This window comes from Protopterus annectens, chromosome 4.part0, assembly GCF_019279795.1.
Source record: "Protopterus annectens isolate FY-2018-M chromosome 4.part0, PAN1.0, whole genome shotgun sequence".
Classification (NCBI taxonomy): Eukaryota; Metazoa; Chordata; order Ceratodontiformes; family Protopteridae; genus Protopterus; species Protopterus annectens.
In genome coordinates this window covers 1,834,173,938-1,834,246,026 of record NC_056733.1, presented here as the reverse complement: position 1 = coordinate 1,834,246,026, position 72,089 = coordinate 1,834,173,938, and positions in this window count along the sequence as shown.

Below are 72,089 nucleotides of genomic sequence, written 5' to 3'. Positions count from 1 at the left end.
TACTATAGCCTGCGAAAACTCTTGCGCTTAAGTCTTACCCATAATGCTCCTCTCCAATTTACCTCCGCTGAAGTTTGCAGATAAACATGTCATGACATAAACCTAGTATCACTTTAGTGGAGACCATACCTACTGTCATATATGAAACAATGTATAACTAGGACCAGATTTTGTTCCACCAGGAGATTAGAATGGCAGGGGGATGGAGGGTGGGGAGTCAAGGATAAATGAAGATCGACAACACAGATGGAACATTATGGTAAGTACATAACTTCTTTATCTGATGTTGTCAATCTTCATTTATTCCTTGACATATGGGACAGAGTCCCATTTACCTTGTATCTTGGGAGGACTCACAGAAGGATATTCTTGAGTACCATAGATCCAAAGGATGCTCTGCACTAGAGACCAAATACAATTTGTAATGAGTAATAAAGGTATGTGGGGAAGCCCATGTTGCAGCTGCACAAATATCATCCATGGAAGTCTTAGAATGAAAAACTGCTGAAGTAGCTATAGCTCTAGTAGAATGCGTCCTGACAGGCCCAGGCAATTCAACTTTCCTGTTATTGTATAGGAAGGATATACAGTCCTTCAGCCATCTAGATAAGGTAACCTTAGATACTGATTTACCCACTCTGGTATTTGAAAAGGAAACAAAGAGTTGGTCAGATTTTCTAATATCCTTCGTTCTATGGAGATAGAATCACAATTATCTATGGACATCCAATAAACACAAAAAATATTCACCTTTGAGAAATTGGGAAAAAAGATTGGAAAATTGGTTGTCTGACTGATATTTGTCTCTGACACCACCTTTGACAGAAAGGAAGGCTTCATCCTCAAGGAAATTCCGTCTTTGTGAACTATCAAATACAGTGGTTTGCAAGATAAGGCTTGAATTTCTGAAATTCTTCTGGCAGATTTAATCGCTACCAGAAATATAGTTTTCCAAGATAATTTTAGGTCGCAGTTGGCAGCAAGCTCAAAGGGGGGGTGTAAGATCCTGGGGTACAAATGGATCTTTATACGGAGGTTTTAGCAACATTGTCCCTCTTAAGAATGCTTTGTAAAGTTTATGGGAAATTAATGAATATCTCTTGAACCTATTATGAAAGTTAGAAATAGCTGCTAGCTGAACCCTAATGGTAGAGGCAGAGGCTCCTTCTTCAAAGAGTAAAGCTAAAAATTCTAAGATTTTGTCAATAAGAGTGGAAAAAGGGTCAATGTTATTAACACAAGCCCAGTAGGAACATTTTTGTCATTTACTCTTATAAAGTTACCTAATGGAGGGTTTGTGTGATGCCAAAAGGATCTTACAAATTAGGGAAGAAAGAGAAATATGTCTGGCAATTAGTGGAACTGGAGAAACCAAGCTGTCAGCCTGAGGTTATGAAGGTTTAGATGAAGTAATCCCTCTGGATGGGATAGGAGATCTGGATCTGGGTCCAGAGTCCATGGTTGTTGCATGAGATAAGGCCACAGAAAGGGGAGCCAAATCTGTCAAGGCCAGAAAGGACCAATGAGGATTATCTTGCTCTTCAACCTTATCACTTTCTTCAAGAATTGAGAGATTAAAGGAAAGGGAGGAAAGGCATATAAAAGTCTGGTGGGGCAATTGTGCAGGGCAGCATATCTTAGGGACCCACCCGGAGAGGGGATCAGGGCAAAGTAGCTGCTGCACTTGTTGTTCAGGGGTAATGCAAATAGGTCACAGCAAGGCTGGCTCCAGTGACAAAATATTTTCCTCACCACTTTGGGATTGAGAGAACACTCATGAGGCAGAAGAATGTTTCTTCTCAGTTTGTCTGTTATCACATTGGAACTCCCCGGAATGTGCATTGCTGTCATAAAGTGGTTGGAAGAGATCACCCACTTCTAGACTCTGACAGCTTCTCAACAAAGGGGATATGATTTGGTTCCTCTCTGCCTGATGACGTACTAAGCTACCAACATATTGTCTGTTTGGATTGCAATTGTTCCTAAGAGGAGAGCAGTTTGAAAGGCCTGCAATGCTAAAAGCACTGCACTCATCTCTAGAGCATTGATATGCAAGTTGGCCTCCATGGTGGACCAAGTGACTTGGACAGTCTTGACCAGATAATTCTCCCCCACCCCATCTGAGAGGTGTTGGTGGTCATCATGACTTGGGGTTGACATGGGACAAAGGAGCAGCCCAAGAAAATTTCCTCTGAATGAATCCACCAAGCTATGTCTTTTTGCAATGGTTGGCAATCAAAATCTGATCTGACATTGGTTGAAATAGTATGGACCACTGTCATGCTAAAGGCCACTGAAGAATTCTCATATGACATCTTGCTAGAGGAAATAGCGTAATGACTGTGGCCATCGAGCCTAAGGCCTGTAAGACTAATCATGCAGCTACTCTCTTATACCTGACAATTTTTTTTTACTTGGGTCTTGATCTTTTGCAGTCTTGGAAGGGGAAGGGAAACTATGCAAGTCTTTTGGATCATACCTGGCAAATCCTGTGTAATATTTTTCATTTTTCCAGTATCTTGTTCCATCTACATACAAAGTGTGAAGGTGTTTGCCAAATTCTGCCATGAATGGTGACATTTCTGCCCCTTCCGGGTCTGAAATACAATCATGTGCTTGCCCTTGGTAGGTAGCTAATTTTGCCAAATATTTCTCTCCCACTTGTATGTATATTGCCCTTGTCTGAAATAAAGTTAATCATTTAGCAAATATTGACTGACTGATTCCTTCTTTATTTTAGACACTTCTGAGGTATATAGAAGCATTTTGACTCATGTGGCATTTGTACAATTACATTTGAGAATTGAGTGATATACTGTGTGCTTGAGCCCCCAGTATATTGTCAGGAGTTGTTGAATACAGGGATAATAGCCTTTTTCCACTGGTGTCATTACATGACTACAGAAAATTACTGGCTGGAGTTTATTTTCAATTCCCTTTTCTCTCCCTATTGGTCATTCCTGCATTAAAACTGCTGAAATAGTATCTGGCCCAGCTGCAGTTTGCAAGAAGAATGGTACTTTGGTGTTTGGGTTAATTAATTCCATTTCCTGTGTCACTTTTTGTTTTAGCATTTAAAAAGCTAACATTTCCTGACTTGTCCAGTCTAGTCGTACATAGTCTATTTCTACCCCCAGCATTTTATACAAGGAGCTGCTAATGCTGCGTATTCTTCCATGAATTCCCTGTTGTAGTTCATTAACACCAAGAACTTATGCAAATCATCAGATGTACCTGGTAACAGCATTTGTAAGATTCATTTTACTCTTTCCTTACAGGGACTTTTCCCCAGTGGCCTGATCATAACCAGAAATTTTACTTCTGTCTGTAGAAATTGTACCTTTGCTTTGATAACTTTAAACCCTGTATTTTGCAAAAGTTGAAAAACCTTTTCTAATATTTCCAGGTGCTCTTCTACTGTTTCTGACTTTTCTAACATTTTTGCCAGTGTTTGACAGAATATAACTGGACTACTTTGAAATCCTTGAGGTAGTATGGACATAACATTTTGCTGACTGTTGTATGTAAAAGCAAACCTTTGTTTGTCTTTTTCCTGCAATGGTATTAAAAAAATCCATTTGCCAAGTCTGTTTACCATAAACCAATTATAAAGTTCTCGTGCCCTCGGAATTGTATGAGCTGTGGGGGTGGTATACTTGTTTACTAGTTTGAGGTCTAAATCCAGCCAGTAATGTCCGTCCTTTTTCTTGACCAGCCAGATTGGTGAATTTGTTGGACTATCAGTTTTTTTGCATAATTCCTGCCTGTTCCCATTCTTCTATGCATTTTTGCAACCTTGCTGGAATAGGGTATTGTTTTTAAAATGGCAGGATTAAGTCTTTGTCTCTCCCTACTCTTACAGATATGGCAACCTTATGACAATCTGTCTTATTTTGTGCCCACAGGTTTTTAAAACAGCTGCTTACCTCCTGCTATATCTCTTCTTACTCTTCTAAGGACATTTTCTCACTTTTAAACTTATTTATTTTATGTACTTGGGCAACATTTACTGATCAGTCACAGTGGTTCTTTTGTTTCTGCCTGTGAGATCATTTGATTATTGAAATCTATTATTGCCCCAAATAATGGCAAAATATCCATTCCCAGAATGGTAGCCACACAGTTAGAATGTAACAGAAATTATACCTGTATATGTATCTTTCCCTCTGTATCAAATAGGTTCATAGGTTCATAAGTAGGTACTAGGCTATCTGCCCGAAGGCATTTATAAGCTTAGCCGGAATGTGGTGGCTTTCACCACCCCCTTAGATTAGTTCTCTGTGCCTCTGTCCAGCAGAGCCATTGAAGTGATCTCTGGGGTAAACTTTCTGTTTCCCATCCACTCGTCAAGGTTTCTCTTGAAGAGAATTAGCAAGGAGCTCTGCCTAATGTAGACTGGAATCTTGTTCCAGAGCATGGGAAGTCTCTGGGACAGGAATCTATCCCTCCAGCACATCCTATTTATTGTTGTGGTGAGGTTTAGATCCCTGGAGCATGTGGCTCGAGGGCATGTGGTTTTCTTTAGGTGGAGCATGTCCATCAATTCTGGGTTGGACATGGCCTTGTATGTCAGGCAGAGATCACCTCTGAGTAGGCAGTATGCAACCGAGTACAGCTGGAGTTTCTTCAGTGGAGCTGTATAGGGCATCTGCTTGAGGCCAGTGATCCTCTTGGTGAGGTACTTCTGTGATCTTTCCAGTTGTTGCAGGTGTCTTGTAAGGTACATCCCAAATGGGGCATTGCACTTTATGATGGGTCTGATGAGTGATGCATAGAGGGGCCCAATGAACTCTTTTGATCTGGATGCAAACCCTTTTGTGATTAGGTGGGCCACATAGAAGGATTTTCTAACCACTTTGGCAATGTGATTATCAAAGGAGAGGTTACTATCTACTTGGGTCCCCAGATCCCTTATTACGTCTTCCATATTTAGGGGGCTACCACCTATGTGGTAGTTTGTGGGTACTTTGTTTTTTTCCAAAGGGGATGACTATGCACTTTTTGGCATTTAGATAAGGCCATGGTTTTGACATCAGGAATCTGTCTCAGTGAGACCCTTTTAGAGGATGTCTGTGTCAGCCAGAGAGTCAATTATAGCCCCTAGTTTGCAGTCGTCTGTGAACTTGGTCAGCCATAGTCTTCCTGTGCTTGCCTGTACCTCTGAGAAGTATATGCCAAACAGGAGGGGTCCTAGGACTGAGCCCTGGGGAATGACACTTGTAACCGGTTTAGAGTCAGACCTAGCTCCCCACGCAACTCTTACCATGTGGGTTCTGTCCATTAGCCAGTTGGCAACCCATCTTGTGATGTAGAGTCTATAATACCTGAGAGGAGAATGGTGTCAAAGGCCTTTGCTAGGTCTAGGTAGGCTGTGTGGACCACCTTTCCCTCATCTATATCCTTGTTAACTGTCTCAAAGAAACCCACCAGGTTTAGGAGGCATGATCTGGCCTTAACAAAGCCGAACTGTGTAGGGTCCAGTGTTTGGAGGTTCTCAATGTCTCTTTTAATGAGATCCATGATAATGCACTCCATAGCTTTGCAGACCAAGCTAGTCAGGCTTATAGGGCGATAGTTCCTGGGGTTTGTTGTTGCTCCGCCTTTGTGGAGTGGAATATCTGTTGCTGTGCTCCACTCTGTGGGCACATAGCCTGTGGAGAGGCTGAGTTTAAACAGTGTGTTTAGGTGAGGGGTTAGTTCATCTTTGAGCTCGTGTAGGATGCAGCGTGGGACACCGTCTGGTCCCATTGATGCTGTGTTTTTGGCTTTGGAGAGGGCTGTTTTAACATGAGTGTCTGTGATTTCAGGGGCACTACATTCTTCTGGTATGGTTATGGGCCCTTTTGGGGGTGAGAGGGGGTGAAGTTTGCACTGAACCTGTCTGCCAGGATGTTGGCTATATCAGTCAGTTCAGTGTATTTTGTGCCATTCTGCACTAACTTCGAGCAGATCTGAGAATTGCCACTTAGATTCTTGACATAGCTAAAGAATCCTTGTGGTTATCTTTGGAGTCCATGGCAATTTTTCTTTCAAAACTAGCCTTGGATGATTTTATGAGGAAAAGTAGTTTCTTGCTGATACTGATCAGGGATGTCTTCCCTTTTTAGGATTTTACTCTTTTCTGTACTAGTCTCCTCCTTCAATTGTATCACTTGTTTATGGCAGGGGTCCACCAGACTGGCTTCCTTTTCTTGGAGGAGTGAGTCTTGGTTTTGTTTGGGATCGCATGATCCATGCATTCTTGTAGGTGCCTGTAGAGTGCATTAGTAAAGGATTTTGCAGCTTGGACAGCGTTATCCTTTAGCATGGGAGTTTTGAAACTTTACACCTTGGTCTTAAGTAACGTGAAGTTTGCTTTTGAAAAGTTTTTCACGGTGGTTTCTTTGACCGGGGTTGGTGGCGGAATGTGGATATCCAGAGTGATTAGTTTATGGTCAGATCTAACCAGCGAGGAGTTGACCTCCGGTGTGGAACACAAGTCGCCCATGTTGGTGATGACCAGGTCCAATATGCTGTCACCTCTGGTGGGGGTGTTGACCAGTTGATCCAGAGCATTTGATTTTATAAATTCTAGGAAATGTTGGGCAAGGGAGTTTGTACATGCATTGTTCTCCCAGTTAATGTTTGGGTAATTGAAATCACCCAATATCAGGGTGTTTGGTAGGACCTTTATGTTTCCCAGTGTTTCCAGGAATGCAGAGTGGGGGTCCTGGGACATGGTGGGTGATCTGTAGCAAGCTATAATTTGAATAGCAGTTTTGCCCATTGTTAGTCGCACATGGATGATCTATGAAGCATCGTGCTGTGCCACTAACCTGGAGGTGTGGGTATCCTTGATGAATATGGATACTCCCCCACCTTTCTGGGACATGGTGGGTGATCTGTAGCAAGCTATAATTTGAATAGCAGTTTTTCCCGTTGTTAGTTGCACATGGATGATCTATGAAGCATCGTGCTGTGCCACTAACCTGGAGGTGTGGGTATCCTTGATGAATATGGATACTCCCCCACCTTTTCTATTTAGGTCCAGGTTTTGTGGCCAAATTTTATGGTATGAGTTGTAGTCTGGTAGTGCTGGGGTGCTCTCTGGAGCCTTAAACCAGGTTTCTGTTACTGCACATATATCGATTTTCGCCATACTGAGGAGTGCCTCGAGTGTGTGCATTTTGAGGTTTAGAGTTCTGGCATTGAGTAACATTACCCTCAGTTTTTTGTTACTTGTGCTATTTACAGTGGTGGGTTTGTCTTTTGAGCCTTACCTAAAAAAGGCACTATGGGGGTGGCAAGAGCCTTGGTCAGTATTCGAAAGCCTAAGGGTGACAGGTGCAAGTGGTCTCTAGCGAAGCAGCGTGGCTTGTTGAGCATGTCATCCTAGGCTGACAGACACTGGATCCCCTTTGAATTACACTAGAAGCTTGGCCAAGTGTTGAAATTGATAATTTTTCTCTATACCATGGTATCATTCTTGGTAAGGGTGGGATGCTACTCAGGGTCAGGGTCATACCGGCCTGGGTACGTGATCAGAGAGCTCCTCCATGTCTCTTTTCATGTAGTCCAGGGAAGTACAGCTCAGGTCCTTCACACCAACATGCCAATGACAGTTATATTTGTACTTGTTCTGGAGTGACCTGAGTGCTTGTGTTATGTGGCAGATCCTGGCACCCGACAGGCAGCTAACAGTAACTTTCTCCTTGTTCAGCCTAGTGAGTGGGACATCAGTGTGCCTGACTATAGAGTCACCTATTACTAGTGTGTTGGGTATGTTATTTTGCCTTAAGGGCTGTGATTACATGGCACACTGGTTTTGTGAAGTATGTGTTTCATGGTTTGTGTTGGGGGGGGGTGGAGGTTGCTTGGATGTCTGCTTTGGAGATCTCTGTTGCTTTTGCAGATTTTTATTTAGAGCCTCCGAGTATGTTTTTGTGTATTTATGTGCGTTTTTTGGTAGTGCTGGTTTCATAGGTCTATGTGAAACTGGTGGTGTGATGCAAGTAATTCCCTTCTCCTCTTGACTGCCTGGTCCAGTCTTGGGTTGAGAGAGAGCTTAGCCTCCAGTTTGGCTGTATAATTGCATCTCTCACATGTATTAGTGTTTAGTGGAAGGAGGAGAGGGTTGTCTGTGTACATGAGGCAATTGTAACATTGCCTCAAAATTACCAGATTCACCAGTTGGACCGGAGAGTACACCTGAAACTGCCCTATGGACATGCCTGGATAGGTACAGTGAACTGTTTTACTGATTGGCTGGTAAGGTAGAATAGAGAACCTTGTCCTTCTCTACAGTATAGGGGGTCTAGTGCTAAGGTTTATTAGTGCTTGCTATGAGTTTTGAGCAAGTGCCGGGATGAGAAGTGAATGGTTTGAGTGCTTAAGTTGAAAGTTTGTCTAGTTCCAAGGAAAAAAATTGAAGAGTAGACTTGGTGGAGCCGGGAAGTTATACCCTAGCTAACCGGCGCTGCCCGGTGCGCAAAACCACGCAAATGCGAGTTTTATAGCAGTGAAATCAAAGAGATAGAAATTGGCCCAAAATGGCCAATAAACTACAAATTTCTGGGCTGAAACCACTTCTCCAGGGGCAGCTAGGCTGCTCAAAGCTCCCTCTCTCACAATGAACAGAGAAATTTCCTTCTATCCAAGTAATGCAAGGGCAAACACAGAAACTTGTAACACAGCCCTGAATTCAGCACTAACCTGAAAACTATTACATCTACTTTCTTACTACCTGCTGCTACTACAGATGCTCCATCAAACCCTGATATTAACATTTTTATTAGGATCTATTGTAGTGGTCTGTTTGTCACTGAAACTGCTGCTCCCATATCTAGAAGTACTCTGTTCCATTGTTGCCCCTCCACCCACATTTTTGTTAAAGGTCTCCCATCTTCCCACAGAGTAAAGGGTATTAATGGGCTAATATTTTGGATGGGGGGCATACCCCTAGGACGGCCTAAAACTTGCCGATCATCTTCATCTTTTAATTTCATATGGTGTGCATGAACTTGTACTTCTGCACACTGCTGCCTCTCTCCTTTTCTTGTTGTTGCCTGTCAACATATATATTTCTGCAAATTTCTGGAAATCTTTTTTCAGTTCCTGTTTCTTGACTTTGCCACATTTCTGTTTCCACTACGTGTGGGTTGTAAGGAGGATCCTGGTTTTCTTCTATGAGACTAACATGTCCTTTTTTGTCAACTAAATGCATCTTGTGTGAATCTTTTGGAGGGTGATAATATAAGCATTCCAGTTATTGCTGTTTTTGCAGCTCAGGATACTATCTCAATTTAATTTGTCTCTCCTTCTGTATTTGATATATTTTGCACTCTTGTTTACAATATGATCTATTCTTTTACTGATGAAACACTATAAATTAGAATGTATACTGGTTCGCAGGATACTACCTTCCTCTTGTGTACTCAGAGGGGCTAAAGCAAACTTACCCACCTCAGATCTGAAACCTGTTCTATCATTCTACTGTCTGAACTGTCACCTTTCCCGAAATTGTAATTGAATGGCTAGTATATTGGGACTTTCTTGAATCTCCACTGTGAAAAGTTTTTGACATACCTCTTTATTGTCTACAAAGTGTTGCTGTCACACTCATTTTTGAGCAGCCTCTTTTAAAGTCTTGGATGATTCCAATATGTTGAATTTGATACCATAATCTACACCTTGCAAATGCTGTAGAAATTATTCTATTAATGCCTTTTGGATGTCTTCTTTTGTTAGCGTGTCATGTGAACAACCATGTCATCATCATCAACCCCCTTTATCCCATTTTCTACATGGGGTCAGAGTGTTGTGTTAACCATTGCCATCTCACTCGATTCAGTGCTACACTCCTGCTTTCTTTGACACTCATACCTGATTGTTTGACACAACCCATCCACCTTTTTGCTGGACACCCTTGTTTCCTCTTACCTTCTTCCTGTCTGGCCCAAATCTTCTTCACCAGACTGTCTTCTGCTTTTGTGCACAAGTTCCCAAACCACCATAATCTATTCTCTTTGATCTTTTCTGCAACTGGAGCTATTTTGGCATCTGCTCTTATGTCCTAATTTCTTTGCCTGTCACACAGTGTGCATCCTACCATCCATCTCAGGCACTTCATTTCCATCACCTCTAGCTTCCTCATCTGCGCTGCCTTTACTGCCCATGTTTCTGCACTATATGTAGTACTGGTTGCACACTGTTTTGTACACCTTACTTCTCTTTTTATTTGGCATTCTTCTGTCATACACCATACCTGACACTCTATTCCATTTGGCTACAGTCCCTCTGATTCTAGCTTTGACCTCTTCATTCAGACTTCCCTCCTCCTCAACCACCTCTCCCAGATTCTTGAAGTTATTAACCTGTTCCATTACCTTCCTTTCTGACTCAGTTCTCAGCTTCTTCTGATTTCCCCAATTTGCTGCCATTACCACTGTCTTATCTGTACCTAGTTTCATCCCACATGCCTTCAGTTTTTCATTCTATTCATCTATTCTTTGCTGAAGCTCTTAGTCAGAGTCTGCGTGTAATGCCACATCATCTGCATACAGCAGCTTTGTTGATATGCCCCCTCTGACCTGTTTGCTAATATAGTCCATCACTGGTATGAACAGAAGTGAGCTCAGAGCTGAATCCTGATGTACACCTGACCCCTCTGTACTTGAGTCATTGGGTCTTTGTACATAGCCTTCGCTAATTCTACCAAAGTTTCTGGCACTTTGAACTACTGCAGTACCGCCCAAATCATCTTTCTTGTGACTTTGTCATATGCTTTCTCCAAGTCTAGGAATGCCCAGTTGGACTCTCTCCTCATATCTAGCTTCTTTTCAATAAACTGTCTCACTGCAAACATTGGGTCAGTTGTGCTGCATCTTGATCTGAATTCAAACTGCTCATCTCCCATCTTACTTTCTACTACTCTGCATATCAATTTATCAACCACCATCTCCAGAACTTTCATGCAATTTGACATGTGTTTGATACCTCTGTACTGTCCATAATTTTGGATGTCTCCTTTGTTCTTGAACACTGGCATGAGTATGCTTATTCTTCAGTTATCTGGGATATGCATTTCTCTCCACACTGCTATGAAAATCCTCAGGAGTCATTTCTCCCCTGTCTCACCCAGCATGGCTATTCTTACTTCTTTTAGGGTGGGCTCCTCTTCTTCCTTCACTTCCCTCATTGTGGGCTGTGTCTAGGGCAGTACAGCTTCTGTGGGATTTTCTTCATTTAAAAGTTGCTGGAAGTACTCCTTCCATCTGCCTTTGACGTCCTGTGGACTGGTGAGCAGAGTATTGTTGGCATCTTTTATGAAGGGTGTCTTACTATCTTCTTTATCTTTGTGTATTTGCCTTGCAACCTGATTTAGTTTCTTTGTGCCACCTATTGAGTCACTTTCCCGAAGTTGGTAGAGTGCCTCTGATGCCCTATTATTTGCTATTGCAACTCCTTTTTCAGATTCTTTGTTAGCCAACCAGTATTCTTTCCTAGCCTGGTCCGTCTTTTCTATCTCCTACTTTTTCGTACATGCCTTCTTTCTGTTGCTGACTTACTGGACATCTGCATTCCACCACCAGCTTTCCTTATATACATTATTTCCATACCTGGCTCAGCCACATATCTGTTCTGTAGTTCTCACACATGCTGTTTTGAGGTGCTGCCATTCTTCTTCAACTCTGCCTATTACCTCTTCTTCTTGGGCTTCTAGATCCCTGAGTAATTCTTTGAACTGTTGTACTTTGTCTCCAGTCAACTGGTCTTTGTTGACCTTAGAGCCTTCTCTGATCACTGCTTGCAGCTGATTTAGACAACCAGTGCTTTATGCTGTGGGCCAACTGTTTCACTGGGAATGACGTTGCAATCACTGATTCTACCCCAGTACCCTTTCCTTACCAATCTACCTGAGTTGCATGTTAGCCACTCTTATATGTGATCTTGTGACTGTCTCTCTTTCGAAAGCATGTGTTGGCTACAATTAAACCATTTATCAGACAGAATGACCTCTCCTTCCTTATTCCTGTTATGCAACCCATGTGGACCCAGAGAGTCATCATGTCCTGTTCTGTCTGTCCCAATATGTGCATTCAAGTCACACACTGCTATATAAATGCACTATTTTCCTCACTATCACAACCCTGCTGTAGGGCATAGGCTGAGGTTATTAATACTGTCCTATCATTACACTGGAGTCTGATTGCCATGAGACTTTCACTAATTCTGATGATATCCCTTAATGCCTTCTGAAGCCTCTCTCTCAACACAATTCCAACATAATTTCTAGCCTGTCCTCCTCCTGAGTAGTAGACTCTGGATCCCAAGCCAAGTGGCTTTGCTGCACTTTCCTTCCATCTTATCTCTTACATAAATAGGATGTCCAGCTTCCTCCTTACCATCATGTCATCCACTTCCAAGCTCCATCCTGTCAGTGAACCTACACTGAGTTTAACAATTCTTAGTTCATGTTTGGCAGATTGATTGGTTTTACATCTAGCTTTTGCTCAACAGAACTATCCTAGGTAACCCAGGTTGAGCACATGGACACTGGTCAGCCAGTAGCTTATTTGCACTGGCCAATAGAGGCACATTATGCCCCTTCCAATGTTAGTATGGGTCCCTGGCATATGTCATAGACACACCTATCACTGGTAAATAGTCATGCCCATTTAGTGACATCAGGCAACACAATCAAATTACCTATAGCTATATTTTACACTGATGAGTGGTTAGCCCTGACACAGGGTGCAGTCTGTGATCCATGTTCTCCAATATTGAGGATACTGCACACAACAGTAGATGCCCAAAATGGTTGGTCTATACAAGTCTTCCCCCAATAGAGCACCATGTAGAGTCTATGCTGCTGCCACAGCTCCATTCATGAGATTCCATCCCAATTTAATTTGTCTCACCTTCCATATTTGATATATTTCACACTCTTACTATGACCTATTCCTTTTTTGATGAAACACTGTAAATTAGAATGTATACTGGTTTGTGGGATGCTGCCTTCCTCTTGTGTACTCACAGGGGCTGAAGCAAACCTATGCACCTCAAATTTGAATCCTGTTCTATCATTCCACTGTCTGATGTACTCTTCCCAGAGATTGTGATTGAATGGCTAGTGTACTGGGGCTTTCTTGAATCTCCACTGCAAACAATTTTTGGCATACCTCTTTATTGTCTACATCAGTAGATGCCCAAACTGCACTAGTTTTTGAGTGGCCTCTTTCAAAATCTTGGATAATTCCAATATGTGGAATTTGATACCATAATTTATACCTTGCAAATGCTGTAGAAATTATTCTATTAATGCCTTTTGAATGTCTTCTTTTGCTAAGGTGTCATCTGAATAATCATGTCATCATCATCATCATCATCCCCCTTTTTCCCATTTTCTACATCGAGTTGGGGTGGTGTGTTAACTGCTGGATGAACTTGTTTCCATTTACCTTCTTCCTGTCTGTCCGAAATCTTTTTCACCAGATTGTTTTTTCTGCACATGTCCAAATCACTGTAATCTGTTCTCTTTGATGTTTTCTGCATTTGGAGGTACTTTGGATTTTGCTCTTATGTCCTCATATCTCCGTCTGTACCACAGTGTGCATCCTACCACCCACCTCAGGCACTTCATTTCCATCACCTCTAGCTTCCTTATCTGCTCTGCCTTTACTGCTCAGGTTTCTGTATCTTATAGTAGTACTGGTTGCACCACTGTTTTGTACACCTTACTTTCCAGTTTCTTTGGCATTCTGTCTTACACTATATCTGACATGCTATTCCAGCTGCAGGCAGCATTGGTGATTTTGGGATAGAAACACTCATCATGTTTTTTGGAGGTGGGAGGAACCCACAGAGACACAGGGAGAACATACAAACTCATTAGCCAGAGGTCAGGATTGAACTTTGTAGCTTGTGCATGGGAGGTAAAGACTTTAACCATTAAGCCAACTGGTCTCTTTCATGTAATACCTGAAAAGCTAATTCACATAAAACTGCCTGTTCAAAGATTTAATCTGTATTATTAGTTTTATAATGATCAAGTAATTTTGGATCTAATCTTTGCTTTTGACTATATGCAGATAAAACAGCTTTTAATCTGCTTGTTTGGATTCAAGAGACATGTCATGTTGTTTAATGAAGCAGAGAAAACTGTTTGGAATAAACTGTTGAAAGCAAAGTTCCAATTCTGCTGATCAGGTACCCTTACTTACTGTCTCTGCCCATTCCTCAAATGCTACCACGTTATGAAACACCAATTTTTTTCTGACCATTGTGGCATGAACTGTAGTAACTTAGACTGTTGATACAGTTCCTGTGCTCGTGTGACAGCTACGGCTTGCTGTATGTCAGCTTTATTATCATTTATCATGTGTGCTTCATTAGCTTCTTTACAGATGTAATCCCATAATTTTGATTCTGCCTTTGCTTTTTTTGTTTTAATGAATTTAACTGACTATGCACATCTTCTAATTTAAACTCTGCTTTTTGTTTATCATGTATAGAAGTCAGTTGCGTCTGTAAATCTTGATATGCCTGTTTAGTCTTAGTATAAATGTTAATGTGTTCCCAAACTTTGTCCTGAGCTGCCTATAGTTCTTTATAGATGGCTTTAGTTTTATTTCTAAAGCTTGTATAATTTCATTACTGATTTTAATTAGTTTATTAAAATTTTCATCATTTGTTTGACAAGCTTTTAAAAAGGCATGATTAAGACCATTAATGTCTTTTTCTTTTGATCTTCTGGCATGTTATCATTTTCTGTGTTATAGAAGACCTCAATTGTTGCAGGAGTTGTTTATTACTTCCCACTGTTTGCACAGGAGCTGAAATGAGAATAACATGCTGTGTATTTAAAGTAGGATATAGCTGTCCGCTAGATGGCACACATAAAGAATGCTAATAACAATCCTTACAAAGTAAAGGCTTAGCTTGAAAACATTTAGGCCATGCATTTAATACATGGGTGGAATCATATTGTCATAAATAAGCATACCTACAAATGCTTTAGCTAACAACTGTTGGTTATAACTTACTGGTTTATTCCACCAATGTTTTGCTGCATTATCAGAGTACCACTGAACAATATGTAGCCAGACCTCTTTAAAATTATTTTTTTACTGACATTTGTAAAGTCTCTGGATACTTAATCACAATTTTTTAAATCATCCATATTAAATGCTAAATTGGGCTTACCATATAAGTTAGTCTCTAGAAAGTTGATACTTGAAGAAGTCTAGTAGTTGCTCTGGACATCTCGATGCACCCTGGTCGAGGCAAAGTCTCTTCCTGAAGAACTGGAATGCAATCCACGAGGGCTATGAATATACTGTACAAACTGTTGAGCAGTGCTGATTTTTACTGTGCTGGTCTCCATAAAATTGATTGCTCAGAAAAACATAAGCTGGGGAATTTAGAAATGGTACATGTTGATAACCCAGGTCCAGCTGGCTTGCCACTGTAAGAACCTGCAAAAATTTCACAGCTGTACTTTATGATTACTGTTTTATTACAACAAAATATGAACGATCCCGCTGAGATGTTTACAACTTTAAGCATTTACTGTAGTTGTGACTATTTAGTTCGGTGTACAGTTCATGGCTAATCAGCCCAAATGTTGTCCTTGTCCATTGGTGCTGGCTGCACCATCAAGCAGCTTTCTGTTTCAAAGATGGCAAACTCCCCTACACTGGAAAGTTCTTGCATTTATATTCTCTAAATCTGGATATGACGAGTCACTTCACTTGTTGTATTTTATGTCCTTTTACGATAAAGACTGTTGCTTTAGACTGATCACTTGATGTGCACATGTTTACATTACTGGGACTCCTTATATAATTGTACAATACAAAATGGAGGATCTACGATGTGGAACTTATGACATTACAAAATGGATGCTGTTAGTATGGCAACTATGTAGTACATCACACAACCTTTGACCCTAGTGTAATATGTTTGGGTAACTAGTTATGGCTTACACTGCAACAGGGAAGTTCATGTACATTTACATAATCTCTATCAAAGAAGGAAAATGAACAAAGCATATAGAAGACACACTGACCACTTCCAGATATATGTGCCTCTGGGCCATCTCCCAAGGGAGGAGTAAGAGAAAAGAAGTTGCAACACTTGTTGTTGGTTGGGGGTGCAAACAGGCCACATCACAGCTTTCATCAAAGCTGATTTTATTCACTAGTGAATTGGCCCAAGATATGGTTGGCAATTAGAAAGGGATTTGTTTCAAAAGCCCATTTCTAAACTGTCATGACCACCCAACACAGGGAATAGGAATGGATTCCTCCTCTGTGTTTATGTATCAAATCTCAGCCATATTGTTAGTTTGGATGGCAAAAGCACCTGGCAGGAAGGAGTTTTGGAACACTTGCAAGGTGAGAAGAGTGGCAGTTATATCCAGAATGTTGATATGGTGTGAGGTCTCTCTGCAATCATATTTCTTGGTCTTTCTGCTCTTGGAAATACTCCTCACTCTACAGCTGATGCATCTATGGTAACTGTTGTAATTGCATTAAATGCTAGAAAGTCTGTGCCTAAAGATAAACTGGCATCATGTGTCCATCACTGGATATGTTCTCTGCACTTCTTCAAACGTCCGACAGGACAGTCCTCAGTGCCAAAGAGTTGATTGCATTATACTCTTAGAGTCCATTGTAGTTATCATCATGGTAACATGTATAAGATATTGTGGAGATGGGTGATGCTGTCAGTTTTAATGGGCTGATACAGACACAGATGCTGCAACTAATTGTAGTTGTACCAATTACGATATAATTTTTTCAAACTGAAAGATATGTGACTGGGGGAAGGAAGGTTTAACAAGAAAGAGTGTCTATGAGGGATCTCATGAATATTAGGGTCTAGATGGGCATCAACTTAGATTTTACATCATTCAGCAATGATAACTAAGGAATGGAACAGACAAAGGTACAACTTGGCTAATTGATGAGAAGCCAGAAATCCAACTGCTAGGAGTCAATTGTCCAGATAAAGAAAACTCCATATTCCCTGCAGCCTTAGATGAGCTGCTACTACAGTCACATATTTTGTGAACACTCTGGAGCATAAGGTGAGAACAGATAGAAGCATTGGAAATTACTAAAGACTGGCTCCTAGTCAAAAGCAAAACAGCCTCTGAAATTCCTTGATTTTCTGACATATAAAGTGTCTTGGAGGTCAAAGATCACATCCAGTCTCCGTTTTGCAAATAGGTCAGGATGGACTGTATCACAACAATAAGAAAGATCCCTTTGGGAATGTACTAGTTTAGTACACTGAGTTCTTGAAGGGACCAGGGATCCTTCATCATTTTTGGAACCATGAATAACATGAAGTAAAATCATAGCCCTTGCTACTCTGGAGGGAATTCTTAAATGCCTCTGTCTTGTAAGAGGCTTTACACCTTTTGTGTTCTCATAGCCCTTTGATGGGGTGTAACGTCAAAATAGGTTAGAGACTGGGGTTTGGGGGATAGAAGGGTGATCCTGTAGCCTGTGGATATCACAGTCCTTACCCACATCTCCAGTGTAATGGTCTTCCTCAGAATAAATGGAGGGACAGATGATCACAGACCACATCCAGAGTATAACAGTCAGGCAAGCCCTCAAACAGTAGAATGAGGTCCTACCAGAAGGAAACCTCAGTATTCCTGACTAAATTACTAGTGTTACCCTTCTTTGAGTTGACAACCATTGTGACATTTCCCATGGTGTCTGTGGCCCTACCAGATTTATTGCCTTGGGACAGCTTTTCGCACTGCCAGAAAAACAGGTAGCATTAGCTCCACTGTATTTTAGAAAAAGTAGACTGAAACATCTGGAACTTTACTCTAACAACATCAGAGGTCATCTATTCCTACTCCTGTATTTTGATTTTAAAGAAAAGAAGATTATTGTTGAAGGGAGCATTCAGGAATTTGCCCTTAGCAAAGTCTGTCAAGTGGAGCCAGTAATGACACAAAAGAGTTATCATGGTGCCAGCTAGTCCAGATATCCCCATCCACAACACTGTGAGCAAGTCCCATGTAGACATTGTAAAGAGAACATAGGGCTGACATCTGAGTAATTTATTTTTCATTTTACCATCTGGCAATTCTTCTAGAATCCTACAAGTTTCCTGTGCTAAGTTTCTCTTGAACACAAAGATATGTGATATGTCATTTATTGCCCTTATGGTAATTGTTGAGGATGTGTAAATATGCTTTTCCAGGGGATCCAGTGCATATCACTCTCTATTCTAAGACTCAACCATGGGGGCCCTATGATGTGCAACCTCCCTTTCAGGTAGCTCCTCACACTGTATAGTTCATTTCCAAGGTACACCTGAAACCTGCCCAGTTCTTGGAGGGGGGAGCTAAGGGATTCTATCTATTCTCTTTGGAACTGGAGCGACCGGTAACAGGTTCTTCCATTAATTATTCATCACCAGTTTAACTGTGTAAGACCTCCTTCAAGATAAGTTATGACTGTCAGGAAGACAGTGTTGTCCATCCTACCTTGATCTAGATCATGTCAAGAATGCCTCCAGACTTGGAATCTTCAAGTGGAAGGGGAATAGTGGCAGTTCCACTTTTTTGTCATCATCCACATCATGGGTGGGGGACACCACTGAAAAGTTTGTATGCTTCCACTTGCTCTCATCTGAATGTCTCATAGAGGAGAAATCTGAATAAGAGGATGCTGTAGGAGTTTTGCTGAGGTATATTAACCCCTCACGGCTGTTTCACGGAGAAATGGGTGTGACCTGTTTGATTGACAAGCCAGAAACCGGTGATGTGATATGCTAATTGGGCATGATTGACACGTAATGCAGATTTGCTGGTGACATCATACATACATTGATTCATGATTAGCGTATTTCAGGGGGTAAATGAAAAGGTAGTCAGTATTTCACAAATAACTTTTGTATTCTCCGTAAGCAGACAAGCAATAAAAGTTGCATCAATAAAAGTAAAACGCTGTATTTCAGGTGGCCAAACAACAGGAATCACTAAAGCTAGCAAAATAATTAGTGATCTCATTATGAAGCAAATAAAAGACCATCTAGGCAATTACTTTAACCATTCCTACATACACAAAGCTGACCCTGAAAGCCACCAAATGCTATGGGAACTCAAACAAAGTAAGGCAATGTGTAACATTCAAGGGAACGTGATACTGTACCACTCCTAACAGGGACAAGTTATTCTGCCTCTGTGCTCACTGTATGCCAGGCAACCCTGAATGAAGTTGATAAACTGGAGAAACAATTAATAAACTTCTGTTTTCAATGTATACATTGAATGATGAAAACAACAACTGGTATATACTTGGTAAAAGATACAAATATAATCTGACAAATAGCTTGTTTTTACTAGGAAGATCAGTATTTAAAAAAAGCTGTTAGAAAAGGAACAACTGAAAACAGTGGCCATTTTGCTTGTCATTACAAGAAAGAATGCTGAATTCAGTTTAAGGAGGACAGAAAAAAGAAAAGTTTCAGACAGTGTACACTGCTTCTAGCAAATAGCATAATAACTTCATATTTAAGGTTCTTGTGTACTTCCTCCACAGTCTTCTTTCCTACTGCTCCACATATTTCCTTTAATCCTTGCTACCCCTTAATCCTTTCAGGAGATTGCTGCAAAGGTCTTAATCATAAGGTTCTACTTCCGGAGGGGGACAATACACTTCAACAAAGCCGCTGCAGGACCAGATGTGTCAAGAAATCCTGCAGCAGGACTCTCACTCTAACATGCTGTATTAAAAAGGGGAGGAGGACCACCAAGGAAGACATCTGCTGTACCTGGAGCCTTAGCCCAATTTATTGGGAGGTAGCATGTAGACAGGTCTGCACAGTCAGAGCTGAGACGGTCAATAAACTCAGCTGCCCCACTAACAGCCTTCGCAAAGGAGAATCAAGCACTGCAGCAGTCTCACTCTCTACAAATCCTGTCCAAAAATGCAAAAGTCCTACAACAGAATTACAGATCTCTGACCTGCCACCAACCTAAGCAAATGATGAATAAGAAATGAATATGCTCAAGGGACTGCCTCAATTAAACCACGGTACTCCTGTCTTTTTTTTTTTGATAAGCCAGCCATATACCAAAGTGACAACCATAACCTGCAAAATTCCTTTATGATGAATGTCTTCTCAAGGTTCCACTCATCATTATTCTTTGTAATGTTGTCAAGGGAAACAGAAAGTTTATCCCGGGGATCACTTCAGTGGTGCTGCTGGAAAGAGGCACAGGGAACTAATCTAAGGGGGCGGTGAAAGCCAACACATTCTGGCTAGGCTTATAAATGCCTTCAGGCAGATGGCCTAGTACCAACCAATGAACCTAAGTGTAAGTTCATCATCAACATAAACTATTGTCCAAATATTCAGACTCAGAGAAAATGGGAGAAGGGGGAGGGTCAATGATTAGAAAAAATATAGTTGTGGGTAAATATACTGAGGTTAACAGAGATCTTCGGGGAAAAAGTAGTCAACATAACTGTAAATCATAACATTTTGGTTAAATCCTGCCTTACTCATATCATCCATGGCCTTAAATTCCAAAATCCAGTGGCTTCCTTACCTCTAGGCATTAGCTACAGTATATTGTTGAAGTGCACTGAAATACATATACACGTGACTCCCTTTTATATCCTGTACTATTACATGTTCTCTTCAGATTTGTGAAGCAGAAGGATAGATGAGCTAGACAAAAGCTCAACAAAGTGTGCATAATTTAAACATAAAATAAAATGTCAAAGGAAACTTGCCTAGCTGCAAGTGAGCGCTGGGTTCTACAAAATAGTATAATAATGAAATAAAACACAAGAACCAGCGTTAGCAGATATTGCAGGTATCAGCTTAAGAAATCAGTCGAGCGATAGAAATAAACCAGTCTTCTCTTTATTCAAGGTGTAAGAGCGAGATAAGCTTTCACAAAGATGCTTCATCAGATCTCAGACAAATAAGTATAAAGTGGTCATCTTTAAATACTCTAAAAATTAATTAACAATTCACAAGCAATTAATAGTTAAAAGGGTAATGATACCATCTTCAGTGATGTGTATGTATGAAAAATACTATGGTTAAAACCTGATTAAAAACTCTGTGTGATAAAAATCATATAAATGCAATTATGCATATAATTATATATAGTTGATAGAAAATACATAAGCAACTTACATGAAAACAGACTTCAATATTATAAAAATAAAGGGCAAACTTAACATATACTATTTACAATTGCTTGTGAATTGTTAATTAATTTTTAGAGTATTTAAAGATGACCACTTTATACTTATTTGTCTGAGATCTGATGAAGCATCTTTGTGAAAGCGCTTATCTCGTTCTTACACCTTGAATAAAGAGAAGACTGGTTTATTTCTATCGTTCGACTGATTTCTTAAGCTGATACCTGCAATATCTGCTAACGCTGTTGGTTCTTGTGTTTTTATTTCATAAAATAAAATGTAGTGTGTGTAAAAACAATAAGATTGATTAGTTAATTTCATGTGAAACTCTACAAAATAATAGTTACAATTAAAAAAAAACAGAAAAGGACTAACAATAGCAAGCAATATAAATATATATATATATATATATATATATATATATATATGCATGTATACATATATACATACACACACACACACACATACTATTTTTTTATTTTATTTATTTATATTTGTTAACTGGGTGGGTGAGCTGGTCTAAAAGATATTTTCAGTCAAGATCTAGGCATTGACATAATATAGATATATCACAAAACCAATACATAGAATTAAGAGCATTCATAAACTGTGAATTTCAGAAAAGCAGTATATCTGTTTAATACTATTAAAACACAGCAAGTAAAATATTTGTTCTTGTGACCTCTAATAGGTTACAGACAATAATCACATGTACACAAAATATACATCGTAACCACAAGAGAAGTTTTCCGAAGATGGTTCCTGAGTGCCCCAAGTGTTTTAGATGTAAGTTATATCTCAGATTCATGAGTGAAATGTTATATCAGCATCCAGACAGTTCAACCAATATATCACAATGTACAATGTATATTTGGACATATTCTGCAAAGACAATGAACCACTAGAATGGCCAGGTCAAGGTGAATTTGACATTAAAGTAAGTTATCAGATGTGGTATTACCATGAAAGCAACTATATATATTTTAGTATCATTACTGTAGTAGATACAGAAGTAATTGCCATTCCAGCTTTTATTCAGTTGATTTATCCAAGGTTGCAAAGCAGTTTTTGAAATAAAAAAAATACAAATGTGCATGCAAATCAGAATATATTTAGCTGGAAATACTTATACCAATATTTTAATACACCTGCCAGATTAAATTTATTTTTTCAGGCATTAGTCAAAATTGCTGGAGATGCTAAGGGAATCAAGAGGGATTGGTAACATATCTTTTTTTTGGCAGTGTAGTGACCTGGATTAATTCAAGATGGCAATACAGGAAATGGGTAAAATTCTGGGGAAAACAGTGGTCTTGAGCTAGTATCCAGAAGACAAGGGCAAAGTGCACAAAAAAGTCTAATAGAGCTATAAAACAAGGTCATGACCAAAAACAGGAAACCGGGCAAAGTTCCACAGACAGAAAGTGTTACAGCTATTATGAATGTAATTACAGATACAGAACTAAAGAGAGGTAGGGAAAAGAAGGAGGTACATTTGAGGATAAATGTGCAATCTGGGAACAACTAGATCAAGCAAGATGAGGAGTTTCCATTGACAGAGGGGAAAGAGTTGAGGCTTGACATCATTTCGACATGATGGTGAATCAATTAAGAAGAGATGTAATTGCTTATATAATGTATCGCACAGAATAACAACAGATAAAATAGATATTCATAGCCCTGGTCTCAGGTTACAGCCCATTCTATAAAGGTTTAAATGGAGTAAAACACTAGAAAGACTGATCAGTGAGATTGAGATAGAAAAGGGTACAACCACTAGGGAGGCATTTGCTCTGCACCATGTATGAGAAATGAACTGCTTACTGTTATATTATGTGTAAGTTTAAGTTAGTAAAGCCCTTGTGATACATAAAAAAATAGAATTCTGTGTTCCCTAGCATGTTTTCTGCTAGAATTTTTTTTAATTATTAATTCTAGGAATTTTTGGACATATTCTACATTAAAGATATGGGTGTTCCAGTTTACTAAGGAATAAAGTCACCCAAAATAACAGTTTTTGTTAATAAGGTATCATTCAAAACACAGAGGAGTCTTACATATTCATCAGGAGACAAAGAAGATATGTTGTAATAAGCTATTAATTGATAATTGATCCTGTCCAGAGTGATCTGGCATTTGGTGACTTCAGTGTGTGGGTCTCTAGGTATCTACTTGGAGGTAAAATGTTCCTTGACAAATATGGAGACTTCACAGAAGTTCCCTTTGGGCTTAATGGTATGAAGAACACAAAACTTAAGTATAGAGGGAGTGCTGTCTTTACATTTAAACTAGGTCTAAGTAACTATGCAGACATGTGTGTTTTCCAATTGCAGGAGTGCCTCAAGATCAGGCAATCTATTGTTTAGACTTCTGGCACTGAGAGAAACCACCTTAATGTGATCAAATTTTAGGATTAATATATTAGTTTTGTCTGAATGCCATCAACTGACTCTGCCTGAAAAATGCAATGGGAGTAGCAAAGGTCTTAGACAGTATAAGAAAGCCTTGGAATGAGAGGTGTAGACCATCTTTAGCAAAGCAGGCTCATCTTGTGCTGACACGTTGGATGCCCCAGGAAGGACACCAGCTTATTAACTAATTACTGAAGCTAAATATCTTTTCTTTGCATCTCGGAATCATTTGAGGTGAAGGAAGGATTCCACTCAGGAATAGTTTATTTCCTGCATTTGTAACAAGCATGGGATGTTCTGTAATGTCTCTTGGCATACCATCAGGGTTTTACATCTTTCCTCTTGTACCACCACCACGTTGTAGTCATATTTGCCAAGAGTTACAATCCAATTAGGTCCCTTGTAATGTCAGAGATCCAGGTACCTGAAAGACAACCCACTATAATTCTCTCCTTGTAAAGTCTTATAACTAACAAGTCAATGTGCCTGACAATAGTGTTAACTATCAATAGTACAGTTCTTGCTACTGTGGTTCAAAGTGGTAAACCTGGCGTGTTTTTGCTTGGGGTGACTCTTCATGAGAAGTGAGATGCACAAAAGAGTTATCATGGTGCCAGCTAGTCCAGATATCCCCATCCACAACACTGTGAGCAAGTCCCATGTAGACATTGTAAAGAGAACATAGGGCTGACATCTGAGTAATTTATTTTTCATTTTACCATCTGGCAATTCTTCTAGAATCCTACAAGTTTCCTGTGCTAAGTTTCTCTTGAACACAAAGATATGTGATATGTCATTTATTGCCCTTATGGTAATTGTTGAGGATGTGTAAATATGCTTTTCCAGGGGATCCAGTGCATATCACTCTCTATTCTAAGACTCAACCATGGGGGCCCTATGATGTGCAACCTCCCTTTCAGGTAGCTCCTCACACTGTATAGTTCATTTCCAAGGTACACCTGAAACCTGCCCAGTTCTTGGAGGGGGGAGCTAAGGGATTCTATCTATTCTCTTTGGAACTGGAGCGACCGGTAACAGGTTCTTCCATTAATTATTCATCACCAGTTTAACTGTGTAAGACCTCCTTCAAGATAAGTTATGACTGTCAGGAAGACAGTGTTGTCCATCCTACCTTGATCTAGATCATGTCAAGAATGCCTCCAGACTTGGAATCTTCAAGTGGAAGGGGAATAGTGGCAGTTCCACTTTTTTGTCATCATCCATCATGGGTGGGGGACACCACTGAAAAGTTTGTATGCTTCCACTTGCTCTCATCTGAATGTCTCATAGAATCTGAATAAGAGGATGCTGTAGGAGTTTTGCTGAGGTATATTAACCCCTCACGGCTGTTTCACGGAGAAATGGGTGTGACCTGTTTGATTGACAAGCCAGAAACCGGTGATGTGATATGCTAATTGGGCATGATTGACACGTAATGCAGATTTGCTGGTGACATCATACATACATTGATTCATGATTAGCGTATTTCAGGGGGTAAATGAAAAGGTAGTCAGTATTTCACAAATAACTTTTGTATTCTCCGTAAGCAGACAAGCAATAAAAGTTGCATCAATAAAGAGTAAGCTGTATTTCAGGTGGCCAAACAACAGGAATCACTAAAGCTAGCAAAATAATTAGTGATCTCATTATGAAGCAAATAAAAGACCATCTAGGCAATTACTTTAACCATTCCTACATACACAAAGCTGACCCTGAAAGCCACCAAATGCTATGGGAACTCAAACAAAGTAAGGCAATGTGTAACATTCAAGGGAACGTGATACTGTACCACTCCTAACAGGGACAAGTTATTCTGCCTCTGTGCTCACTGTATGCCAGGCAACCCTGAATGAAGTTGATAAACTGGAGAAACAATTAATAAACTTCTGTTTTCAATGTATACATTGAATGATGAAAACAACAACTGGTATATACTTGGTAAAAGATACAAATATAATCTGACAAATAGCTTGTTTTTACTAGGAAGATCAGTATTTAAAAAAAAAAGCTGTTAGAAAAAGGAACAACTGAAAACAGTGGCCATTTTGCTTGTCATTACAAGAAAGAATGCTGAATTCAGTTTAAGGAGGACAGAAAAAAGAAAAGTTTCAGACAGTGTACACTGCTTCTAGCAAATAGCATAATAACTTCATATTTAAGGTTCTTGTGTACTTCCTCCACAGTCTTCTTTCCTACTGCTCCACATATTTCCTTTAATCCTTGCTACCCCTTAATCCTTTCAGGAGATTGCTGCAAAGGTCTTAATCATAAGGTTCTACTTCCGGAGGGGGACAATACACTTCAACAAAGCCGCTGCAGGACCAGATGTGTCAAGAAATCCTGCAGCAGGACTCTCACTCTAACATGCTGTATTAAAAAGGGGAGGAGGACCACCAAGGAAGACATCTGCTGTACCTGGAGCCTTAGCCCAATTTATTGGGAGGTAGCATGTAGACAGGTCTGCACAGTCAGAGCTGAGACGGTCAATAAACTCAGCTGCCCCACTAACAGCCATAAAGGAGAATCAAGCACTGCAGCAGTCTCACTCTCTACAAATCCTGTCCAAAAATGCAAAGTCCTACAACAGAATTACAGATCTCTGACCTGCCACCAACCTAAGCAAATGATGAATAAGAAATGAATATGCTCAAGGGACTGCCTCAATTAAACCACGGTACTCCTGTCTTTTTTTTTTTGATAAGCCAGCCATATACCAAAGTGACAACCATAACCTGCAAAATTCCTTTATGATGAATGTCTTCTCAAGGTTCCACTCATCATTATTCTTTGTAATGTTGTCAAGGGAAACAGAAAGTTTATCCCGGGGATCACTTCAGTGGTGCTGCTGGAAAGAGGCACAGGGAACTAATCTAAGGGGGCGGTGAAAGCCAACACATTCTGGCTAGGCTTATAAATGCCTTCAGGCAGATGGCCTAGTACCAACCAATGAACCTAAGTGTAAGTTCATCATCAACATAAACTATTGTCCAAATATTCAGACTCAGAGAAAATGGGAGAAGGGGGAGGGTCAATGATTAGAAAAAATATAGTTGTGGGTAAATATACTGAGGTTAACAGAGATCTTCGGGGAAAAAGTAGTCAACATAACTGTAAATCATAACATTTTGGTTAAATCCTGCCTTACTCATATCATCCATGGCCTTAAATTCCAAAATCCAGTGGCTTCCTTACCTCTAGGCATTAGCTACAGTATATTGTTGAAGTGCACTGAAATACATATACACGTGACTCCCTTTTATATCCTGTACTATTACATGTTCTCTTCAGATTTGTGAAGCAGAAGGATAGATGAGCTAGACAAAAGCTCAACAAAGTGTGCATAATTTAAACATAAAATAAAATGTCAAAGGAAACTTGCCTAGCTGCAAGTGAGCGCTGGGTTCTACAAAATAGTATAATAATGAAATAAAAACACAAGAACCAACAGCGTTAGCAGATATTGCAGGTATCAGCTTAAGAAATCAGTCGAACGATAGAAATAAACCAGTCTTCTCTTTATTCAAGGTGTAAGAACGAGATAAGCGCTTTCACAAAGATGCTTCATCAGATCTCAGACAAATAAGTATAAAGTGGTCATCTTTAAATACTCTAAAAATTAATTAACAATTCACAAGCAATTAATAGTTAAAAGGGTAGTGATACCATCTTCAGTGATGTGTATGTATGAAAAATACTATGGTTAAAACCTGATTAAAAACTCTGTGTGATAAAAATCATATAAATGCAATTATGCATATAATTGTATATAGTTGATAGAAAATACATAAGCAACTTACATGAAAACAGACTTCAATATTATAAAAATAAAGGGCAAACTTAACATATACTATTTACAATTGCTTGTGAATTGTTAATTAATTTTTAGAGTATTTAAAGATGACCACTTTATACTTATTTGTCTGAGATCTGATGAAGCATCTTTGTGAAAGCGCTTATCTCGTTCTTACACCTTGAATAAAGAGAAGACTGGTTTATTTCTATCGTTCGACTGATTTCTTAAGCTGATACCTGCAATATCTGCTAACGCTGTTGGTTCTTGTGTTTTTATTTCATAAAATAAAATGTAGTGTGTGTAAAAACAATAAGATTGATTAGTTAATTTCATGTGAAACTCTACAAAATAATAGTTACAATTAAAAAAAAAACAGAAAAGGACTAACAATAGCAAGCAATATAAATATATATATATATATATATATATATATATATATATGCATGTATACATATATACATACACACACACACACACATACTATTTTTTTATTTTATTTATTTATATTTGTTAACTGGGTGGGTGAGCTGGTCTAAAAGATATTTTCAGTCAAGATCTAGGCATTGACATAATATAGATATATCACAAAACCAATACATAGAATTAAGAGCATTCATAAACTGTGAATTTCAGAAAAGCAGTATATCTGTTTAATACTATTAAAACACAGCAAGTAAAATATTTGTTCTTGTGACCTCTAATAGGTTACAGACAATAATCACATGTACACAAAATATACATCGTAACCACAAGAGAAGTTTTCCGAAGATGGTTCCTGAGTGCCCCAAGTGTTTTAGATGTAAGTTATATCTCAGATTCATGAGTGAAATGTTATATCAGCATCCAGACAGTTCAACCAATATATCACAATGTACAATGTATATTTGGACATATTCTGCAAAGACAATGAACCACTAGAATGGCCAGGTCAAGGTGAATTTGACATTAAAGTAAGTTATCAGATGTGGTATTACCATGAAAGCAACTATATATATTTTAGTATCATTACTGTAGTAGATACAGAAGTAATTGCCATTCCAGCTTTTATTCAGTTGATTTATCCAAGGTTGCAAAGCAGTTTTTGAAATAAAAAAAATACAAATGTGCATGCAAATCAGAATATATTTAGCTGGAAATACTTATACCAATATTTTAATACACCTGCCAGATTAAATTTATTTTTTCAGGCATTAGTCAAAATTGCTGGAGATGCTAAGGGAATCAAGAGGGATTGGTAACATATCTTTTTTTTGGCAGTGTAGTGACCTGGATTAATTCAAGATGGCAATACAGGAAATGGGTAAAATTCTGGGGAAAACAGTGGTCTTGAGCTAGTATCCAGAAGACAAGGGCAAAGTGCACAAAAAAGTCTAATAGAGCTATAAAACAAGGTCATGACCAAAAACAGGAAACCGGGCAAAGTTCCACAGACAGAAAGTGTTACAGCTATTATGAATGTAATTACAGATACAGAACTAAAGAGAGGTAGGGAAAAGAAGGAGGTACATTTGAGGATAAATGTGCAATCTGGGAACAACTAGATCAAGCAAGATGAGGAGTTTCCATTGACAGAGGGGAAAGAGTTGAGGCTTGACATCATTTCGACATGATGGTGAATCAATTAAGAAGAGATGTAATTGCTTATATAATGTATCGCACAGAATAACAACAGATAAAATAGATATTCATAGCCCTGGTCTCAGGTTACAGCCCATTCTATAAAGGTTTAAATGGAGTAAAACACTAGAAAGACTGATCAGTGAGATTGAGATAGAAAAGGGTACAACCACTAGGGAGGCATTTGCTCTGCACCATGTATGAGAAATGAACTGCTTACTGTTATATTATGTGTAAGTTTAAGTTAGTAAAGCCCTTGTGATATATAAAAAAATAGAATTCTGTGTTCCCTAGCATGTTTTCTGCTAGAATTTTTTTTAATTATTAATTCTAGGAATTTTTGGACATATTCTACATTAAAGATATGGGTGTTCCAGTTTACTAAGGAATAAAGTCACCCAAAATAACAGTTTTTGTTAATAAGGTATCATTCAAAACACAGAGGAGTCTTACATATTCATCAGGAGACAAAGAAGATATGTTGTAATAAGCTATTAATTGATAATTGATCCTGTCCAGAGTGATCTGGCATTTGGTGACTTCAGTGTGTGGGTCTCTAGGTATCTACTTGGAGGTAAAAATGTTCCTTGACAAATATGGAGACTTCACAGAAGTTCCCTTTGGGCTTAATGGTATGAAGAACACAAAACTTAAGTATAGAGGGAGTGCTGTCTTTACATTTAAACTAGGTCTAAGTAACTATGCAGACATGTGTGTTTTCCAATTGCAGGAGTGCCTCAAGATCAGGCAATCTATTGTTTAGACTTCTGGCACTGAGAGAAACCACCTTAATGTGATCAAATTTTAGGATTAATATATTAGTTTTGTCTGAATGCCATCAACTGACTCTGCCTGAAAAATGCAATGGGAGTAGCAAAGGTCTTAGACAGTATAAGAAAGCCTTGGAATGAGAGGTGTAGACCATCTTTAGCAAAGCAGGCTCATCTTGTGCTGACACGTTGGATGCCCCAGGAAGGACACCAGCTTATTAACTAATTACTGAAGCTAAATATCTTTTCTTTGCATCTCGGAATCATTTGAGGTGAAGGAAGGATTCCACTCAGGAATAGTTTATTTCCTGCATTTGTAACAAGCATGGGATGTTCTGTAATGTCTCTTGGCATACCATCAGGGTTTTACATCTTTCCTCTTGTACCACCACCACGTTGTAGTCATATTTGCCAAGAGTTACAATCCAATTAGGTCCCTTGTAATGTCAGAGATCCAGGTACCTGAAAGACAACCCACTATAATTCTCTCCTTGTAAAGTCTTATAACTAACAAGTCAATGTGCCTGACAATAGTGTTAACTATCAATAGTACAGTTCTTGCTACTGTGGTTCAAAGTGGTAAACCTGGCGTGTTTTTGCTTGGGGTGACTCTTCATGAGAAGTATGAATGAGATGGATGAGTAGCTTTTTCACAGACTTAATCTTCTCATTTCTAGGAGGCTTTTGACTGATTCTTTTACAGTCTTAACATAAGACATTTTGGTATGATTAGTAAAGGGTTATGGTGGAGGTGTATGACCAGAGCCAGATCATGGTCAACTGGGGCACTAGGAAGGATAATGGATCAGGGCCCCCAAGCCCCCCCCCCCACAATCAGCCCCCCCCATTCAACCCCCTCAGCCATTCTAGTCCCCTATTACTTAGCCATCTCTCCCCGGTTACCATAAACACTGTTCAAACCTGTCAGTGTACATACTATTTTCTTCTTTACTTCTACAATGATTACAGATAATCCGATTCAATTTAAAATTTTTATTTAAAATTTTATAGCACAAACACTGATAGCTATTTGCTAAATAAAACAGTACAGTCTCAAAATGAAAACAGACTTAGCATGAGCAACAAAAACTTATCTGCCCCTGATATTCATTGAAACCTACAGTCAAAGAAAATACATCCACCCAGTGGTGGATTAAATATACCTTTGAACTGTTTTCAAACCATGGGCATCCTGCACACATTTTTAGGACCACAAAAATGCATGTGTTCTTTGATTCACCTTCTTGAGAGTATTACATTATATTAATTGTTTAATACAGCACCACTTTGTAGAGAGTGTATTGCACATCTGTAAATTTAAGCATGTTTCCAGTAAGCAATGAAACAAAACACATGAACTAATAATGACAAATCCACCAATTTCAGAACATTTCAGCCATTTGTTGCACTCTTTGCTGATTTGTTGCACATTTGTCTGCTGTAGCATAGACTAGATTCAGACCTGCTGAATTTGGTTCTGTTTGTTAAGTTGAGCACTAAACCAGGTTATCTTCTGCTGGAGAGGATCCCCCTGCACCCTTATGGCAGGAGAGTGCAATAAGGACTCATCTGATTGAAGGTTGCTGGCATAGGGCTCAGTTCTGAGCTTTTTTATTACTTAAATTGTTTAATTCATTTTGCTCACTGTTGCTACATAAGCCCCACATTTGCTTGGTTTCTGCTTGTTTTAAAACAAAGTTAGGTGACCAGCCACTGCTCTGCTGTATTCGTCTGTTTACTCACAGCGCATCTCCATGCACCATTGTGCACTGCCATGTAGTAGAGGCAACCATTGGTGGTTATAGACACAAAAACTTCAGTAGATAAATTTTCCCTTAGTAGCTGCCTGTGATCCTGCCAAAAAGTCTGTAAAATTCTGCTTAGCTGCTCAGAGAGGACCTCAGCGGTGCTTTTGCTCCTTAAACAGTCCCAAAACCACCATATCTACAATAGTCTCATACCATTTATAGAACTCCTCTAGTATAGACCCTTTATAGAGCACCCCACATTAGTATAGAGCCTGTTTAGAGCACCCAGTTATACCTCACCCCTCCATTTTCTCTCCTCATTGTGAAAACAGGATTTAACCTAACATTATGGATGGTCAGTTTCCCTCCATGTTTCCTACCAGCCTGACTGACATAGGTATCCTGAGGCAATGTAGCTACAGCCTCATGTACAATAACAACCCTCTACTCCTAATTCACCCAAGTACAATTTGTGAGAGATGCATCTACAGTAGGAATCTGGAATCCCTGCTCTCTTGCACACAGAAGAGTAACACTGAACAGGTTGTCAGCTCACATACTACATCTCCTACTCAAACCATGCACTCAAGACATAAACCATCATACGCTAAGGTATTCACCAGAAACCTGCCTAAACACCAGAGACCTTCCAAACACAAACATGCTATACCTAATACAGAACCTACATCACTCAATATGCATAAAACCACAAGCACCAGTGTATCACCAAATAAGGCCCTAAGGCAAAGCACATCTAAACCAAACTTTTTAATCATATGTTATTCCATTGTGAGATACACAGATGTCCCACTCACCAGGTTGGACAAGCAGATGGTTATGGTTAGCTGTCTATTGGGTGCCAGGATCTGTCAGATCACACATGCACTTCAGTATCTCAACAAGTACAATTATGACTCTGTCATAGGATCATAAGATAACAGGATCATAAGAAGTTACTAGGCTATTGGCCCTGAGGCCGTTATAAGCCTAGCCAAGAGGTTAGCCCATGTTTAGACAAGTCAGCACCCGATGTCCCTGTCCAGCAGGGACACAGGTGGAATCCCAGGGATGTATTTTCTGTTTCCCATCCAGTTATCCAGGTTGCGCTTAAATAGGGGTAAAAAGGTACTCTGCTTGACTTGGAGAGGGAGTCTATTCCACAGATGGGGGAGTCTCTTGGACACAAATCTGTCTTGCCAATAAGTCTTATTAATGTCACAGACCAGGTTGAGGCCATGCATGCAGGTTACTCGAGTGGAGCTTGACTTGTGGATATGCAGCAGTCCAATCAAGGCGGGGTCCGAGATCACCTTGTATGCCAGACAGAGGTCACCTCTGAGGAGTCTGTATGAAACTGAGTAGAGGGATAGAGCTTTTAGCCTATCTGTGAATGGTAGATTTTTGAGACCCTGGATTCCTCTGGTGAGGAACCTCTGTGGTCTCTTCAGTTGCTGCATGTGCTTTGTGAGGTACATGCCGAACGGGGCATTGTACTCAATAATGGGTCTTACAAGGAAAGAATACAGGGATGTTGTGACCTTCTTGTCCCTGGACAAGATACCCTTACTTATGAGGTGGGCCATGTAGAAAGCTTTCCATACAGCGGTGGTCAAAGGTCAGGTTGCCATCAACCTGGGTGAGCAAATCCCTCACAACTGATTGCATGCTTAGGACACTGTTATTAATGTGATAATTTGTGGGGATGTCACTCTCCCCAAAGGGGATGGTGATGCATTTTTTTGGAATTCAGCTTGAGGCCATGTTTCTGGCACCAGTCATTTATTTGGGTGAGACCCTCTTGGAAGATATCCACATCACTAGGTGAATTGATGACAACACTCCGCTTGCAGTCATCTGCAAACTTTGTCAGCCATAGCCCACTGGTTTTGGCTTGCACCTCAGAAAAGTATATCCCAAATAACAGAGGCTCCAATATTGAACCCTGGGGTGTGCTGCTCATTAAGGGTCTACTGCTTGAGGTAGCCTCCCCTATTTTGACTAGGTGGGTTCTATCAGTGAGCCAGTTAGCTACCCATCTGGTAACATACGGATTGATGCCTAGTTGAGAGAGTTTATCTATTATGCCCGAGTGGGAAATATTGTTGATATCTTTGGCCAGGTCAAGGTAGGCGGTGTGCACTGTCTTCCTCCTAGCATTTAGCAGCATGACCTTTAATATGCATTTTGTTGAAATTTTTATGTTGGTAGTTTTAACCTCATCACTTTTCCTAAAAAATGCACTACTGGGGAGACAAGAGCCTTTACCAGAAGCCTGAAGCCCAAGTGAGACAGATGCAGGCCATCTCTGGCAAAGCATCATGGTCTATCAATCATATCTTCCCAGGCTGTCAGGTATTGGAGCCCCCTGGAATGACACCATAAACTAAACAATTGTTAAAGCCAATCATTTTCTGTTTGTATTGAGGCATCATTCAGCCAGTTCAATCATGTCTCTTTTCATACAGTCCAGGGAGGTATGTCTCAAGTCATTCACACCAACATGGACTATGACATAGTCATAACAGTACTTGCTGTTGAGAGACCTGAGTGCGTCTATGATATGGTGGATTCTGGCCCCTGACAGGCAACTAACTGTGACTTTCTCCTTATCTGTGTGTCTCACAATGGAGTCTCCTATGAATAATGTGTTGGGTTTACGGTTAAGCCTTAGTGGCTGTGAGACACAGGTGCGTGAACTATGTGTAGTATGTGTTGTGGAGGGCTATGGAGATAGGTGTGTTTTTGCCTCAGAGGTCTCCTTTGTTTGGGTATGCTTTTGTTGAGGACCTCCTCATATATGGATGTGTGTTGTGTAGGTGTGGGTGGTGTTTGAGATGTACTGGCTTGTGAAAGACAGAGCACAGACTCTAGGTTCCTAATGTAATTGCATCTATCACAAATTGTGTTCCTAGGTGGTAGTAGTAGATGGTTGTCTGTGTACTTGATGCACTTGCTACACTGTTTCAGAATGCCCATATCAACCAGACTGGCAGGAGAAACTGTAGGGAATTGTCCATCAACATTTATCAAAATCTGAGGGAGAAAGGCTAGGGAGAGCTAAGGGATAGGCCTAAAGCCCAAGTACTTAAAGCAAAACTTGGAGGCTTAGAATAACACAATTTAAACAGGCTATAAACAAGCAGTAATAAATGCAACAGAAAAGATGCAATTGAACACTTTAGAGAACAAGCAGCAGCAAATAGCAGAAAAGGCAAGATAAAGTAATAGAGTAGGAGGAGGAAACACAAATACAGTAAAAGCAGCTGAATAAAGTGTGAATGACTTGAGCTGTACCTCACTGTACTATATGAAGACAGACATGACTGAGATCTATAAATATGTGTCCCAGGCAGGTATGTCCCTAGCCTTGAGTAGCATTCTACCATCACCTAGGATGATACCACAATATAAACAAAAAATGACTGACTTCAACAATTGGCTTGGTTTTTGGTGTCATTCTAAGAAGATTCAGTTTTTGTCAGCCTGGGATGACATGGTTGCTAGACCATACTGCTTTGCCAGAGATGGTCTTCACCTGTCACCACTAGGCTTTTGGTTACCGAATAAGGCAGCTACCTCTCCCATAATGCCATTTTTAGGCAAGTCCACAAGAACAAAATTTCTGATGTGAAAAAATAGCTCACAAATAAATTAAAGGTTATGCTGCTAAACGCTGGGAATTTAAATCAGAAACTGCACTCTTCTGGAAGCACTCCTCTCCCAGGAGGATGTTGACATCTGTGCTTTCACAGAAATTTGGTTCAGGGCCATAGAAAGTACGCCGGCCTTGCAAGGCTACAATGCCTTCCACACTTTCTGACCTCAAAATGAAAGTGTGAGAACCAAAAGAGGAGGAGTATCTATCTTCATCAAAGATAAATACACCTCTAGATTGGTTAGACAGGAAAACTCCATGGAGTTCAACTAACTGGGGTAAGAGCCCCCGCTTCAAGTCATTATTAACTATAGAACCCCTTTAATGAACCAAGATACCCACGCTGCTTATGTGGACCTACTTGATTCAATCAAATTATGACCAAACACTCTAGTCATGGGCAATTTTAACTATCCCTTCATTGACTGGGAAACTTATACAAGTACCAATGTGCTTGCACAAATATTCCTTGACTTTGTTAACACTAATGCTCTGGAACAAACAACATGCAACTCTACAAGTGGCTCAAATATTCTTGACCTAGTCCTCACCAACATGGGTGACCACTGCACCACCACAAGTATAGGACCCTCAATGGTTAAATATGATCACAGATCAGTCACATTTGAAGTAGCTATAACACCTGAACCCCTCATAGGTGAATCAGGCTAAAAAATTTCACCAAAGCTAATTATACCCTCCTAAGGGATGGCATAAATAATTTCCAAGCTCCTGTTCCCACAGATGGCATTGACAACTATACTAAGGTAAACATAAATGCCCTGTACAAACACTTATACAAATGTATTAACACAGCTGTACCTTAAATGAGCTATGTAATGTTTGACTAAAAATGACTGGGTAGATTATAAGTGATGTATAATGTTTGCAACTGGGAGTGTGTCAGTATGGTTTGTGATGTAAAATGCTTGTGACTAGGATTGTGTCGGTGTGGTTTATTTTCATTTATATAAATGTATGATTGCTTATGTTGTAAGTGATGGTTTAATAAAAATGTTTCTTGTTTAAAAAAAAGGGGCAGGAATTGAATAATTTATGTAATGTTGCTTAGGTTATATGATATACAGCAATATATGTGAAGCATGATGTTTGTTAATTTTAACTTGTTAATGCAGTTTGATTACTTTTATATAAATGTAAATGTGTATATATCACAAGTGATAATTCAATAATGGTATTTAGAAAAAAAAAGATCCTCAAGAAAAAACAAGCCTCCCTGGTGGACATTTAGCATTAATAAGTTATACAACAAGGGGAAGAAGTTGCTGTCTAAGAATAAAAAAGAGAGGTCCCAGCAATGGAAGAACACCCTCCTTTGCTTGAACAAACAAGACAACTTGTAAAATCCTCTAAAGGCAACTTCGAAAAATTTAGCAACCATAGCTAAGGATAACCATAAGGCATTCTCCAGCTATATCCGTAACCTAAAAGGTAGGACCCAGACGTGTGATGAACTAGCTGTGGATGGCATCACACACACTGATCCTGGGAAAATAGCTAACCTATTAGCCAACAGGATTGGCTAGAACTTCACTCCCCTGTCCCCTCCAAACATTCCAAAAAGCATTCCAGCTACATCTCCTCCACCTTGCATCTCCAAAGAGCAAGCCATTAATGCTCTCTCCAAGGCCAAAGCACAGTCTCTATGGGACCAAATGGCATCCCAGGCTGTGTTTTAAGTGGTCTAAAACATGAGTCAGCAACTCCATTAGGTACTCTCTTCAACCACAGCCTGAGTTCTGGTCTTGTCCCTGCTGAATGGAAAACAGAAACCACCATCCCCCTTCATAAAGGGGTTACAGTAACAGACCCTGGGAACTATAGACCTGTAAGCTTAACCAGCATTGTTTGTAAGGTCATGGAATGAATCATCATGGACCTTATAAATAAGGATATAGGTGATCTCCAAACCCTTGATCCAACACATTTTGGTGTTATCAAAGGCAGGTCTACCTCTTAAACCTGGTGAACTTCTTCAAATACATTACCAGAGCCATAGACAAAGGCATATCTATGCATATAGCCTATCTTGATTTAGCCAAGGCCTTTGACACAATTCCACATTTGGACATTATTGATAAACTCTCCCAGTTGAATATCAACCCTTATGTTGTCAGGTGGTTTGCTAACTGGCTCACTGACAGATCACACTCAGTCGAAGTTGGTGACTTAATGTCAACCAGCAGACCTGTCAATAGTGGGGTTTCACAGGGGTCAGTGTTGGGCTCCCTATTGTTTGGAATATACTTCTCAGAAGTTCAGGCCAAAACAGAGGGGCTGTGGCTGACTAATTTTGCTGATGACTGCAAATTAGGTGCAATCATTGAATCCACAAATTATGTCATTATACTTCAAGAGGGAATAACACAAACCATTGACTGGTGCCAAAGCAATTGGCATCAAGCTCAGTGCTAAAAAGTGCATTATCATTCCCTTCAGTAAAAACGATATCCCTGCAAACTATCATATAAATAATAATACCCTAAATAACAACTCAGTAGTGACAGGCTTCGGAACGCAAGCTGACTGTAGCCTAAACTTTGACCACCATGTGTTTGCTATGGTAAGGAAGGCATTCTATGTTACACACCTCATTAGCAAAGGCATTGCCTTAAGAGCAAAAGAGGTCATAATGCCCATGTACTCGACCCTCATCAGGTCAATAGTTGAGTACAATGCACTCTTTGGTATGTACCTTACCAAGCACCTGCAGCAATTTGAGAGACCTCAGAGATTTCTAACCAAAAAAAATTTAGGGACTCCAGCATGTCATACATTGACAGACTGAAGTCACTGTCACTGTACTTGGTAGTGCACAGACTACTTACAGGAGACTTGTGCCTGGCCTACAGAGCAATTTCTGATCCAGCAATATGGAAATGTTGAACATCCACAAGTGAAATGGGACAATGGTCACCTGCTCCAGGGACTTTAACCTGGCCTGCAACATAAATAGGACCTGCTGGAGAAACAGATATGCCTTTCAGAGGTTGCCACTCCTCTGGAACAAGCTACCAATTCACATCAAACAAAGCCCCTCTATGACCCTGTTTAAGCATAGCCTGGGTGACTGAATGGAAAACCATAAATTCCTGTCAGGGATTTCACCTATGACCCTCCTAGAAATGGGCAGTCATTGGTAACTATGATCTTGAGTTTAGGCAAGATCCTTTATATTGGGTTTCTCTACTGTTATATTGGTAATGGGCACACACAGCTAGGCTTATAAAGTCTTTCGGACCAATAGCCCAGTATCCCCTATGAACCTGTAAAAGGGAGCTTGGCATAATGGTTAAGATGTTTGTCTTACAAACACGATGTACAGGGTATCATTCTCACATAGGTTAATTGACTAGGCTTAAAATGGAACACAAGGGCAGTTAGCCTAGTACCAATTCACATCAAACAAAGCACCTCTATGACCCTGTTTAAGCATAGCCTGGGTGACTGAATGGAAACCATAAATTCCTGTCAGGGATTTTCACCTAAGACCCTCCTAGAAATGGACAGTCATTGCTAACTATGATCTTGAGTTTAGGCAAGATCCTTTATATTGGGTTTCTCTACTGTTATATTGGTAATGGGCACCTGCGGCTAGGCTTATAAAGTCTTTGGGGTCAATTGCCCAGTACCCCTATGAACCTGTAAAGGGAGCTTGGCATAATGGTTAAGATGTTTGTCTTACAAACACGATGTACAGGTATAATTCTCACATAGGTTAATTGTCTAGGCTTAAAATGGCCCACAAGGACAGTTAACCTAGTATTAATCTATGAAGTTAAATGGCTGTCATTATAAATTCACCAATATCAGTCAATATATACAATCCTTGCAGAATTAAAAGTTATGTGAATAATTCCATGTTAAAAAGAACTATAACAAATGAAGAGGTTGCTTCTGGAAAACAAGTTTGCATTTCAGTGTTTCATCTACAAGTTCAGTGCCTCCTGCCCTTGAAGAATGAAGTGCTTATGCTATATAAAAAAGTGTGCTGTTGATATGCAATATAAAATGGCTGGCAAACTGACAACAGGTTCATAGTTATTAGACATCTCAAAAGGAGGACATAATCAGGTGTGCAGCACTCTCTCCCCCTTATTTTGCACAGTATTGTAAGCAATTGATCTACCTGGTATGGGAACAGAAACCACAGCCTTCTGCACCAAAAGCAAACATGCTACCTATTATACCACTGACACTGAACAACACAGTTCTGAAACTCTGGCTGGCATTGAGAGACATTCTCAGTGACTCAGGCTATGGGGCATAACCGACCAATGCACTTGCTAGTATTAAGTCATTAAATGTGTGCACAAGACCCACAAGTGACAACAAGTTAGCCTTACGGAGCAGCTTACAAAATACGATTTATTTAAACAGCTAGTTGAAGTCACTGAAAATAGTAACATGTGCAGATTTTTTTTAAATATTAAAAAAAAATCATTCCAGACAGATCCCTTCTAGTTCTACTGCAAAGTTTAACTTCCAACATTTTTCTGAATCGACTTACCTTCAAAAGTCAAGCCAAGCAAGGGAAGCAAACAAGAAGGGACACGCGGAGAAAAAAAAGCGAAAATCCAACTTGGTAGCCCGCATGTTGTACAGGGAGCTAGTCTGCTGATAATCCACGCCGTCCAGACAGTCCACTGATCAGGAACAGAACAGGAAGTATGTCACTCAGCCAATAGATACGCCCGCCTCTATCTCGGCAATGAAGAAAGGAATGAGAGGCGGGTGTGAGCTGTATTATATACTCTGGATTGGAGCAGCAGCCAGGGACGTCATGGTATGAAAGCATCATTGATTGCTTTAACTCGTCAGGGGGGGGAGGGAGGAAATGGAATAGCTACCACTGTAGGTTCTTCTATCATGTGCTGTGATGAATGAATTATGGAAGTGGGGGAGGGCGCAATGCTACAATGGGGCTGGGCGCAATGCTGAAGAGAGAGATTTTACAACAAGTATGAAATTGCGCCCTTTACCATGCCGGCCTTTACGGCGCCCTAGGCGGTCGCCTAGTTCGCCTATGCCTAAGGCCGGCCCTGATGACACCATAAACTAAACAATTGTTAAAGCCAATCATTTTCTGTTTGTATTGAGGCATCATTCAGCCAGTTCAATCATGTCTCTTTTCATACAGTCCAGGGAGGTATGTCTCAAGTCATTCACACCAACATGGACTATGACATAGTCATAACAGTACTTGCTGTTGAGAGACCTGAGTGCGTCTATGATATGGTGGATTCTGGCCCCTGACAGGCAACTAACTGTGACTTTCTCCTTATCTGTGTGTCTCACAATGGAGTCTCCTATGAATAATGTGTTGGGTTTACGGTTAAGCCTTAGTGGCTGTGAGACACAGGTGCGTGAACTATGTGTAGTATGTGTTGTGGAGGGCTATGGAGATAGGTGTGTTTTTGCCTCAGAGGTCTCCTTTGTTTGGGTATGCTTTGTTGAGGACCTCCCATATAGGATGTGTGTTGTGTAGGTGTGGGTGGTGTTTGAGATGTACTGGCTTGTGAAAGACAGAGCACAGACTCTAGGTTCCTAATGTAATTGCATCTATCACAAATTGTGTTCCTAGGTGGTAGTAGTAGATGGTTGTCTGTGTACTTGATGCACTTGCTACACTGTTTCAGAATGCCCATATCAACCAGACTGGCAGGAGAAACTGTAGGAATTGTCCATCAACATTTATCAAAATCTGAGGGAGAAAGGCTAGGAGAGCTAAGGGATAGGCCTAAAGCCCAAGTACTTAAAGCAAAACTTGGAGGCTTAGAATAACACAATTTAAACAGGCTATAAACAAGCAGTAATAAATGCAACAGAAAAGATGCAATTGAACACTTTAGAGAACAAGCAGCAGCAAATAGCAGAAAAGGCAAGATAAAGTAATAGAGTAGGAGGAGGAAACACAAATACAGTAAAGAGCTGAATAAAGTGTGAATGACTTGAGCTGTACCTCACTGTACTATATGAAGACAGACATGATTGAGATCTATAAATATGTGTCCCAGGCAGGTATGTCCCTAGCCTTGAGTAGCATTCTACCATCACCTAGGATGATACCACAATATAAACAAAAAATGACTGACTTCAACAATTGGCTTGGTTTTTGGTGTCATTCTAAGAAGATTCAGTTTTTGTCAGCCTGGGATGACATGGTTGCTAGACCATACTGCTTTGCCAGAGATGCCGGGTGCTAAGGAAATAATTCGTCAGGGATTTCACCTATGACCCTCCTAGAAATGGGCAGTCATTGGTAACTATGATCTTGAGTTTAGGCAAGATCCTTTATATTGGGTTTCTCTACTGTTATATTGGTAATGGGCACACACAGCTAGGCTTATAAAGTCTTTCGGACCAATAGCCCAGTATCCCCTATGAACCTGTAAAAGGGAGCTTGGCATAATGGTTAAGATGTTTGTCTTACAAACACGATGTACAGGGTATCATTCTCACATAGGTTAATTGACTAGGCTTAAAATGGAACACAAGGGCAGTTAGCCTAGTACCAATTCACATCAAACAAAGCACCTCTATGACCCTGTTTAAGCATAGCCTGGGTGACTGAATGGAAACCATAAATTCCTGTCAGGGATTTTCACCTAAGACCCTCCTAGAAATGGACAGTCATTGCTAACTATGATCTTGAGTTTAGGCAAGATCCTTTATATTGGGTTTCTCTACTGTTATATTGGTAATGGGCACACACGGCTAGGCTTATAAAGTCTTTGGGGTCAATTGCCCAGTACCCCCTATGAACCTGTAAAAGGGAGCTTGGCATAATGGTTAAGATGTTTGTCTTACAAACACGATGTACAGGTATAATTCTCACATAGGTTAATTGTCTAGGCTTAAAATGGCCCACAAGGACAGTTAACCTAGTATTAATCTATGAAGTTAAATGGCTGTCATTATAAATTCACCAATATCAGTCAATATATACAATCCTTGCAGAATTAAAAGTTATGTGAATAATTCCATGTTAAAAAGAACTATAACAAATGAAGAGGTTGCTTCTGGAAAACAAGTTTGCATTTCAGTGTTTCATCTACAAGTTCAGTGCCTCCTGCCCTTGAAGAATGAAGTGCTTATGCTATATAAAAAAGTGTGCTGTTGATATGCAATATAAAATGGCTGGCAAACTGACAACAGGTTCATAGTTATTAGACATCTCAAAAGGAGGACATAATCAGGTGTGCAGCACTCTCTCCCCCTTATTTTGCACAGTATTGTAAGCAATTGATCTACCTGGTATGGGAACAGAAACCACAGCCTTCTGCACCAAAAGCAAACATGCTACCTATTATACCACTGACACTGAACAACACAGTTCTGAAACTCTGGCTGGCATTGAGAGACATTCTCAGTGATCTACAAAAAGAAGGTTTAAGGCACTTGCCTGCTTCTAATAATTAAAAGTTCAGGGTTTGAGTATGAGCAAAGTCACTTAATTAGACAATGCCCTTAACTGGGCATACACACACACACACACACACACACACACACACACACACACACACACACACACACACACACACACACACCTCTTACTGTGTGTGTATCTCCCATGTGATCCATCACCCATTTGCTCTTCAAAATCTCTCCTGCTTGTGGTTTGACAGATTTACAAATCCATCAGGTTTGGTATATCCCCCTTTAGAAAAAGAAGTTATGTACCTACCATAACGTTCCATGTTAGTTGCCTTCTTCTCGCCTTCTTTCTTGCTGGTTGGGTTCGGGGCCGTTCCTCGGCTCCGTCTCGGCCATCTTCAATAGCTCGAGCTGCTTACTGGCTCGGGGCCCCCCCTATATCCTATGATGCCTGGCACTAGATACCCAGATCTCGTTTGGTAAGTCTAACTGCAGACATAATAATAAATGAATGCTATCCTAGAATGCATAAATCCTACTGGGGAGACTACTAAGCAGAAGGAAATAGCCAGAGAAGACTCAGCCAGTGCAAAATCAAGAGGAACTCTTCTCGGTCCACTAGGATAGGGGGATGGAGGGTGGGACACAAAAAAGAAGGTGAGAAGAAGACAACTAACATGAAACGTTATGGTAGGTACATAACTTCTTTATGTTAAGTTGTCTATCTCGCCTTCATTCTTGCTGGTTGGCTCAGCGTCCCTAGCACCTAAAATCCTGGGTGGCTCATCGGAAAAGACTCTTCAGAACAGTGGAACCAAAATCAGCTCTGCTCCTGGAAACCAAATCCAACTTGTAATGTGAAATGAAAGTATGTGGGTTGGCCAATGTAGCTGCAGCACAAATAGATTCCATGGGCAACCTAGCCTGAAAAGCCACCAAAGTGGCTAAAGCTCTGGTGGAGTGACCTTTGTTTGACTGGTAACTTGTATCTGATGTTTTGATAATGTGTTGGTTACTAGCCTATGGCTGTGAGACACAGCGAACTAGTAGTATGTGTGGAGGCTATGAGTAGGTGTGTTTGCCTCAGAGGTCTCCTTTGTTTGGGTATGCTTTGTTGAGGACCTCCATATGGATGTGTGTTGTGTAGGTGTGGGTGGTGTTTGAGATGTACTGGCTTGTGAAAGACAGAGCACAGACTCTAGGTTCCTAATGTAATTGCATCTATCACAAATTGTGTTCCTAGGTGGTAGTAGTAGATGGTTGTGGACTTGATGCACTTGCTACACTGTTTCAGAATGCCCATATCAACCAGACTGGCAGGAGAAACTGTAGGAATTGTCCATCAACATTTATCAAAATCTGAGGGAGAAAGGCTAGGAGAGCTAAGGATAGGCCTAAAGCCCAAGTACTTAAAGCAAAACTTGGAGGCTTAGAATAACACAATTTAAACAGGCTATAAACAAGCAGTAATAAATGCAACAGAAAAGATGCAATTGACACTTTAGAGAACAAGCAGCAAATAGCAGAAAAGGCAAGATAAAGTAATGAGTAGGAGGAGGAAACACAAATACAGTAAAGCTGAATAAAGTGTGAATGACTTGAGCTGTACCTCACTGTACTATATGAAGACAGACATGATTGAGATCTATAAATATGTGTCCCAGGCAGGTATGTCCCTAGCTTGAGTAGCATTCTACCATCACCTAGGATGATACCACAATATAAACAAAAATGACTGACTTCAACAATTGGCTTGTTTTGTGTCATTCTAAGAAGATTCAGTTTTGTCAGCCTGGGATGACATGGTTGCTAGACCATACTGCTTTGCCAGAGATGGTCTTCACCTGTCACCACTAGGCTTTGGTACCGAATAAGGCAGCTACCTCTCCCATAATGCCATTTTAGGCAAGTCCACAAGAACAAAATTTCTGATGTGAAAAATAGCTCACAAATAAATTAAAGGTTATGCTAAACGCTGGGAATTTAAATCAGAAACTGCACTCTTCTGGAAGCACTCTCTCCCAGGAGGATGTTGACATCTGTGCTTTCACAGAAATTTGGTTCAGGGCCATAGAAACGCCTTGCAAGGCTACAATGCCTTCCACACTTTCTGACCTCAAAATGAAAGTGTGAGCAAAGAGGAGGAGTATCTATCTTCATCAAAGATAATACACCTCTAGATTGGTTAGACAGGAAAACTCCATGGAGTTCAACTAACTGGGGTAAGCCCCGCTTAAGTCATTATTAACTATAGAACCCTTTAATGAACCAAGATACCACGCTGCTTATGTGGACCTACTTGATTCAATCAAATTATGACCAAACACTCTAGTCATGGGCAATTTTAACTATCCCTTCATTGACTGGGAAACTTATACAGTACCAATGTGCTTGCACAAATATTCCTTGACTTTGTTAACACTAATGCTCTGGAACAAACAACATGCAACTCTACAAGAGACTGAAATATTCTTGACCTAGTCCTCACCAACATGGGTGACCATTGCACCACCACAAGTATAAATCTGATCACAAATCAGTCACATTTGAAGTAGCTGTAACACCTGAACTTCTGTTAGGTGAAATCAGGCTAATTAATGTCACCAAAGCTAATTATAACCCTCCTAAGGGATGGTGTAAATCATTTCCAAGCTCCTGTTCCCACGGATGGCATTAACATCTATACTAAGGTATACACAAATGCCCTGTGCAAACACTTATACAAATGTATTAACAAGCTTCTTAAATGAGCTATGTAATGTTTGACTAAAATACTGGGTAGATTATAAGTGATGTATAATGTTTGCAACTGGGAGTGTGTCAGTATGGTTTGTGATAAAATGCTTGTGACTAGGATTGTGTGTGTTTCATTTATAAAATGATTGCTATGTGTAAGTGATTTTAATAAAAATGTTTCTTGTTTAAACGGGAAAATTATCTTCATCAAAGATAAATACACCTCTAGATTGGTTAGACAGGAAAACTCCATGGAGTTCAACTAACTGGGGTGGCGTATAGATTAAAATGTGAACCTGACAAGATATATGCTCAAAAGGAGGACATAATCAGGTGTGCAGCACTCTCTCCCCCTTATTTTGCACAGTATTGTAAGCAATTGATCTACCTGGTATGGGAACAGAAACCACAGCCTTCTGCACCAAAAGCAAACATGCTACCTATTATACCACTGACACTGAACAACACAGTTCTGAAACTCTGGCTGGCATTGAGAGACATTCTCAGTGATCTACAAAAAGAAGGTTTAAGGCACTTGCCTGCTTCTAATAATTAAAAGTTCAGGGTTTGAGTATGAGCAAAGTCACTTAATTAGACAATGCCCTTAACTGGGCATACACACACACACACACACACACACACACACACACACACACACACACACACACACACACACACACACACACACACACACACACCTCTTACTGTGTGTGTATCTCCCATGTGATCCATCACCCATTTGCTCTTCAAAATCTCTCCTGCTTGTGGTTTGACAGATTTACAAATCCATCAGGTTTGGTATATCCCCCTTTAGAAAAAGAAGTTATGTACCTACCATAACGTTCCATGTTAGTTGCCTTCTTCTCGCCTTCTTTCTTGCTGGTTGGGTTCGGAGCCGATCCTCGGCTCTGACTCGGCCATCTTCAAAAGCTCGAGAGCTGCTTACTGGCTCGGGGCCCCCCCTATATCCTATGATGCCTGGCACTAGATACCCAGATCTCGTTTGGTAAGTCTAACTGCAGACATAATAATAAATGAATGCTATCCTAGAATGCATAAATCCTACTGGGGAGACTACTAAGCAGAAGGAAATAGCCAGAGAAGACTCAGCCAGTGCAAAATCAAGAGGAACTCTTCTCGGTCCACTAGGATAGGGGGATGGAGGGTGGGACACAAAAAAGAAGGTGAGAAGAAGACAACTAACATGAAACGTTATGGTAGGTACATAACTTCTTTATGTTAAGTTGTCTATCTCGCCTTCATTCTTGCTGGTTGGCTCAGCGTCCCTAGCACCTAAAATCCTGGGTGGCTCATCGGAAAAGACTCTTCAGAACAGTGGAACCAAAATCAGCTCTGCTCCTGGAAACCAAATCCAACTTGTAATGTGAAATGAAAGTATGTGGGTTGGCCAATGTAGCTGCAGCACAAATAGATTCCATGGGCAACCTAGCCTGAAAAGCCACCAAAGTGGCTAAAGCTCTGGTGGAGTGACCTTTTGGTTTGACTGGTAATTCTTTATTCCTGAGTTGGTATATGAATGTGATGATAGAAGACAAACACCTGGATAAGGTTACCTTGGAGACCGGAAGACCCTGTTTACCTACTGCATAAGACAGGAACAGTTGATCTGATTTTCTAATGTCTTTGGTTCTATGTAAATGAAAGCGTAGTTGCCTGTGAACATCTAACTGATGCAACTTATACTCTGCCCTTTTGGAGTGGTTAGGGAAAAACACAGGAAGGTCTATGGACTGATTCAAGTTACTCTATGAAGAGATCTTAGGAAGGAAGGAAGGAAGGATTAGTCCTAAGAGCAACCCTGTCATTGTGGAACACGAGGTATGGGGGACGGATAGAAAGAGCCTGTAGTTCTGAAACTCTTCTGGCTGAAGTAATAGCTACCAGAAAAAGGGTTTTCCAAGATAAGAACTTCAGTGAGCAAGAAGATGCAGGTTCAAAAGGGAGCAAAATCAGCGAAGCTAAAATCAAATTTAGATCCCAGGGTGGTGGAGGATCTCTCACTGGGGCTTGAGCAGAGTGGTTCCTTTGAAAAAGGCTTTACACAGCTTATGGGACATGATATTGTTTTCCGACAGGCCAATGTGAAAATTTGAAATTGCCGCTAACTGAACTCTGATTGTAGTGAAAGTGGACCCAGCATGGAAGAGCTCCGACAGAAATTCTAAAATGGAGTGTACAGGGGCTGAAAAGGGGTCTATACTTTTTGCCTCTGCCCAGGAGGAAAAACGTTTCCACTTACTAGCGTAAGTTTTTCTGGTTGTAGACTTGTGTGATGACAAAAGGATTTTGCGCACAGAGGGGGAGATATCTGGAAGCCTGGCTAAGGTTGGAAGTGGAGCAACCACACTGTGAGCTGGAGAGAGTGCAGGGGTTGGTGCAGCCTGCCCGATTGATGAATCAGGAGGTCTGGAACTAGGTCCAGAGTCCAAGGCTGTTCGAGAAGATAGCAATGCAGGAACGGAAACCATATTTGTTGAGGCCAGTAAGGAGCAATGAGGATCATTTTGCAACCCAAGATGGTAGCCTTCTGAATTAGCTTCAGTATGACGGGGAAAGTAGGGAATGCATAAAGAAGTCCCTGGGGCCAATCGTGGACTAGAGTGTCTCTGGGGGAATGTCTGGGAAGTGGAAGGAGAGAGAAGAAATTGCTGCACTTGCTGTTGAAGGGAGTTGGAAAAAGGTCGCAGCAAGGTTGGCCCCATCTGCGGAAGATTTGGTCCGCAACTACCTGGTTCAGAGACCACTCATGAGGCATGAGAATTGCTCTGCTCAGTCTGTCTGCAATGACGTTGGACCTCCCAGGGATGTGCATTGCAATCAGAAACCATTGGGAAGAGATCGTTCCCTGCCAGAGACTGAGTGCTTCTCGACATAGGGGGTAGGACCTGGTTCTGCCCTGCTTGTTGATGTATCACACTACGGACATATTGCCCGTTTGAACTGCAATGGTCCCGGTAGGAAGAGAGTCCTGAAAAGTCTGCAATGCTAACAGCACGGCCCTCATCTCCAAGACATTTATGTGCAGATGATACTCGTGAGGTTGCCAGGTGCCTTGGACTGTTCTGCCCTGATAATGCCCCCCCACCCGATCAGGGAGGTGTCCGTGGTCACTGTAGCCACTGGAGGGGGGAGAACAAATGGTCTGCTGTGGAGCACTGATGTGGAGACCATCCACCATGCAAGATGCTTCTTGCATGCCTGAGTGATTATAATCATATAAGACATGTGAAGTTGCTGGAAGGACCATTGGGTGAAAAGAAGCCACTGGAGAATCCTCATGTGAAAACAAGCTAGAGGGACAAGTACGATCGCTGCTGCCATGAGACCTAACATTTGAAGGACAAACCTGGCTTGAATCCTTTTGCATGCTAATAAAACCTTGACATGCTGGCGAATCACTAACACCCTGTCTGGTGGGAGGCTCGCTAACATGTCTTTGGTATTTAAATTTGCGCCTATGAAGGTGATAGATTGACAGGGCGACAATGCAGACTTTTCGAAATTTATTGTGATACCTAGCCTGGAGCAAGTGTCGATGGTGCAGTCTCTGGTTCGCAGCAGGTGATGTCTGGTGGTAGCAGTGAGGAGCCAGTCGCCAAGATATGGAAACACCTGGAATCCTTGCCAACTCAGGTGAGCGGTAACTACTGCCCAACATTTGGTAAACACCCTGGGGGCTGTGGTGAGACCAAAGGGCAGAGCTCTGAACTGATAATGGCTGGCTCCCAGCCGGAAGCAAAGGAATCTTCGGGAGCGTGTGTCCATTTTAATGTGGTAGTACGCATCCTGAAGATCTATGGAGCACATCCAATTGTCCTGACCCAGAAAGGGTAAAATGGACTGAAGCATGACCATCCGGAACTTCGTTCTTTGTACAGACTTGTTTAGTCTGCTGTGATCCAAAATGGGTCTCCAGTCCCCTGTCTTTTTTGATATCAAAAAGAACCTTGAGTAAATTCCGGATCCTTGTTGGTCTGCTGGGACTTGCTGGATGGCCCTTTTTCTTAGCAGTTTTGAGACGTCTTGCACTGCTTGGTCCCCTAGATTGGGTGGAACATCTGGAAGGGACTTGTTTGACCTTAAGGGGGTGTGAACGAAGGGAATTATGTAGCCTCTGGATATGACGGACTGTACCCATTTCTCTTGTGTTATGTCTTGCCAGGCTCTTGGGTACAGTGATAATCTTCCCCCGACTGCCTCCAGAGGTGAGCATCCGGGCAACCCTTCAGGGATGCTGGAAGGGCTTGTCAGAGAAAGATTCTCTGCTGCCCTGGTTTTGTGGACCCCCTCTGCCACGAGGGCGGTGTCTGTTATTGTTCCCTCCTCTGCCCCTGGAGGGAAACTCACCACGTGTGTCCGGCAAGGTTGCTTGGGATTTCCGGAAACACATCTTTCCACTCTTCTGACCCTTAGGATATGGTCTGGAAGGAGTAGAAAAATGGACTCCTATGGCAGAGAGAGTCTTGCCTTCCTGCTCACACCTGGTAAGGGTATCTTTCACCTGTGATCCAAAGAGAGAGGAACTATCAAAAGGGGTGTTGGTGAAAGACGCTCTGAAAGGTTCCGCAAAGTTACATAGCCACATCCAAGTGTGCCTCCTTAGGGCCACGCCTGTGCCTGCAGCTCTACTCGCACCATCGGCTGCATATGAAATGAGCCACATGGAGGAGTTTACCACTGAATTAAGAGTCACCAGCTGGGAGGCTGCTTTAGCCTGGGCCCCCTCAGCTGATGGATCTTGGAGGGTATCTCCAAGCTCTTTCAGGAGATCCCTCTGAAGACGGGTAAATTGGCACAGGTAATTCAGCGACCGCATGGAAAAGGTCACTGAAGAGAGCATCCGCTTCCCATATCTGTCCATCATCCTGGACTCCTTGTTAGGGGGATGGACAGATGAAGAAGTTTCAGACAACTCCTTCTTTGTCGCCGCTGCTACCACCATGGCATCAACGGAGACACCCTTGGTCAAGAACTGTTTGTCCTGCGGGGCAGTAATGAACTTGGCAGGTCTTCTAGCGGTCAGTTCCACTGTGTCTGGAGCCGTCCACACCTTTCGAGCCACCACAGACATCAGTGGGTCAAAAGGCGGAGACACCCAGGAGGTGGAAGGTCGGGATCCAAACGCATCCAGGAATACTGACTCATCCTCGGAAGGGCTTAGGGTAGTCCAGTTTCCACTCTGCCTAAGCATCTCAGGGATGTCTGAGCAGGAGACATCTTCAGAGGGGGAACTTGGGGACCCTTCCGACTCCTCTAAGTTGGTATCCGATGTGACAGACTCGGGGGAGTCAACATGCTTCCTCTTGCATTTTCTCTTGCGAGGTGGCTCCTCTGGAAGATCAGGGGAGGCCTCGGGAGAGGAGGATACACCCAAAGGGATGTCCTGGAGCGCTGGATCCCCACGCTTGGGCTCAGGAAGAGGGGCAGAGGCTGATGCAGCGACCCTAGGGGAGGAGCCGATGGGGTCGATCATGGGACTGACTCAGGGGCCAGTACACTCCTCATCACCTCGAAGGCATCCCTGCCTGGACACAGAGAAGGCTCAGGCTCCGAAGAAACCAGAAGCCCTCCCTGCACTGAGGGAAACAGCTCCGAGGCAGATGTGGGAGCCGAGCTCGCCTGCACCGAAGCACCGAGAGGGAGAGCAGGGTCAGGCAAGGGTCCGATGCCACTCACCCCCTCAAAGCCTACGAGGGGAGTCTCGGCACTCAGATCCCTCTAGGGAAGGTACCATGGAAGGGATCAGAGCCGATGATGGAACCAAAAGAGAGGGTATCGGCGCACACGGTTCCATGACTCGAACCCCAACGAACTCCGGCTCTGAGCTCATAGGAAGAGTCGGTGGAGGAATATCTACAGCTGTGGATGCAGCTGACTCCTGATGAGGAGGGCTGGACAACATTTTGGCTAGGGCCTGCAATTTTAAGAGCCTACTGACCACTCTTTCCAAGTCATGGTCCGAAAGTCTGGAGGACCGAGAAGAGTGGGATGATCGATGACTACGCTCTGACTGGAGCAGGGGCGACTTCTGAGCTGAACGTATCGACTCCAAAGAAGGAGACCTGGATCTCTTTCGACTCTCAGCTGGCTCCGAAGACCGTGTTAGAGCCGACTGGGAGGGAGGGACATCAGTTCCAGCCGGAGCCGAAATGGATTGTGTGGTTTCACCCAACGATGGCTCCGAACTGGGAGCCGACGGTTTAGGTGGCCTGGAAGATTTCACCGGCTGAGCCTTCATCGGTGAATCTTGGGGTTTAAGCATACCCCTCAGAATCAATTTATTTTTGTGCTCCTGCAGGACTCTTGGACTGAAGGCATGACAGATCGAGCAAGAGTCCTGCAGGTGCACAGCGTCCAGACAATAAACACAAGAAGTGTGACCATCTGTCAGAGACATCTTCTGACAGCATGAGTCACACTTATTGAATCCGGATGGTTTTGGATCCTTGGACATCCTAGGGAGATAACCAAGGACAAGTTTCCACACAGATGGTTAAGGTAACCAACAGTAAAAGTTAACACTCTACAGTTACCACAACCCACTACAAGTACCACTACAACAAAAACTATTGAAAACTATCACTAAACACTAACAGTGATTAATTAGAAGAAATTTTTTTTTTTTTTTTTTTAAGGGGAGATAGAAAGAAAGGTTAACCTCTAACTTAAACGGAAAGAACCTTTCTGTGGAAAAGGGAGAGAAGGGGGGGGGACTCTCTAACTTAAACGAGTTTCTTAAGGAAGGGTAACGCTTATCTAGGAAGAAAACTAGCTACAATACTAAAGTCTAACTAACGACTAATTCTACACTAACCAATACAGTTTTTAACAAGAAAAATACAATAATAATAATAATAATGAAGCTTATACGATCTGAGCGAGTAGAACAACATTGCAGCAGAAGCGAACGAGATCTGGGTATCTAGCGCCAGGCATCATGGGATATAGGGGGGGCCTCAAGCCAGTAAGCAGCTCTCGAGCTTTTGAAGATGGCCGAGTCGGAGCCGAGGATTGGCTCAGAACCCAACCAGCAAGAATGAAGGCGAGATAGACAACTTAACATCAGACGTTATCTTAATGCTGCCACGTGGTTTGATGCTGAGATTTGTGAAGTTTATAGAAGTTCTCTGATGTTGGGAAAGGTTCTACAAGGTCCTAATGTTTGCTGTGTTTGGTCAGTAATGAAGTTTTAGTTTCTTTTTTTTTTTTACTTGTATAGAAAACCAAGCCAACATGGGCGCTAGGCAACTGCCTAGGTTGCCTGGTGCTGGATCTGGCTCTGTGTATGACTCTGATAGGGCAAGTTCTTAGGTGACAGGGAAGCCTCCAAATTAATTAGATATTTATACCTCTCACAGGTTAAATTACTGGGTTGAGTATAAATGTGTCATCTGTGAGCATAATGCAATTTGTATACTATCTTAGAAGATCTAGTGCTAAAAGGCTGGCAAAAGAGGTGAAACTTGCAGGTTGACATTCCACCATGTGTAGTGCTTAGGTGTTTAGGTGAGTAAAGTAAAAACAGCAGAAGGTGTATGCAATTATGGCAGAATACACAAAATATAAAGAAAGCTCAGCAGTGATTGACAGTCTTGCCCCAAATGTTATAGATTTTAAAATTAATATGGAAAAAGTGGTTAATACTTCTAGGTTTTGCATTGTACACTAAGCAAGTAGGAATATATAAAATAAAGGGTATCTCCAGTTTTAGCAGTCAAAGAGGAGGACATTCCCTGTTTGATATTCTAGAGATCACTAGTATAAGCAGATGAGATGAAACTTGGAGGAGTTTCTTCTTTTCCAAAAGAAGCATTTCACTAATGTAGTCATTGCATAGTGACAAAAATCAGATTATATAGGTTTAACATCTACTTTATCATATTTCTTTGTGTGAATTTAGATATTTGCATATTCATAGTAATTAACACCACTCCCTTTCCTGTTATAAATTATGGCTTTACAGCCTTCTTTCCCACACCTCTTTAGTTAGCTCAGTAAAAGTTACATTGTGTTTAAAAGTCAAGGTTGACTTGTAAACTACTAGTTTATGTCAGATACACACATTTCAGTTTTAAGTAAAGTATATAGTAGAATACATTCATCTGCCATAATGAGAACTGAACTTTTTGGGATCACTTTGATATACACAGTGTATTATATTAACAAGTAAAGCTCTTTTAAATCTATCAGATGTAAGCAATCCCATCTGTTCTGCATTACTGTTATGAACACAATTTAACAACAATGTAATACCATGTTTAATATCATGCATTTGAGCTCTCACTGTCATGAAATGTTCAAATATGAAATCTGACATAGGTTCATAGGTTGGTACTAGGCTATCGGCCCTAGGGCCTAAACAAGCCTAGCCATAACAATTCCCTGGATATTTCTTCCCACAATATTTACTTCTCTGGACCCCTGTCTAGCAGGGTGACTGACATGATCCCCGGGGTGAATTTCCTATCTCCCATCCACTCATCAAGGTTCCTTTTGAAGAGGGCCAAGGAGGTGCTCTGCTTGACATGTATGGGCAGTCTATTCCAGAGTATGGGGAGTCTCTGGGTCAGGAACCTATCCCTCCAGCATGTTTTGTTCAATGTGAATACAAGGTTTAGATCCCTAGAGCGTGTGGCTCTGAGGGACTGGGATTTCTTTAAGTGGAGCATGTCCAACAGCTCAGGGTTTGACATGGCCTTGTATATTAAGCAGAGATCGCCTCTGAGTAGATGATATGCCACAGAGTATAGCTGGAGTTTTTTTAGATGGTCAGCATATGGCATTTGCTTTAGGCCTGTGATTCTTTTAGTGAGGTATTTCTGTGGCCTTTCCAGCTGTTGCAGATATCTTGTGAGGTACATACCAAATGGGGCATTATACTCTATAATGGGTCTAATAAAAGATGAGAGATGAGTACAGTGGGACAATGACCTGTTTTTTTCTGGATGAAAAGCCCTTAGTGATGAGGTGTGCCATATAGAAGGATTTCCTGACTGTTGTGGCGATGTGGTTATGGAAAGTGAGACCACTGTCCACCTGTGTCCCTAAGTCTCTCATCACACTTTCGATGTTTAGTGTACTGCCACCTATGTGGTAATTCATGGGTACATATTTTTTTCCAAAGGGGATAACTATACATTTCTTGGCATTAAGCTTGAACCCATGGCTCTGGCACCAGGCATCTGTTTCTGTAAGGCCCTTTTGTAGAATATCCACATCATTTGGGGATTCAATAATGGCTCCCAGTTTCCAGTCATCTGCAAACTTTGTTAGCCAGAGTCCCTTAGAGTTGGCCTGTACTTCAGAGAAGTAGAAGTCAAACAAGAGTGGTCCCAGGACTGAACCCTGAGGTACTCCACTTGTCACTTGTCTGCAGCTGGATTTGGAGTCGGCTACTTTTACAGTCTGAGTTCTGTCAGTAAGCCAGTTGGCAACCCATCGAGTGACGTAGGGATTTATGCCCAGCTTAGTAAGTTTATCTATGATTCCAGAGTGGGGGATGGTGTCGAAGGCCTTGACAAGGTCCAGCTAGGCTGTGCGGACCACCTTATCCTTGTCCACAGCTCTGGAGACTGATTCAAAGAAGTCAATCAGATTCAGGAGACAAGATCGGCCCTTCACAAACTCAAACTGGGTGGGGTCCAGTGTTTGAAGGTTGCCAATGTCTTTGTTTATAAGTTCCATGATAATGCGTTCCATGCCCTTGCAGATCAGGCTTGTCAGACTGATGGGACGGTAGTTCCTGGGATCCAAGGTGGATCCCCCCTTGTGGAGTGGGATAACTGTAGCTGTGTGCCACTCAGTGGGCACGAAGCCTGAGGTGAGGCTATGATTAAACATGACATTTAGGTGAGGTGCCAGTTCATTTTGTAGTTCATGTAGTACCCAGCTTGGGATGTCATCTGGTCCCATGGATGCTGTATTCTTAGCTTTGGAGAGTGCAATTTCTACCTGTGTGGCCTTGATTACTGGAATTTGCCAATCTTTTGGTATTGAGATGGGTCCTTTAGGGGGTGAGAGGGGGGTGAATTTGGCACTAAATCGATCTGCCAGGATACTGGCAATATCCTTGGGATCAGTATATTTAATGCCATTCTGTTGAAGCTCAGAGCAGATCTGAGCATTGCCGTTTAGATTCTTGACATAACTATAGAGTACAATGTGGTTGTCTTTGGAATTTTTGGCAATTTTATTTTCGTAACTAGCTTTTGAGGATTTTATGAGGGATCTCAGCTTCTTACTGAGGCTGGTGAGGGAGTTTTTTGCATCCTGAGATTTTCCTCTTTTATGCAACAGTTTCTTCCTTCTGTTGTATAGTTTGTTTATAGCAGGGGACCACCAGTTTGGCTTCCTTTTTTTGGAGGAGAGCATCTTGGTTCTATTTGGGATGGCACGATTCATGCATGAGTGGATGTGCTCGTACAGTGCCTTAGAGTAAGATTCTGCAGTAGAACTTTCAGATCCCATCTGCATGGGTGTCATGAAGTTTGTCACTTCTGACTTCAGTAGCATGAAGTTGGCTTTGGAGAAATATTTTAAGGAGGTTTTCTTACTGGGGTGTGGGGGTGGGATGTAGAGATCAAGGGTGATTTGCTTATGGTCAGACCTGACCAATGAGGGGGTAACCACTGGTGTGAAGCATCTATCTCCCATGTTGGAAATGACCAGGTCTAGGATATTGGAGCCCCTGGTGGGACAATGGATTAGTTGATCCAGGGCATTGGAATTTATGAATTCCAAGAACCGTTGGGAAAAGGAGTTGGTACCCGAGTAGTTTTCCCAGTTAATAGCAGGGTAGTTGAAATCACCCAGTATTAGGGTGTTTGGTTGTATCTTAATATTTTCCAGTATGTTTAGAAAGGTGTAGTGAGAATCTTGGGGCATGGTGGGGGATCTGTAGCAAGCTACAATTTGGACTGCAGTCTTACCTAGTGTTAGTTGCAGCTGAAGAATTTCAGATGCATTGTGTTGGGCAACTAGCCTGGAGGTGTGAATATCCTTGGTGAATATGGACACTCCTCCTTCTTTAGTGTTTCAGTCTTGGTTTTGTGGCCGAAAAGTGTGGTAAGAGCTGTAGCCTGGTATTGCAGGGGTGCTCTCTGGAGCCTTGAACCAAGTCTCAGTTACTGCACAGATATCGATGTTCTCCATTTTTAGGAGTGCCTCGAGAGAGTGCATTTTGAGGTTTAGACTTCTAGCATTGAGTAGCATTACCTTCAGATTTTGCATGCTTGTATCTGTTACGGAGGTGGTTTTGTCCTTTGAACCTTGCTTAAAAAAGGCACTATAGGGGTGGCAAGAGCTTTAGCCAGTAACCTGAATCCCAGGGGTGACAGGTGCAGACCATCTCTGGCAAAGCATCATGGTTTGTTGATCATGTCTTCCCAGGCAGACAGATACTGGATCCCCTTTGAATGACACCAGAATCTTAGCCAATTGTTGAAGTCAATCATTTTGTCCTTATACTGTGGTATCATTCTGGGCGAAGGCAGGATGCTACTCAGGGCTAGGGTCATACCTGCCTGGGCCACATGATCTGAGAGCTCTTTCATGTCTCTTTTCATGCTGTCCAGCATGGACAATGAGAGAGTCGTATTTGTACTTGTTGTGGAGTGACTTGAATGCATGCATTATGTGGTGGATCCTGGTACCCGACAGGCAGCTGACTGTAATTTTCTCCTTGTTCAGCCTGGTGAGTGGGACATCAGTGTGCCTGACTATAGAGTCACCTTTGACTAAAGTGTTAGGTACATTGTCTTGCCCTAGGGGCTGTTGTTGGGTGGCACACTGGTGTTGTGAGCTATGTGTCACTTTGGTTGTGACTAGTGTTTGTTTGCATTTCAGCTTCAGAGGTCTTTGGTGCTTGGGCAGGTTGATGTTAAGGGCCTCCACATATGTGGGTTTAGTGTTGCTATGTGTGGGTGTTGATGGTGTGGGTGTTGAAGGGCTATGAGTTGCTTGAGGTGTAGTGCAGATGTAACCTTCTCCTTTTAATTGTCTAGCACAATCTTGGCCAGAGAGAGCTTTGCTTCCAGTTTGGCTATGTAAGTGCATCTCTCACAGGTTGTAGTGTTGGGTGGTAGGAGGAGAGGTTTGTCTGTGTACATGAGGCAGTTGCTGCTTTGCCCCAGAATGCCCAGATTCACCAGGTGGACAGGAGAAATCACCGGAAGCTGACCCTAGGACATGCCTGTTTAGGTGTTTTTTTTTGTAAAGTATAAGAGCTGTTTTCCCTTACCTTTGCAAGGTACTTTGCAATTATAGGCTGTTTAGTGCCTACAATTAATTTCTCCTTATTGACAAGGAGAGTTGAGTGCTTGTATCAGTTTCAGGCTTCCTAGTATTTCCAGCAGGTTCTAGAGCAAGTGCTAGTCATAGGGGTTCAGATTTTAGTGCTACTACTGAGGAACCAGCTAATTCTAAGGGAAAATTTGAAGAGCAGACTTTCTGGCACCTGGAATAGTTTAACTGTAGCCTCGTGGTGCTGCACGATGGGAAAAATGTGCAAACTCATGTAGTTTTAAGCCAGAAAGTTGAAAGGGATAGAAATCTGCCCAAAAAGGCTAATAAAATTACAATTTCTGAGCTGGAAACCATTCCTCTAGTGTTAGATAGGCAGTACAATGCTCAACACTCCCACTGGTAAGCAGTAGGACTACCCTCTACCACATCAAGGTCTGGAAAGCTTTGAACACAGAAAATAAAGTCCTGAGACAAGCAAAGCCTGGGATCTGGACTGGCTAGGAAAGGTGGGAAACGAGCAAACAAGACAGTATTTTTTTTTTTTTTGTTAAAACAGGCTAAACAATGCAATAATACAGTAAATGAACACAGAAAAGGCTAACACACTTGAGTGTGTAGTCCTAAACAGTAAATGCAATTAAAATTCTACAAAATTAGCAATTTAAAACTTTTTAAATGAAGCAAGGCAAGTGCACAACTGAAAAACGATTTAAGAGGCAGTAATACAGCAGAATAAGTAGCTAGTCTACATATACAGAGAAGTCTATGTATACAGAAAAGCAGCTAAAACACACAAATTCAGATGCAGTGCAACCTAGAGCACTTGAGTTGTAGCAGCAATATTAAGGCAAATACAGCTATAATAAATGCTCTAAAATATACTCTATATTTCCAAAATGTTTGAGAAGCACAGTCAGAACACAAGGAGATTCAGGCATTTTTTTTTTGAAATGGAGAAAGGAGGAACAGAAGGCCTTCTCAGATGTTCTCTCTGTATTAGGTAGAATGAGCTAATGACACTAGACTGGGAGGAGTGTCCCAGAGTAAATTTACAGTAGGGGCAGGCAACTGCAAAGCCACCAAGTATAACAACAAGACACCAACCAACAGGGAGGGTGGGTGGGAATACTAAAGCTATTAGCCTATACTCTTTAGACAGCAAACACTACAGAAAGCTACAAAATGAAAGTTTTTAAACAGACAAAGAAGCAAAGAGACTCTACAGAATGCTTTTAACTGCAAACAAATCAGTTTACCTGTGCGGATTAGTTAATAGCACTAAAATGCAGTAAAAACTATGCAGCAGGCAATAAAAGTGCTATATATGAATTGCTAGAAAAAATAATCAGTATAAATAAGACAAAAAACAGGATACTTATATATCTCAGATCAGAGGTGTAGTCAACGCCCCTCCTCCACTCTGCTTAGTGTGTATATACAGAAATCCTCTCAAAGTTGCATTTCAAACATAACACATGCTCTATACAAAAGTTCTTTTTCCATTTTATCACAGTCCAAATAATCTTAACCCTCCAGTTCCATATATACCTTTAAAACACCTCCTGTCAATCATTAAAATAAGACTTTTACCCATTCATTTTTTCTCCTGTACAGCATAATGTTCAAAAGGAAGAAAGTGTGACTTATATTGTCTTCCTTGAAGTAGTGTAGTCAGGATAGGGTGAAAGGGGAACCTCACTAAGTGCAAAGTGTTAGATTGCGTGATCAAGAGCTTTTTTATGTACTGAAATGCTGGTAGAAAAATCCAGTTCAGTGATCTTTTTTTTCTTGGGAGGTGGCGGGGGAGGGGGCATGGATTGGTTGTTGTAGAGGCTGATGTACCAACCGGCTTTCTACAATCAGCCAAATTTGTTTTTTTTTGCCCTTCATTGAATGGCTGGGATGTGTAGGTTGGCTGTTTTAGTGTACAGAGCTAACTGCCTTTCTTCAGTAAGAGAGTAAGAGTAAGTCCTTTTTCTTTTGCTCTGCATCTGAAGGTGCACAGTGCAATTCGAAATAACTCTCTCAGGGTACCAGATGATGGCTCTTCTTCCTTGTAGAGCTTTTTAAGGATGGCAAAGTTTTCTGACTCACTAACCCACTGCAAATATGTTTCACTTACTGTTTTAAGCTCACTAAATACTGCTCTGTAGTCCATGAATTAGGGTTTCAATTAATTTCTCCATGGTTTAGTTTAGTTATTCAACCACTTTAAGAGAACACAGGTGCAGAACTGTATTTAGAAACTTAAATAAGGGAAACACAGCTCACTTCAGGGTTACTATAGTCCATTTACTAGCTTGGAATGCAACACAGGTGCGCAGACAATTTCTCAGGATAGAAACAAACAGTACTAGGAAACTTCAAGTTTCTTTTAAAGTCTCTTAGCTTTAGTCATTCTGCAAGGAAAATAGTTATGTGTAAATGCAACAGAAATATGAATTTACCTTTTTGTTGTAGGCCTTTAGCACACTTAACTGTCCCCATTGCAGGTTATTAGAAAACTAGTAAAGCAGTATCTTGCCGTGTGAGTTAGAGATACCACTAGCAGTGGTGTCTGACTTCCAAGCAAAAGAGCGATGCAGAAAGTAACTGAATGGGTAGAATTAATTGGAATGCAATGAGACTCTGTTATGGCAGATCAATGACTGTTACCTGTGATCAAACAACAAAGGTGGTCCTGCATTTTCAAACACAGGCTGCCTCAGTACCCAGTCTATACATTCACTTTACTGAAGATATACATCTCAGATGTTCTGAGTGCAAGAAACAGAGCCAGCAACAGGTGAAGTGGAGCCCTAGACAAACGTCTCCATGGGCCATCTATTCCACAATGGGCCTCCCTGCACCTTACCAGTATCCCTCCATTGTTTACTTCTCATACTGGCCTACAGCATCCAGACAGATTACTTCTTTTCTGTTTTCACTCACTTTGCCCTACTTTTTAGCTTTGCCTCCCTTTTAAACACACCTATAATAAGTGTGGAGGAAGTAATTGAATTAAGCCAGGGGGTTGGGGCAATAGGCCCCCAGAAGTCACAGGGTTCTAGATGCTCTAACATACATCTTAGAAGTTTTTTGCAACCATTTCATCCAATGATACCCTGAGGAAAAGATCATGAGTAAGGAAAAAATTCAGTCTTTGTTTTGTTCCTAGGAAAAATATGTTGTATCTAAATTTTAATATTCCAAGCTAACAAAATAGTAGTGATTCAATAAACTAAAAAGACAAATATTTGTAAGGATATATAAATGTTATTTGGGAAGTGCACCTGCCTGCCTACCCATCCCAAAAATTATAATTGCCTTCTGTATACCCTCTGGTGTTAGAAGTAATAGCATAAATTATCAGAGACACATACAGTTGAGGGACTGGGAGAAGAAATCAGATCACTTGGATAAAATCCATACAGAAACAGGGAGTGCATGCAGACTCTACACAGAAGGAATCACAGCAAAAAAACTCATAACAGAGAAATAAGCAATGCTGGATGGCAAAACCACACACTGTACCACTGTGCCACTGGTCAGTTGTTACCATGCGCATCCTGCCCCAAAAGCTCTAAACAGCTACTTTTTTGTGTAGAATGCTGATGTCTAACTGCGATGGAAAGTGAAGAAATTATGTCAGCTTACTACTTTTGGGTACACTGCAACTCTTCTGTCCACACAGTCCATTTTATCATAGACAGATGCATACCTATTGATTTCAGATAGTTTATTGAATGCGCACACCTCAGATGTTTGACTGTGCTTCATAATCACCACAGTAAAGTATTCCAGTCAGCTTTACACAAATGTATACTGCATATCTTGAGAAAATGACAATAGAGTCAATCTCCTTCATTCACAGACAGTCCCTGTACCAACCAAATAAAGCCAAATTTACTGACTGTATATACATAAGATATCAGATTGTAATAAAATAAAATTAATAACAACTGACAAAAGTAATTTATTTTAATCCCCCTAAAGCCTACACACACACACACACACACACACACACACACACACACACACACACACACACACACACACACACACACACACACATGTGCCCACCAAATGACAGCAAACTCTATGCCTGTATCTACTTCAGATATTTGAATGGGATTCATTGAATGACTGAATCCATAAATAATGGCAAATAAATTTCAGCTTGCTACTATGAAAACAATTTAGTGCCTATATCAATTTATTGCATGTGCCCAAACACACACACGCACACACACACACACACACACACACACACACACACACACACACACACACACACACACACACACACACACACAGAGTATCCATTACTGCAACTCATAAAACTGTTACTATAACTCACAGATGTTCGACTGTAATCAAACAAATGAATAAATATATAAATAACTGCCAAACATGCATTTATCTACTTAGCTCACTGCTGTCAGGATAGAATGTGCAATCCACTGTAACCCTTACCCTACAAATGCCCATCATGGCTCATGAATCAAGGAGAGAGCTATACAAAATAATGGTGTGCAGACAATAATCCACTTTGTTTTGGAGATTCCTCCCTTCCTGGAGTTGGTGTGTATAATTTGGGGGCTTGAGGGGGGCTTGCTCAAGAAAGTATTAAATTTAAATATATAATAAACCTTGTACATATGTTCTAGTTTCAAATCCACTGGTGAATGTCTTTGAGAAATTATGTATAGATGAACTGTATAGGATGAATGTCTCTGAGAATAAGTTTGTTAAATGTTCTAACTTAAAAGAAGAAACTATAGTATTGCACAACTTATATAATAATACTGATATTGTTATAACACCTGCAGGCAAGGGTGGGCCTACTGTTATACTTGATAATGAATGGTATGAAACTGAAATGAGAGCTATGTTGGCCAATAATGATTTCTATGTTAAGATTCACAAAAGACATATTGATTTTTTGGTTAATAGCATCACACATATGCTTAAAAGTCTTTTAAGTAGTAATATTTTTGACAAATCCCTGTTTGATTATTTTACTGTTCAACATCCACTTATACCTATTATACAGGGCCTACTGAAATTACATAAAAATCCTGTTCATCCCCCTTTACGTCCAATAGTTGCGGGATGCAATTGGTGCATGAAGCCTTTATTTATACAGAAAAGGCCCTTAGACCCATTTCAAATCTGAATATACTTAAAATTTTTAAATGATCTATTTTCTTTTATTGAGGAAAATCAGAATGAAAATAATGTGTTTTTGGTTACTTTTGATGCAGTGTCTCTCTTTACGGTAATATCTAACAATGTTGGTATTACTAATTTTAAACAATTTCTGAGATCCTATGCTAAACTTACTGAGGACAAAACTGAAATGTATTGTACTCTTTTGAGATTTATTTTGGAAAGCAATGTGTTTGTTTTTAAGGATGCTTTCTATTGGCAGAGGAATGGCGTACCTATGGGCACATCTTGTGCTAATAGCTATGCCAATGTTGTTATGGCTGTATGGGAACACAATCACATTTTAAAAGGTCACTATAATAAGTTGATAGTGTTTTATCGCAGGTTTGTGGATGATATGTTCCTTTTATGGGATGGTTCTTTAGATGAATTTCATCACTTTGAGGAATATATCACCACAGCTACATCATTTTTACGCTTTTCCTCAGTGGTTTCAGATGAAAGTATTAATTTCTTATATGTCAATGTTACTTTTGAGAGCACAGGTAGGATATCTATGCAATTAGTCAGGAAACCTTGTCACTGTAACCATTTGTTATTTTGGAAGAGTATGCATCCACCTTTTATTTTCAAATTGTGGTTAAAAATTAGGTCTATAGGGCATCTAGGTAGAATGCGCATAATCAAGATTTTTTTGATCAGACAAATAATTTATTAAAAGGTTTTGCTGATAGAGGATATGAAGAACATGAAGTTGGTAAAGCCATTGAAGAAGTTACTCATTTAAGAACTAGTAAAGCAAACTCATATTTTTCAAAGAAGCATGTTACGAATACTGAAGAGAATGTCAGCAGGAGGGTAGGGAAGTCGAAAGTACCTATGTTTTACTCCAACAATGTGAATTCGTATACAAATGTTATTAGAAAGTACTGGCATGTATTGACTACAGATGAAGAGATCAAGGAAATAGTAGATATTCAACCTAAGTTGTTGTTCAAAAATATGAAGTCTCTAAAAAAGCAACTTTGCTATCCTAAAGGTAATATTGACTCTAACAACGTGAAAGTTACCATGCCATGTAGCAAATGTCTAGCCTGTAAGTATACAGACAGTACAGGTATTTATATACATCCTGATCAAAATAAAACTTTTACTTTTAATGTTTATGCCACATGTGAGTCTTCACATATAGTATATTTAGCTTATTATTTATCATGTCTAAAATTTTACATAGGAAAAACTGATAGAGCCTTAAGAGAAAGGATCAAAGAACACATATATCATATTAGTAAACAGAGCAGTGCCAATGTTTTAGCCAAACATGTTAAGGAAACAGATAGTACATATAGCTTCAAATTTATGGCTATTGGTAGAGTGTATGAAAATATTCATGGGGAAGATATAAAAAAATCTAACAGAGCAGCTTGAGGCAAAATGGATTACTAGGTTAAGAGGTAATTTTGGGCATGGTTTAAATGATAAAGTCCCCTTAAACCTATGCTGAAAGCTAGGTCTTTGTGTAGGTGAACCCTGTATGTTTCCATGTATAAATACGTTTTTAGGCAAATAACATTTATTTTTTGATGTAGAGTAGTAATATGATTAGTAAACATATAAATATATATATATATATATATATATATATATATATATATATATATTTTTTTTTTTTAATTGTATTATAACTTATATAGTGTGCATTTATTTTATATTCATTTAACGGCTTTATATTATGAAGTGCTTTTAAATCGTGTTGGTCATGCTATTAATTAATTATTCAGGAGATTTAGTATTTAACAAGTTCTAGTTGATTGTCGCATTACATCTGAAGAATGATTTAACTGTGAAAGCACTCATGTATTTTCAATAAACAGAATACTTATTTACTTATTTGAAATACTGGATTGTTCGACTTTTCCTGGGTCCACTTATCTGTTTGGAATTGTTTGGCTTTAATCTATGGACTTGGGTTCTAGCAGAGGTTGGTGGTTGTTTGTTATATAGTTATTCTCGCCGTGCTGTTTTCCACCGACCACGTCAATGCTATGGCTGAAGGTTCTGATGCTATTGTTGAGTTGGACTACATACGTAAGATCTCGTATTCTGAAAGTTAAAAGGGGTATGATCGATTTTTACTATCATAGGATTGTATGAAAATCCTTTTTTAGACCTTCCAGCATCTATTAATGACTCAGACAATGCTGCCGTAGATATTGTTTTATTAAAAACAAAGCTGCATAATATAGAAAACAATTTAGTTAAAAAGACACCAGATTCAGCATTTTCATCTGGGGTCTGTATACATGAAGGAATACTCCCGAGAGGGCTACGAGTGATAAAAATGCCTACACAAGGAAGCCATTTTCCTGAATTATTATCGGAATGGCATTGAGTCAACCTAGACTGTAGCACTGAGTATACACAGCTGATTGTGAAGTTCTCTCAGAGAGAAGTTGAACGTCTTTCTAGTATTATCATGCAGCAGCACAAAGAACTTGCAGAGCACTTTCAGGCTGACTCATTAGATAAATATTTATCTGAAGTCATTCATTCAGTCTCTGTTTACAAAAGGCAGTTAATTAAAATCAAACAGAAAAAGCTAATTAGAGACCGAACTGACTTCACAAATGGTAATGTATTCACCTAGCCCAGAACGGCCCTATCCACCAATCGGATGATGGAAAATGACTAGCCCTCAGTTACCAAGGAAATGCATTCTTCTTTAACCAATGATATGACAACTTCCATTAGTGAGCCCTCTGACAAGATCACTAATGATACAAAGAGGACATTACCTTCTAAAGAGCTAGGGGCTCAGAGAAAGGCTTTCCCTGTAGAAGTGCAAGTGCACTGGTCTTATGATTCAACCGACAAGGAAAGGAGTGGGGGTGAGATGAGATTTTCCTCCACTCTTTTTTTTTCAACAGAAATGAACTTTTCCATTGCTCATCAAGGATCAAACAGCATTAGACAATAAACAGTGTTCTTGGAGTCGTTCAAGAACAGAGAGGAAATTGGAAGTGGACCTTATAGGCACATCGAGTATAAAGAAGGCATTGAAAGCCAGAAAAATGCCTTAGTCTGGAATTTGTTATCTTATAGGTTGACAGACACAAAAACTGAAGTTTTAAAGAAGGGACTGTCATTCATACCAACCAAAAATTCAGATTTTGTGGAGGTAATTTTAGGTGTAAAGACTTTTACAAGAAATTTTATGTTGAAATTAAACTATAAGAACACTGCTGTGGTTGGGGACGTTTGTTCATTCAGAAAACCTAGTACATATGTTCCAGTTTTCAATCTTCTGGTGAATGCCTTTGAGAAATTATGTACAGATGAATTGTATAGGATGACTGTCTCTGAGAATAGGTTTGTTAAACGTTCTAACTTAACAAGAGAAAAAATATAGCATTGTAGAACTTACAGAATAATACTGATACTGTTATAAAACCTGCAGACAAGGGTGAGCCTATTGTTATGCTTGATAATGAATGGTTTGTTTGTGTCTTTCGGCTTTTCCCAGTTAGGGGTCACCACAGCGGAACTCCGGTCCGCTAATGATTGGTAGTAGATTTTTTACATACCGGGTTACCAGCCCTGACGCACAACCTTCAACGAAGGCACGCCCCATTCACGTATGCCTCCACACAGAAAACACTCTAGCTGAGAATCAAACAGGACGTCTTGCTATGAGGCGGCAACGCTACCGCAGCACCACCACTGCAGAGGCTTGATAATGAATGGTATGAAACTGAAATGAGAGCTATGTTGGCCAATAATGATTTCTGTGTTAAGATTCACAAAATATGCATTTATTTCATGGTTAATAGCATCAAACATATCTTTAAAAGTTTTTTAAGTAGTAATATTATTGACAAATCCCTGTTTGATTATGTTACTGTTCAACATCCACTTACTCCAACAATATGAATTCATATACAAATGTTATTAGAAAGTATTGGCATGTATTGACTACAGATGAAGAGATCAAAGAAATAGTAGATATTCAACCTATTTTTGTTCAAAAATATGAAGTCTTTAAAAAGGCAACTTTGCTATCCTAATGGCAATACTGACTCTAACAACGTGAATGTTGCCATGCCATGTGGCAAATGTCTAGCCTGTATGTATATGGACATTAGATGTATTTTTATACATCCTGATCAAAATAAAATGTATATGTTTAATGTTTATGCCATATGTGAGTCTTCACATATAGTATATTTAGCTTATTGTCTATCATGTCAAAAATTTTACTTAGGAAAAACTGATAGAGACTTAAGAGATAGGATCAAAGAACACATATATCATATTAGTAAATGGAGAAGTGTTAATGCTTTAGCCAAACATGTTAAGGAAACAGATAGCACACATAGCTTTAGATTTATAGCTATTGGTAGAGTGTATGAAAATATTCAAGGGAGAGATATCAGAAATCTAACAGAGCAGATTGAGGCAAAATGAATTGTTAGGTTAAAGGTGATTTTGGGGATGGTTTAAGTGATAAAGTCCACCTTAAAGCTATGCTAAAACTAGGTCTTTGTGTAGGTGAACCCTGTACGTTTTTATGTATAAGTAAGTTTTTTTATGTAAATAAAAGTTCTTCCCTGATGTAGAGTAGTAATAAGTAAACATATTTTTATTGTATCATAACTTATATGGTGTGCATTTATTTTATATTCATTTAAGGGTTTTATATTATGAAGTGCTTTCAACTTGTGTTGGTCATGTCATTAATTATGCAGGAGATTTAGTATTTAATAAGCTCTAGTTGATTGGTGCATTACATCTGAAGAAGCAGTTTAACTTTGAAAGTGCTCATGTATTTTCAATAAACGGAAGACTCATTTGAAGTACTGGATTATTCGGCTTTTCCTGGGTTCACTCGTCTGTTTGGAATTCTTAAATTTAAATCTTCCACCCTTCCATTTTTGGACACTATTTTTCAGTATTTCTGGATCGTCAGCTTTGTGGAAGTTGAAGATTCGTAGTAAAAACAAGTTTGTTGTGCTTGTCTGACCCTCAGCATACACAGACACACACACACTGTCGTGCACACTTAAAATACTTTGCTTTCTAATGCTTGTCAGTGACAGGGCTACTGCTTGTGAAAAAGCCCTGCTCCTATACTTGTGTCTCTGCAGCCAAACATTAATGCTTTCTTTCACTTTTTCACTTTCAGGTTGCCTCAGTCTCTTAGGGTAGGCTGAACCAATAAGAAAGGCTCCTTGCTGCTTCATACCACAGTTCCATGAGACGCTTGTTGAGCAATGTTTGTGACACTCTCAATCATGAATGAAGAGCTGTAATAAGGTGTAATCTCCTCATTCTGTATGAAGAAATGTGCAGTAAGAGTAATGATAGGCTGTTTTGAAAATGATGATTTTTTTTTATTGTAGCTGCAGAGACACATGTTGCTAGAATAACAGGCTTTGCATTAGCATGTTTCTTCTGAAAGCTACAAAGTCTAAAACTAAAATGTTTGTCATTATTTAATGACTGCAATTCTCAATAATTGATGGAAAAAAATACACATTTTACAAGAAATAGACTAAAACATGAAACAAAATCTGGGGCACTTTTACAGTTGGTCAAGGTGTCATTCTCCAAGCTTCATTTGCCCATAGAAAAAAACATCAAGAGGCAAAACATCAAAATATGTTTTAGACAGGAAATCAATATGCAATTTCTAAGAGTGTGTTGGCGTTATTTCACTTCTTTTTGGAGATTCCTCTCTTCTTCAAGTTGATGCAGCCATGGAGTTGGTATATATAAATTTGTGTTGATGCGAATTATGTTCCCCACATCAGGTGGATAACAACTGAAGTTAAATGTTTCGCCCTTCTGCTTTTGGGCATTATTTTTTGATGGTTTTATATCACTGGCTTTGTGGAAGTCGATGATACAAGCTAGAAGCAAACTCAGGAGCTATTTAATGCTTCTCTGCCCTCTCAACACACACACACACACACACACACACACACACACACACACACACACACACACACACACACACACACACACACACACACACACACACACACTCACACAAAATAAACGCAATTACTTGCACACTTAAACAAATTAACATACTTACCTTTCTATATGCTTTTCGGTAACAGAGAGAGTGCTTGTGAAAATAAAATGCTCTCATGCTTGTGTCTGCAGCCATGCATTACTTAGTGCACTTAGTCAAACTGAAAGTGAAAAAGTGAATTAAGACAGTCTGAGCCAAAAGGAAAGGCTTCTTATTGCTTGTTACCACAGCCCATGAGACACTCTCAATCATGGATGAAGAGTTGTAATAAGGTGTAATCACCTCATTCTGCATGAAGAGATGTACAGTAAGAGTAATAATAGGCTGTTTTGAAAAAAAAAAAAACAATTTTTTTCAGTATTCAGATTTCCTTGAAACTCATATGAGAGTAGTTCTGAGTACCATGAAGAAAGCAGGAAATGAAAAAAAATTGAGTATTTATTTAAATTAAAAATAATAGTCAACTTTATGACTTTAAATGCCAATTAAATATTATTTTTAATTGTGGGCTGTAGGCCAGCAGCTAGTACCACAAGCTACTCCTGACAGCTAGTCTACATAGACTACCACTGCTTCTGCTGCTGCATGCTTCTGAAGTTGAGGAATTTTGATGGCACTGGACGTAGAAGTAAATGAAAAATACAGCTTTTATGAAAATACAGCTTTTATTCAGCATAAATTGGTTTATCCAAGTTTTTTAAGCATATGCTGAAAAAGAATATAGTCTCACCAGCACACGCATTTGCCGTTCATGCAAAAGTATGGCAGGTAGCACAGAGTACTAAAGCCCTAAGATGTTAATGAAGTGCTTCCTATGCCCATGGTCCAGGATTTGATTACTTCCACATTCATTTGTCTACTGTGTGACTCTGAGCAAGTCACTTAACTAGTCGGTGCTCCTGGGTCACCCCTTGCCCAGTGGGCTTACCTGTTAAACAAATAAGTAAAATAAAATAAAAAAAAATCCAAATATAAATCCAACTTGTGGGCCACATAAATGGAATTTGCTGCATATTCCAAATGAACCTGTTTAACACACATCCCAAAAAAGGCCCATGATTACAAAGTGTTTCTACAGTTTCCCATGCTAGCCAGTTGGAAACATTTTTTTTCTGAAAATCTCTATCCAGGATAAGGACCTATCTCCAAATGAGGCACTGCAACAGCCTTCACTCCAACTCCAGTCTAGGACAATGATCCCCCCGAGATAGTAATGCATTTCTAGGGAATATGGCACACAGAAAAATGACCCCACCCCTAATGAATCTGCCATGGCCTAAAAAGCCTTCTTTGTACACAAGAATAGTTTTTATAACTGGTCTCATAATTACCCATTAACCTAACATGCACAAATGTCTCCTCTATCTAATAAACAGCATTATCTGGTTGCTTATAAGGAACAGTATTATTTACATAATATTTACCTCACACAATGGCATTAGCAGTGTTTTAATAACCAAATACTTAAAATATAGCATTTTACAATAAATACATCACCCATACTATTTAGTACTAAGTGCTACAAAAGAACATTTTGTGTGAAAATTTTCCTTTAAATAAACATGTTAAAGGAAGTTATGAGATTATTAATGTAAATAAGAAGGATTGCAACTGAAAAGCTTCCCTTAGGAAATATATAAACATTGTAGGGATGAGTATATTAGAACCACAGTAATACTGAAAAACTAATGTGGTCAAATATGAGATATTATTCCAACAATTCAGCAATCATAATAGTCCCACCAAAAACATGAAAGAAAAACACAAACACATGAACTATTCTGATTATGCTCCTCAATCATGAAAAAAGAGCTTGTAGTATATAAAATGTAATGACTTACTTTGCAACTGCTGAAAAAAGCAACCTTGTTTTGTACCTCTTTAATGTCAAAGAGGCACATAACATTGAGGATTATGATCAGGTCAAGTGGCAATCATAAGCAAAGTGCACAGCTGATTAACAAACAACCTTTTAAAAGCTGATACACAACCCTCCTTGTGCTGTGTCACAGAACTATCATATATGTGCAGCTAAAACTCCCCATATATTCTAAGAGTTATTATCAGACCTGCAGTCACAACTTTATTGTGAGGTGTTTGAGAAGTGGATGTCAAGAAATTCAACTAGAGAGGGTTTAGGGTCTCATTTCATATTATAATAAAGCTAAGGTTTATCCTTATCAAGCTAGTGTAATACATTAGCTAATGTGTGAGGTACTGACTGTGAATTGGGATGCCTACAGTTTTCGTTTCATAAATCTTGGAACATTTTGAATAGAGGGGAATTCTTCCCATGATTTCTGGGGCCTTGAAAATTTCTGCTAATTTCTTCATGGGGAGGTACCATAACAGTTGTTTGAATAGATCACTTTTGCAGTAATTGTAACAATATGGAACATATCCTGCCAAGAGCTGGAAGTCCAACCAATCTACATAGCTTTGGGATCCTTTGCCAGACACCATACATCTATAGTTAGCATAAGACTATGTACAGGTATAACAGATATGTTCAAGTGCACCACAAATCACAGCTTTCTTGTCCAAAAAGTAGGCTGAAGCCTGAAGCTCTACAACAATTTAGTCAAAACTAATAAATATTGCCATGTCACATTAGAAGGGTAAAGATAAAGCAAGGGTCTCCACCCTGGCATGGGAGGAATAGAAAATAATGAAAAATTGGGAAGAGTACTAATACTGCAACAGTGAACTATTTTAACATCTATTGTTATGATAAGTTAACTTACACAACAGAACTATGTTCTTCATTACATCACTCCTGCAGTATCTATAACTATATGGGATGATTGCCATAGCTCAGAAAGTATTAGTGGATAGACAGTCCAGAGTCTAGAAGTCCAACTACTACAGAGTTTGCAAATCCTGCTCTAGTTCTGGAGACTGAATTTAACTTGTAACACCTAGTAAAGGTGTGCAGAGAATATCAAGAAGCTGCCATTAGAATAGACCTAGAGTCCTCCCGTTTCCAAAAAACTCATAAGTAGTCACAGTTCTGGTTTAGTGAGCTTTGACTTTCTGCATGGGGCGTATACCATGGTGAAAGTAACAAAATTAGACTGCTATCTGTAAATGGTTTGTTTAGATACTGTCTTTTATTTTTTCCCACCCAACAAAACAAAACAAAAATGTGATTAGATTTCCTAAAATCTTTGGCCATGTCCAAGTAAAATCTCAACTGTCTATGGACATCCAAATTATGCACAGTTCTTTCTCCACTATGTTTTGGGTCAGGACAGAACACAGGGAAATGAGTAGTTGGATTTAAAGTAAACTAAGAAACAACCTTTGACAAAAGGAAGAGTTTAACTTGTCCTTATG